Source organism: Gobius niger (assembly GCF_951799975.1).
Source record: "Gobius niger genome assembly, chromosome: 13".
NCBI lineage: Eukaryota > Metazoa > Chordata > Actinopteri > Gobiiformes > Gobiidae > Gobius > Gobius niger.
This window is the reverse complement of record NC_136864.1, coordinates 1,066,939-1,139,027: the sequence shown is the minus strand read 5'-3', so window position 1 is coordinate 1,139,027 and position 72,089 is coordinate 1,066,939. Positions and strand designations below refer to the sequence as shown.

Genomic DNA, 72,089 nt, shown 5'->3' with positions numbered 1-72,089 from the left:
TAACATGTAATAGTATAATATAACAGTGTAATAGTAAAATATAACAGTGTAATAGTAAAATATAACAGTGTAATAGTATAATATAACAGTGTAATAGTAAAATATAACAGTGTAATAGTAAAACATAACAGTGTAATAGTAAAATATAACAGTGTAATAGTAAAATATAACAGTGTAATAGTATAATATAACAGTGTAATAGTAAAATATAACAGTGTAATAGTAAAACATAACAGTGTAATAGTATAATATAACAGTGTAATAGTAAAATATAACAGTGTAATAGTAAAATATAACAGTGTAATAGTATAATATAACAGTGTAATAGTAAAATATAACAGTGTAATAGTATAATATAACAGTGTAATAGTAAAAATATAACAGTGTAATAGTATAATATAACAGTGTAATAGTAAAATATAACAGGGTAATAGTAAAATATAACAGTGTAATAGTATAATATAACAATGTAATAGTATAATATAACAGTGTAATAGTAAAATATAACAGTGTAATAGTAAAATATAACAGTGTAATAGTATAATATAACAGTGTAATAGTAAAATATAACAGTGTAATAGTAAAACATAACAGTGTAATAGTAAAATATAACAGTGTAATAGTAAAATATAACAGTGTAATAGTAAAATATAACAGTGTAATAGTATATAGTGTAATAGTATAATATAGCAGTGTAATAGTATAATATAACAGTGTAATAGTAAAATATAACAGTGTAATAGTAAAATATAACAGTGTAATAGTATAATATAACAGTGTAATAGTAAAATATAACAGTGTAATAGTATAATATAACAGTGTAATAGTAAAAATATAACAGTGTAATAGTATAATATAACAGTGTAATAGTAAAATATAACAGTGTAATAGTATAATATAACAGTGTAATAGTAAAATATAACAGTGTAATAGTATAATATAACAGTGTAATAGTATAATATAACAGTGTAATAGTAAAATATAACAGTGTAATAGTATAATAGTGTAATAGTAAAATATAACAGTGTAATAGTAAAATATAACAGTGTAATAGTAAAATATAACAGTGTAATAGTAAAATATAACAGTGTAATAGTATAATATAACAGTGTAATAGTAAAATATAACAGTGTAATAGTATAATATAACAGTGTAATAGTAAAATATAACAGTGTAATAGTATAATATAACAGTGTAATAGTAAAACATAACAGTGCAATAGTAAAATATAACAGTGTAATAGTATAATATAACAGTGTAATAGTATAATATAACAGTGTAATAGTAAAATATAACAGTGTAATAGTATAATAGTGTAATAGTAAAATATAACAGTGTAATAGTAAAATATAACAGTGTAATAGTAAAATATAACAGTGTAATAGTAAAATATAACAGTGTAATAGTATAATATAACAGTGTAATAGTAAAATATAACAGTGTAATAGTAAAATATAACAGTGTAATAGTAAAAATATAACAGTGTAATAGTATAATATAACAGTGTAATAGTAAAATATAACAGTGTAATAGTATAATATAAAAGTGTAATAGTAAAATATAACAGTGTAATAGTATAATATAACAGTGTAATAGTATAATATAACAGTGTAATAGTAAAATATAACAGTGTAATAGTATAATATAACAGTGTAATAGTAAAATATAACAGTGTAATAGTAAAATATAACAGTGTAATAGTATAATATAACAGTGTAATAGTAAAATATAACAGTGTAATAGTAAAATATAACAGTGTAATAGTAAAATATAACAGTGTAATAGTAAAATATAACAGTGTAATAGTGTAATATAACAGTGTAATAGTAAAATATAACAGTGTAATAGTATAATATAACAGTGTAATAGTAAAATATAACAGTTTAATAGTAAAATATAACAGTGTAATAGTAAAATATAACAGTGTAATAGTATAATATAACAGTGTAATAGTAAAATATAACAGTGTAATAGTAAAATATAACAGTGTAATAGTATAATATAACAGTGTAATAGTATAATAGTGTAATAGTAAAATATAACAGTGTAATAGTAAAATATAATAGTATAATAGTGTGACAGATGAAACTGATGTGCAGGTAAACACCGTCACTGTGAAGAGTGAGACCCTGTGAAGAGTGAGACCCTGTGAAGAGTGAGACCCTGTGAAGAGTGAGACCCTGTGAAGAGTGAGACCCTGTGAAGAGTGAGACCCTGTGAAGACGAGGAGAACCCGCCTCCTCTTTCTCACTCGGACCAATTTGTGCAACAGTTGCTTCTTTACGCCCAGAAAAGTAAATACAATAAACTGGGCCGGAGCCGGTGTTGTTTCTCGGCGCGGTGGACGAGCACAAAGGAAACACAGCTGTGCCCCCCCCTCGTCCCCCCCCCCCCTGTCCCCCCCCTCGTCCCCCCCCCCCCTGTCTCCCCCCCGTCCCCCCCCCGGCCCGGCCAGAGGGCGGGGCCACATGTTCCTTAATGATCATTACGAGCGACAATAGAGGCTTAGGCCCGAGCGCCGACACGTGAGAGGGATTAACACTCGGCCATTACTGGGGGACACCGGGGGGGGGGGACACCGGGGGGGGGGAGACACTGAGGACACTTTCTCCTTTAGATACAGTGAGGACACTTTAAGAATCCTGCAGTCGCCTCCTGTAAAGAGCCGTGAATCCTGCAGTCGTCTCCTGTAAAGAGTCTCCTGTAAAGAGTCTCCAGTAAAGAGTCTCCTGTAAAGAGTCTCCAGTAAAGAGCCATGAATCCTGCAGTCGTCTCCAGTAAAGAGTCTCCAGTAAAGAGTCTCCTGTAAAGAGCCGTGAATCCCGCATTTGTCTCCTGTAAAGAGCCGTGAATCCTGCAGTCGTCTCCTGTAAAGAGTCTCCTGTAAAGAGCCGTGAATCCCACAGTCGTCTCCTGTAAAGAGTCTCCTGTAAAGAGTCTCCTGTAAAGAGCCGTGAATCCCACAGTCGTCTCCTGTAAAGAGTCTCCTGTAAAGAGTCTCCTGTAAAGAGCCGTGAATCCCACAGTCGTCTCCTGTAAAGAGTCTCTCCTGTAAAGAGCCGTGAATCCCGCAGTCGTCTCCTGTAAAGAGTCTCCAGTAAAGAGCCGTGAATCCCACAGTCGTCTCCTGTAAAGAGTCTCCTGTAAAGAGTCTCCTGTAAAGAGCCGTGAATCCTGCAGTCGTCTCCTGTAAAGAGTCTCCTGTAAAGAGCCGCGAATCCCGCAGTCGTCTCCAGTAAAGAGTAAAGAGCCATGAATCCCGCAGTCGTCTCCTGTAAAGAGTCTCCTGTAAAGAGCCATGAATCCCGCAGTCGTCTCCAGTAAAGAGTCTCCTGTAAAGAGTCTCCTGTAAAGAGTCTCCTGTAAAGAGCCGTGAATCCTGCAGTCGTCTCCTGTAAAGAGTCTCCTGTAAAGAGCCGCGAATCCCGCAGTCGTCTCCAGTAAAGAGTAAAGAGCCATGAATCCCGCAGTCGTCTCCTGTAAAGAGTCTCCTGTAAAGAGCCATGAATCCCGCAGTCGTCTCCTGTAAAGAGTCTCCTGTAAAGAGCCGTGAATCCTGCAGTCGTCTCCAGTAAAGAGTCTCCTGTAAAGAGTCTCCTGTAAAGAGTCTCCTGTAAAGAGCCATGAATCCCGCAGTCGTCTCCTGTAAAGAGTCTCCTATAAAGAGCCATGAATCCTCAAGGCCGTGGGAACCCAGGGTGCTGAGGGCGCTGCAGCCCCCCCTGGTGGATAGTTTGTGAACTGCAGGCAATATTAATAAATAGGAAATGTGCACAGAAAAAGCGTTTTTGGGGTACATTGTTGTCCTCAGCACCCCCTAACTAAAATGTCTTCCCACGTCTCTGTCTCCTGTAAAGAGCCGTGAACCCCCCCCCACTCGCCCCCCCCCCTGGTCGCCGTGTCACGTGACCTCGGCGAGCGCGGGGGCGGGACACAGAGGCGGTCTGTTCGGTGGAAAATAGAAGCCGGACTCACTTCATCTTGTGCGTGTCAGGAGGTCAGAGGTCAGGAGTCAGGGGCTGCATACCGACGGATCGGGTGTCCGGGGGGGGGGGGACGGGGGGGGGGCACCCTGGGGCGGGGCCGCGGGAGCCTGTCCCGACACGTCTCAGCTGTCACTCTGAGGAACGGGACTTTACTGTAGCAGTACTCGAGTACAAGTATCGATCCCCCTGTTGTGCCGTGAGTGTCTCTGACGAGGCTGTGGTTCTGGGGGGGGGACAGACGGGGGACTGTCCCAGAGAAGAGCCCCCCCCTCCTGTAGACTCATTTACGAAAGATGAGTGAAAATAGCAATAAAACTGAGACGAAAACAATGACAAAAATGTGACAAAATTTGACAAAAAAACGTCAAAAAATTGATAAAAAAATGAAAAAATTATACAAAAAATGTATAAAAAATTTGGCTAATTTTTTTTTTTAAATATGACAAAAAAAATGACAAAATGATAAAAAATGTGACAAAAGTTTGATTAAAAAATGAAAAAAACAAAAAAGAAAAATGTGACAAAATGTGAAAAAAATTTTATTAAAAATTTACCAAAAATGACCAAAAAATGACAAAAATGTGATAAAAAATGGACAAAAAAAAGTCAAAAATGATTAAAAAAAAATGTGACAAAATTTTATTAAAAAATGGACGAAAAAATTACAAAAATGTGATAAAAATTTGACTAAAAAATTACAAGAAATTGATTAAAAAATGGAAAAAAAAATACAAAAAATTGATAAAAAATTGGACAATTTTTTTTTTTTTAATGTGACAAAAAATGACAAAAATGATAAAAAATGTGACAAAAATTTGATTAAAAAAAGAAAAAAAAAGAAAAATACAAAAATGTGATACAAATTTGACAAAAAAATTACGAAAAATGTGACAAAATGTGAAAAAAATGAAAAAAAAAATAACAAAAATGTGACAAAAAAATGTCAAAAATTTGATAAAAAATTTGACTAAAAAAATGTGACAAAATGTGATAAAAAATGGACAAAAAAAAAGTCAAAAATGATTAAAAAAAAAAGTCAAAATTTGATTAAAAAATGGACGAAAAAATGCCAAAAATGTGACAAAAATGTGACAAAAAATGTCAAAAATTAAAAAATGGACGAAAAAATTCCACAAAAAATGACAAAAAAATGACAAAAAAGTTACAAAAATGAGTTGAATGCCCCCAACCAAAAAATGATGGAAAAAAAATCTGATGACGTGAGGAAAAAGATCCTCTCGGTTCAGGCGGGGGTTAAGAGGTTAAACACCACAGAGAGTTCGATGTTTTTCCAGCAGTAACGGAGTTTTTCCACGGCTTTTCCTCCACTTTTTATTCTGTTTTTAGCTCGTGTTGCTCAGTGGAAATGTAGGCCTTTGCTAACAGCTGCAAAGATGGCCGATCTCCATGGTAACTGTGGAGGACTCTGGTCAGCCTGGGCCCAAATTAGCGTAAATGTGACACTTCCACAAATACATATTAACCTCTGACCCCCCGCCTTAACCGAGAGCATTTTCTCCAGTTCGGCTTTACCCAAATCCAAAAGCTTCTTGACTGGAGCAACACTGTAGCGCCTCATTTGAAAGATAAAGTCTAGAAAAGTGACGGGAACTTTTTGTCACACCTGCATTTTTGTCAAGTTTTTGTTGTTTTTTCATTACTTTTTGTTATGTTTTTGTTTTGTTTTTGTCACTTTTTTGTTGCTTTTCCAGCACATGTTTGTTTTCGGATGTTTTTCTTTGAAGCTTGTAGATTTGGGTAAAGCTCGGTTGTGCCCGGGGGTGAGGGTATAAGGTAAAGTGAGGGGCCAGACCGGGGGCCCTGGAGCCCGGGGCCCTGGAGCCCGTGGCCCCTCTGTGCTCATGGCCAGTCCAGCCCTGCTCTTCCTTCAGGCTTCATGAAGATGTTCAGACGTGAAGCTCATCTGGAAACAGACGACAAACTGTTGGAGTTTGAACCACAGGAGTGAAGAGCGGGCGTGAGCTGGTTATTGAGACCCCGCCCCCCTGACCCCGCCCCCTGACCCCGCCCCCCTGACCCCTGACCCCCGCGGCGCGACAATCCAGCGCGCGACAATCCAGCGACACAAAGCGGCGTTTAAGGCCTTTCTCTAAAACCCGGAGCACGACGGATTAAAGAGAGCGGATTCTTCACGGATTCTCCACGGCTTCTTCACGGCTTCTCCACGGCTTCTTCACGGCTTCTTCACGGCTTCTTCACGGCTTCTTCACGGCTTCTCCACGGCTTCTTCACGGCTTCTTCACGGCTTCTTCACGGCTTCTTCACGGCTTCTTCACGGCTTCTTCACGGCTTCTTCACGGCTTCTCCACGGCTTCTCCACGGCTTCTCCACGGCTTCTTCACGGCTTCTTCACGGCTTCTCCACGGCTTCTCCACGGCTTCTTCACGGCTTCTTCACGGCTTCTTCACGGCTTCTTCACGGCTTCTTCACGGCTTCTTCACGGCTTCTTCACGGCTTCTTCACGGCTTCTTCACGGCTTCTTCACGGCTTCTTCACGGCTTCTTCACGGCTTCTTCACGGCTTCTTCACGGCTTCTTCACGGCTTCTTCACGGCTTCACTCCACACCTCAGGCACGAGGCGGGAACCAGATAACTTCAGGAGAGTTTATCTGTACTTTATGTGGAGAACATAGTACTTTTACTTTACAGATAAATATAACACTTTCTGCTCCACTGCATTTCTATAAAGGCTCCAAAGTCAAAAGTCCATTTCTTCTTCTTCTTCTTCTTCTTCTTCTTCTTCTTCTTCTTCTTCTTCTTCTTCTTCTTCTTCTTCTTCTTCTTCTTCTTCTTCTTCTTCTTCTTCTTCTTCTTCTTCTTCTTCAAAACTGGGGCCCTCTCCTGATGCCTCCAGAGGAGAGCCCCCCCTGATCCCCCCCCCTGAGAGGGCCCCCCCCCCGCCGGCCCCTCACAGCAGCAAAGCACTCACTTTCACACTTCAGCGCCGCCTCAGCCTGATCTTCAGTCCTCGGGTTCGCGGACACTCACTGAAGCCCCGCCCCCTGGCCTTTGTGCTCCGCCCCCTGGCCTTTGTGCTCCGTCCCGCCCCCAGGACAAAGCCTCCCCAGTGAGGGCGCTCTGTCCTGGGCCTAATGAGAGCCGGACCCCCCCCTGCTCCTCTGTGGGAGCTGCTGCTGCTCTCTTCATCTGACACGCTTTCATTTCACTTATTCCTGCAGCTCGTGTGGCTCTGGGGGAGCCGCCACTTTTTTAGCGTATTGTATCGAAAAACAGACATTTTTTCCAAAAACGGTAAAAAAAATAAATTAATAATAATATCTTATGATCCATCAGAACCAGGCTGTGTTGCTTCAGCTCAAATCAATCATTTTTCCCCCTTATTTTTTTGTTTTTCCATAACTTTTGCAGTTTCATAATAACTAATATTTTACACCCAATTTGTTTTTTTACCCAATTTGTTCATATTTTTCCCCATTTCTTCCCAGATTATCCCCATCGTTCACACATTTCTTCACATTTCAGATCTTCCTCACATTATTGTTCAGTTTCCATGTACATGTTATATCGGTCACAGGAAGAGTATCGGCCAGATATCGGGATCGAAAGCCAAGTATCGTTAAAATACGAAGCCCTACAGAGTTCCGGAATGTGACGTCATATCGCTGAGCATTATGGGAACAGCAGCGATTATAAACGAAGGGAGATTTAAAAGTTCTTGTTCCCTTGTACCCTTTAACTCCCGCCTGAACCGAGCACTTTTTCTCCAGTTTGGCTTTACCCCAATCCAAAAGCTTCTGGGAAAAAGGTGAGAAAATAGCGACAAAACTGAGACGAAAACAATGATGGAAATGTGACAAAAAAGTGAGAAAACATTGATAAAAGTGTGATAAAAATTTGACCAAAAAAAAATGACAAAAATGTGACAAAGAATGAAAAAAAAGTGATACAAAATTGACCAAAAAAATGACAAAAATGTGATTAAAAAAATGAAAAAAATGTGATAAAAAAATGAAAAAAATAAATAACAATTTGACAAAAAAAATGACAAAAATGTGATTAAAAAATGTCAAAAATGTGATAAAAAATTGACAAAAAAATGACAAAAATGTGATTAAAAAATGTCAAAAATGTGATAAAAAATTGACAAAAAATGACAAAAAATGTCAAAAATATGATGAAAAAAAATGAAAAAAAATGACAAAAATGTGATAAAAAATGGGCAAAAAAATTACAAGAAATTGACAAAAAAATGACAAAAAATGACTTTAATGTGACAAAAAAAATGTGATAAAAATTTGACTTAAAAAATAAAAAAAAGTGATACAAAATTGACAAAAAAATGACAAAAATATGTCAAAAATGTGATAAAAATGTGATAAAAAAATTATAAGAAATTTAAAAAAATTACGAAAAACAAAAAAAAAATTGACCAAAAAATGTCAAAAATTTTCTAAAAAAATTGACGATAAAATGACAACAAAAATGACAAAAATGTGACAAAAAATGACAAAAAAGTTACAAAAATGAGTTTAATACCCAACAAAAAAATAATGGAAAAAACTCTGATGACGTGAGGAAAAAGGCGGGGGTTAAGAGGTTAAACACCACAGAGAGTTCGATGTTTTTACCAGCAGCTTTTCCACGGCTTTTCCTCCACTTTTTACAGTTTTTAGCTCGTGTTGCTCAGTGGAAACGTAGGCCTACACTAACAGCTGCAAAGATGGCCGATCTCCATGGTAACTGTGGAGCTTCATCTCTGCTGCTTCACCCGGGTCGTGCTCTGGTTTGACCCCACGCTCCCCCCGACCCGGCCCGGCCCCGAGTCCAGGGCCCGAATCCTCACACCTGCTAATAAAGAGGAGGGGGGGGGGGGTCAGCGTGAGCGTGTGGGGGGGGGGGGGGTCACCCGGACGACACATACATCACCCCGCCCTGACAGCACCACAATGGCAGAGGCTTCACTGGACGCACCGACGAGGAGCCGAGAAAACGTCCGGGAATGTTCGAAGTCGGACGTTTGGGAATAAAAGGCCCTGAACCTGGTTTTATTTAAGACAATGAAAGAGGAAAACGCGGAAGGATTCTGGCATTTTGTGATCATTTATGACACAAACAACATTATTCAACACTTTAACCTCTTAACTCCCACCTGAACGAATGCCTTCTGTCCTCTGTGGCTGTTATATAGGCCTGTGTAGCACCTCATTTGAAAGCTAAGACCCACAAAACTGATCTTTTTCCTCACAATGTTGCTGTTGTGTCACCTTTTGTATGTTTTTTTTTTGGTCCCATTTTTGATGAATTTTTGTCACTTTTTTGTAATTTTTTGTAATTTTTTGCGTTTTTTTGGGGTATGTTTTTGTCAAGTTTTTGTCATTTTTTAATCAATTTTTTAGCACAATTTTGTTGAATTTTGGTCATTTTTTTGTCACATTTTTATCATTTTTTTTGTCATTTTTTTGTCACATTTTTGCATTTTTTTTGTCAATTTGTCGTCATTTATTTTTTATTTTTTTGTCAATTTTTATCACATTTTTGTCATTTTTTTGTCAATATTTTGTCTTTTTTTTAATACATTTTGGTCATTTTTTCGCAATTTTTTTCGCAATTTTTTTGTCATTTTTTGTCACATTTTTGTCATTTTCTTGTGACATTTTTGTGACATTTTTTCCACTTTTTCTTAAATTTTTCGTCACATTTTTTGTCATTTTTTTATCACATTTTATGTCATTTTTTTAAATCATTTTTGTCACATTTTTGTCGTTTTCTCGTTAATTTTTTGTCCATTTCTTGTGACATTTTTCCACTTTTTGTCAATGTTTTCTCACTTTTTTGTCACATTTCCATCATTGTTTTCGTCTCAGTTCTGTCGCTATTTTCTCACCTTTTTTCCAGAAGCTTTTGGATTGGGGTAAAGCCAAACTGGAGAAACTGTGCTCAGTTCAGGCGGGAGTTAAGGGGTTAAAGTCACAGTAAAATGTTTGTTTTGATTGAGTGAATCTCTGGCGATGTGGCCCATGTGGGACTCGAGCCTCTGCTGTGACTAAATAAAAAGTCCGTAATAAAAGTCAGACCTGGAGCGTTCGGTTAAAGCTGAATGAAGCCCATGTGACTTTGTGATTGTCCCGCTGTGTCTTCATCCTGTCCATCCCGTCATGTGACCCCTGTGTCCTCCCCACACACACACACACACACACACACACACACACACACACCTGGGAGGACTTACCCTAATCCCCCTGCCCCGGCTCTTTGACTGCTTAGACCACTGAGTGTAACTAATTCTCCCACACCGGGGCATTGTCCCGCGCTGGGCCTTTGTGCCGGCTCCTTTCAGAGCGCCGGGCTGCGGAGCGGGACGGCGGGCGGCGGGACGGCGGGCGGGCGGGCGGGGGTTCCATTAGGCCTTTAATGATGACACTCCGACGGACACAGGAATCTGCCGGACTCGGGAGCGACCCCGAGGCAAAGGGAAGATCCTCTGTGGCAAATCCAGCAAAAAAAAGACAAAAATCCCCCAAAAAAGACTAAAAAAATGACAAAAAAAGACAAAAATCCAGCAAAAAAATGACAAAAATCCAGCAAAAAAATGACAAAAATCCAACAAAAAAATGACAAAAATCCAACAAAAAAGTGACAAAAATCTTTGTCACTTTTTTGTCACTTTTTGGTCATTTTTTGCGTTTTTTTGGGTATATTTTTGTCAAGTTTTTGTCATTTTTTAATCTTTTTTTTAGCACAATTTTGTTGAATTTTGGTCATTTTTTTGTCACATTTTTGCATTTTTTTTGTCAATTTGTCGTCATTTTTTTTTCTTTTTTTCGTCAATTTTTATCAGACTAAAAAAATGACAAAAAAAGACAAAAATCCAGCAAAAAAATTACAAAAATCCAGCAAAAAAATGACAAAAATCCATCAAAAAAGTGACAAAAATCCAACAAAAAAGTGACAAAAATCCAGCAAAGAAATGACAAAAATCCAGCAAAAAAATGACAAAAATCCATCAAAAAAAATGACAAAAATTCAGCAAAAAAATGTCAAAAATCCAGCACATTTCAGGACGGGGACGACTCTGCGGATCTCACGGAAACAGAAACAAAACTAAAACTTGACGCCTCTTTGCCTCTCGCAGGTTTATATGTTGTTGCTGATGAAGCTGAAATGTAAGAGAGGTTTATCTGCAGCTCAAATGCAGAAAAAAAAAACATGTTATACAGTTTATGCAGATTTTTTGATGATTTTTTGACTATTTTTCAGAGAATGTGAGAGTTGCTTCAGTTTATATAAGACCAAAGACCTCCCTGATGATGATTGTGGAAACGACAAACAAAAAAAACTAAAAAATCCAGTTAAATATTTACTTTTTGAAGCATTTATGTTACCTGGATGAAAAATAAAAATGAGCTGACATAGACTAAAGCAGGACTAAGTAACTCCTGCCCCTAGAGGCCATGAGCGCAACTGCAGGTGTCGCAGCAAGTTACAATGTTTTAACTTATTAATTGTCTTGGAGAGTAAATCCTGCGCTGACAGGAAAGACAAAGGGACAGAGGGAGATTGTTCATCCAGTTACACAATGGAAATTATTTTTTTCACTCAAATTTGGCTGTAAATACTGTTTAACCTCTTAACTTCCACCTGAACATGTTTTGTCCTGTTGTCCAAATTCTCCAAATCTAAAAGCTTCTTTAAAATAGCGACAAAAAACGAGAGGAAAATGCGGATGTAAATTGACAAAAAAGACAAAAATCCAGCAAAAAAAGACAAAAATCCAGCGAAAAAAAAGACAAAAAAACAGCAAAAAATGACAAAAATCCAACAAAAAAATGACAAAAATTCTGCGAAAAAATGACAAAAATCCAGCAAAAAAACTGGCAAAAATCCAGCGAAAAAATGACAAAAATCCAACAAAAAAAGACAAAAATTCAGCGAAAAAATGACAAAAATCCAACAAAAAAAGACAAAAATCCAGCGAAAAAAAGACAAAAATCCAGCAAAAAAATGACAAAAATCCAACAAAAAAAATGACAAAAATCCAGCAAAAAAAAGACAAAAATCCAGCAAAAAAAAGACAAAAATCCAGCAAAAAAAAGACAAAAATCCAACAAAAAAAAGACAAAAATCCAGCAAAAAAAAGACAAAAATCCAGCAAAAAAAGACAAAAATCCAGCAAAAAAAAGACAAAAATCCAGCAAAAAAAAGAAAAAAATCCAGCAAAAAAAAGACAAAAATCCAGCAAAAAAAAGACAAAAATCCAGCAAAAAAATGACAAAAATCCAGCAAAAAGAGACAAAAATCCAGCAAAAAAAAAGACAAAAATCCAGCAAAAAGAGACAAAAATCCAGCAAAAAAAAGACAAAAATCCAACAAAAAAAAGACAAAAATCCAGCAAAAAAATGACAAAAATCCAGCAAAAAAAGACAAAAATCCAACAAAAAAAAGACAAAAATCCAACAAAAAAAGACAAAAATCCAGCAAAAAAATGACAAAAATCCAGCAAAAAAAAGACAAAAATCCAGCAAAAAATGACAAAAATCCAGCAAAAAAGGCAAAAATCCAGCAAAAAATGACAAAAATCCAGCAAAAAAAGGCAAAAATCCAACAAAAAAAAGACAAAAATCCATCAAAAAATGACAAAAATCCAGCAAAAAAAAGACAAAAATCCAGCAAAAAAAAGAAAAAAATCCAGCAAAAAAAATGACAAAAATCCAGCAAAAAAATGACAAAAATCCAGCAAAAAAATGACTAAAATCAAGGAAAAAAACTGGCAAAAATTCAGCAAAAAAAATGACAAAAATCCAGGAAAAAAGTGACAAAAATCCAGCAAAAAGTGAGAAAAATCCAGCAAAAATATGACAAAAATCCAGCAAAAAAAAAGACAAAAATCCAGCAAACAAAAAAAAAAAAAATCCAGCTAAAAAATGACAAAAATCCAGCAAAAAAATGACAAAAATCCAGCAAAAAAGTGACAAAAATCCAGCAAAAAACGAAAAAAATGCATCAATAAAGTAACAAAAAAGTTAAAAAAGATTTATTAAGTAAACATGTTACTGAGTGCTGCTTTAAATCATAATGAAAAAAGAACGTACCAAAAAAAATCTCCTCGTAAAGAGCCGGTCTCTGAACAGATCTCGGCTCCTGGTAAAGAGCCGGTCTCTGAACAGATCTCGGCTCCTCGTAAAGAGCCGGTCTCTGAACAGATCTCCTCGTAAAGAGCCGGTCTCTGGACAGATCTCGGCTCCTCTTAAAGAGCCGTGAATCCGTCTCTGCTGTCAGACCGTATGACTCTCTGGAGCCCCGTCCTGTGGTTCTCCCCGGGGACCCGCCCTCTGCTGCCGCCCTAGTGGAGGTGACCTGTACTGCAGAGGTCAGGCCACAGCGGCGGCGGGAACGGCGCCACGAGCAGTTTCTCAGAGCAGCTCCATCTGTTCAGATACTTTTACTCCAGTACAAGTACTTCTCAGGGTCAACCAGGTACAAAAATCCAGCAAAAAATGACTAAAATCCAGCAAAAAAATGTCAAAAATCCAGCAAAAAAATGTCAAAAATCCAGAAAAAAAGTGACAAAAATCCAGAAAAAAATGTCAAAAATCCAGAAAAAAGTGACAAAAATCCAGCAAAAAAATGACAAAAATCCAGCAAAAAAATGAGAAAAATCCAGCAAAAAAATGAGAAAAATCCAGCAAAAAAATGACCAAAATCCAGCAAAAAAGTAACAAATATCCAGCAAAAAAATACAAAAATCCAGCAAAAAAATGATAAAAATCCAGTAAAAAAATGACAAAAATCCAGAAAAAAAGTAACAAAAATCCAGCAAAAAAATACAAAAATCCAGAAAAAAATGATAAAAATCCAGCAAAAAAATGATAAAAATCCAGAAAAAAATGATAAAAATCCAGAAAAAAAAATGAAAAAAATCCAGAAAAAAAATGACTAAAATCCAGTAAAAAAGTAACAAAAATCCAGCAGAAAAATGACAAAAATCCAGCGAAAAAATGACAAAATTCCAGCAAAAAATTACAAACATCCACTCTGAGTAAACCAGGTACTTCTCAGAGTAAACCAGGTACTTCTTCTCAGAGTAAACCAGGTACTTCTCAGGGTAAACCAGGTACTTCTCAGAGTAAACCAGGTTCTTCTCAGAGTAAAGCAGGTACTTCTCAGGGTAAACCAGGTACTTCTCAGAGTAAACCAGGTTCTTCTCAGAGTAAAGCAGGTACTTCTCAGAGTAAACCAGGTACTTCTCAGAGTAAACCAGGTTCTTCTCAGAGTAAAGCAGGTACTTCTCAGAGTAAACCAGGTACTTCTCAGGGTAAACCAGGTACTTCTCAGAGTAAACCAGGTTCTTCTCAGAGTAAACCAGGTACTTCTCAGAGTAAACCAGGTACTTCTTCTCAGAGTAAAGCAGGTACTTCTCAGAGTAAACCAGGTACTTCTTCTCAGAGTAAACCAGGTTCTTCTTCTCAGAGTAAACCAGGTACTTCTCAGAGTAAACCAGGTACTTCTCAGAGTAAACCAGGTACTTCTTCTCAGAGTAAACCAGGTTCTTCTCAGAGTAAACCAGGTACTTCTTCTCAGAGTAAACCAGGTACTTCTTCTCAGAGTAAACCAAGTACTTCTCAGAGTAAACCAGGTACTTCTTCTCAGAGTAAACCAGGTACTTCTTCTCAGAGTAAACCAGGTACTTCTCAGAGTAAACCAGGTACTTCTCAGAGTAAAGCAGGTACTTCTCAGAGTAAACCAGGTACTTCTCAGAGTAAACCAGGTACTTCTTCTCAGAGTAAACCAAGTACTTCTCAGAGTAAACCAGGTACTTCTTCTCAGAGTAAACCAAGTACTTCTCAGAGTAAACCAGGTACTTCTTCTCAGAGTAAACCAAGTACTTCTCAGAATAAACCAGGTACTTCTTCTCAGAGTAAACCAGGTACTTCTTCTCAGAGTAAACCAGGTACTTCTCAGAGTAAACCAGGTACTTCTCAGAGTAAACCAGGTACTTCTTCTCAGAGTAAACCAGGTACTTCTTCTCAGAGTAAACCAGGTACTTCTTCTCAGAGTAAACCAGGTACTTCTCAGAGTAAACCAGGTACTTCTCAGAGTAAACCAGGTTCTTCTCAGAGTAAAGCAGGTACTTCTCAGAGTAAACCAGGTACTTCTTCTCAGAGTAAACCAGGTTCTTCTCAGAGTAAACCAGGTACTTCTCAGAGTAAACCAGGTACTTCTTCTCAGAGTAAACCAGGTACTTCTCAGAGTAAACCAGGTACTTCTCAGAGTAAACCAGGTACTTCTCAGGGTAAACCAGGTACTTCTTCTCAGAGTAAACCAGGTACTTCTCAGAGTAAACCAGGTACTTCTCAGAGTAAACCAGGTACTTCTCAGAGTAAACCAGGTACTTCTCAGGGTAAACCAGGTACTTCTTCTCAGAGTAAACCAGGTACTTCTCAGAGTAAACCAGGTACTTCTCAGAGTAAACCAGGTTCTTCTCAGAGTAAACCAGGTACTTCTCAGAGTAAACCAGGTACTTCTCAGGGTAAACCAGGTACTTCTTCTCAGAGTAAACCAGGTACTTCTCAGAGTAAACCAGGTACTTCTCAGAGTAAACCAGGTACTTCTCAGAGTAAACCAGGTTCTTCTCAGAGTAAATCAGGTTCTTCTCAGAGTAAACCAGGTCCTTCTCAGAGTAAACCAGGTACTTCTCAGAGTAAACCAGGTACTTCTCAGAGTAAACCAGGTTCTTCTCAGAGTAAACCAGGTACTTCTCAGAGTAAACCAGGTACTTCTCAGAGTAAAGCAGGTACTTCTCAGGGTAAAGCAGGTACTTCTCAGGGTAAACCAGGTACTTCTCAGAGTAAAGCAGGTACTTCTTCTCAGAGTAAACCAGGTACTTCTCAGAGTAAACCAGGTACTTCTCAGGGTAAACCAGGTACTTCTCAGAGTAAACCTGGTACTTCTCAGAGTAAACCAGGTACTTCTCAGAGTAAACCAGGTACTTCTCAGAGTAAAGCAGGTACTTCTCAGAGTAAAGCAGGTACTTCTCAGAGTAAAGCAGGTACTTCTCAGAGTAAACCAGGTACTTCTCAGAGTAAACCTGGTACTTCTCAGGGTAAAGCAGGTACTTCTCAGGGTAAAGCAGGTACTTCTCAGGGTAAACCAGGTACTTCTCAGAGTAAACCTGGTACTTCTCAGGGTAAACCAGGTACTTCTCAGAGTAAACCTGGTACTTCTCAGAGTAAACCAGGTACTTCTCAGAGTAAACCAGGTACTTCTCAGAGTAAACCTGGTACTTCTCAGAGTAAACCTGGTACTTCTCAGAGTAAACCAGGTACTTCTCAGAGTAAACCAGGTACTTCTCAGAGTAAAGCAGGTACTTCTTCTCAGAGTAAACCAGGTACTTCTCAGGGTAAACCAGGTACTTCTCAGAGTAAACCAGATACTTCTCAGAGTAAACCAGGTTCTTCTCAGAGTAAACCAGGTACTTCTCAGAGTAAAGCAGGTACTTCTTTGAGTAAACCAGGTTCTTCTCAGAGTAAACCAGGTACTTCTCAGAGTAAACCAGGTACTTCTCAGAGTAAACCAGGTACTTCTCAGAGTAAACCAGGTACTTCTTCTCAGAGTAAACCAGGTACTTCTTCTCAGAGTAAACCAGGTTCTTCTCAGAGTAAACCAGGTACTTCTCAGAGTAAACCAGGTACTTCTTCTCAGAGTAAACCAGGTACTTCTCAGAGTAAACCAGGTTCTTCTCAGAGTAAACCAGGTACTTCTCAGAGTAAACCAGGTACTTCTTCTCAGAGTAAACCAGGTACTTCTCAGAGTAAACCAGGTACTTCTTCTCAGAGTAAACCAGGTTCTTCTCAGAGTAAACCAGGTACTTCTTCTCAGAGTAAACCAGGTTCTTCTCAGAGTAAACCAGGTGCTTCTGATCGGATGAGGCACAAACAGATACTGATGAAATTTACAACATACAAAACACTACAGACCCGAACTATTAAAACAAAGTAGGTTTTCATCAAAAGTACTACATTCTCAGGTCATTTTTGCTCCGTTTGAGTCTGTGTGAATCAGAAAACGATGAATCTGTTACTAAAATAGTCGTAGATTAATCGATTAGTTGTTTCAGCCATACATACAAATGTATGTATGGCTGAAACAACTAATGGGAAATAAAAGTCATTTTGTTTTGGTTTCTTGAGATTAAAAGATGAAAAATGTTTGTTTCCTCGCCCTGTTTTTAACAGTTGATCGATTTTAGACACGATTTTTAACGGGTGTATTTTTATAAATCAGTTTTAATCATTACTTAATTTGCCTTTGAGCCGAATATCAGAAAGAAAAATCTCCATAACAAACTGCCCTGTTCTCTGCCTGACAGAGCAGACTTTACTCCCCTGTTCAACACTGCCCCCTTGTGTTCAATGTTGACAAATCAGGCCTTTTCCAGCTTTAAACTCCATCCATCCATCTTCTTCCACTTGTCCGTTCCCGGGTCGTGGGGGCAGCTGTTGGAGTTGCCCAAATCACATTGCACCAGCCCCTTATGGCGCCCCCTGCAGGTGGTGGGTCCACAGAAGGACGGCCTCACGAGTAACCGGGCCTGTCGGTCTCTCATAAGGAGCTTCTGAACCGCTCTTTGTCTGACCTGTCACCTATAGGACCTGTTTGTCCTGGGAGACCCTACAGGGGCACGAAGCCCCCGACAACAGAGCTCCAGGATCATTCGGGCGCTCAAACCCCTCCACCACATTAAGGTGGCGGTTCCAGGAGGGGAACTTTAAACTCTATGACTGTAAATCTGAATATATTGTTCAGAACAGAAGCACCGGCGACACCAGGCACGAGTTTAATCCAATCACAAACTGATAATCGGCGATGGTGCGAACATGATAGGGTTTATCAGAACACGATCGTTTTCATAAGAACACGATCGTTTTCATCGGAACTCGATCGGGTTCATCAGATCAGGATCGGATTCATCAGAACAGGATCGGATTCATCAGAACTCGATCGGGTTCATCAGATCAGGATCGGGTTCATCAGAACAGAAATCGGGTTCATCAGATCAGGATCGGGTTCGATCGGGTTCATCAGAACTCGATCGGGAACAGGATCGGATTCATCAGAACAGGATCGGGTTCATCAGAACAGGATCGGGTTCATCAGAACTCGATCGGGTTCATCAGAACTCGATCGGGTTCATCAGAACTCGATCGGGTTCATCAGAACTCGATCGGGTTCATCAGAACTCGATCGGGTTCATCAGAACAGGATCGGGTTCATCAGAACTTGATCGGGTTAATCAGAACAGGATCGGGTTCATCAGAACTCGATCGGGTTCATCAGAACAGGATCGGGTTCATCAGAACTCGATCGGGTTCATCAGATCAGGATCGGGTTCATCAGAACAGGATCGGGTTCATCAGAACAGGATCGGGTTCATCAGAACTCGATCGGGTTCATCAGAACTCGATCGAGTTCATCAGATCAGGATCGGGTTCATCAGAACAGGATCGGGTTCATCAGAACAGGATCGGGTTCATCAGAACTCGATCGGGTTCATCAGAACTCGATCGGGTTCATCAGAACAGGATCGGGTTCATCAGAACAGGATCGGGTTCATCAGAACAGGATCGGGTTCATCAGAACTCGATCGGGTTCATCAGAACTCGATCGGGTTCATCAGAACAGGATCGGGTTCATCAGAACTCGATCGGGTTAATCAGAACAGGATCGGGTTCATCAGAACTCGATCGGGTTCATCAGAACAGGATCGGGTTCATCAGAACTCGATCGGGTTCATCAGAACTCGATCGGGTTCATCAGAACAGGATCGGGTTCATCAGAACTCGATCGGGTTCATCAGAACTCGATCGGGTTCATCAGAACTCGATCAGGTTCATCAGAACTCGATCGGGTTCATCAGAACAGGATCGGGTTCATCAGAACTCGATCGGGTTCATCAGAACAGGATCGGGTTCATCAGAGCAGGATCGGGTTCATCAGAACAGGATCGGGTTCATCAGAACAGGATCGGGTTCATCAGAACAGGATCGGGTTCATCAGAACTCGATCGGGTTCATCAGAACAGGATCGGGTTCATCAGAGCAGGATCGGGTTCATCAGAACAGGATCGGGTTCATCAGAACTCGATCGGGTTCATCAGAACAGGATCGGGTTCATCAGAACTCGATCGGGTTCATCAGAACTTGATCGGGTTCATCAGAACAGGATCAGGTTCATCAGAACTCGATCGGGTTCATCAGAACAGGATCGGGTTCATCAGAACTCGATCGGGTTCATCAGAACAGGATCGGGTTCATCAGAACTCGATCAGGTTCATCAGAACTTGATCGGGTTAATCAGAACAGGATCGGGTTAATCAGAACAGGATCAGGTTCATCAGAACTCGATCGGGTTCATCAGAACAGGATCGGGTTCATCAGAACTCGATCGGGTTCATCAGAACTTGATCGGGTTCATCAGAACAGGATCAGGTTCATCAGAACTCGATCGGGTTCATCAGAACAGGATCGGGTTCATCAGAACTTGATCGGGTTAATCAGAACAGGATCGGGTTCATCAGAACTTGATCGGGTTAATCAGAACTCGATCGGGTTCATCAGAACTCGATCGGGTTCATCAGAACTCGATCGGGTTCATCAGAACTCGATCGGGTTCATCAGAACAGGATCGGGTTCATCAGATCAGGATCGGGTTCATCAGAACTTGATCGGGTTAATCAGAACAGGATCGGGTTCATCAGATCAGGATCGGGTTCATCAGAACAGGATCGGGTTCATCAGATCAGGATCGGGTTCATCAGAACAGGATCGGGTTCATCAGAACTCGATCGGGTTCATCAGAACAGGATCGGGTTCATCAGAGCAGGTGAACGGGGGAAACCAATCAATGTGAAACTTTTATTAGACAGAAACTTGAGAGAAATGTATCACAGGTTTCTGGTCTGAATGTGTGGGTTTTTATGAAGGTTAATTTGTGTTTTTATTATCAAAGGGTTTTTTTTTTTTTCACTGAATTTATGTAACTGAATTTTTTGCATCTGAATTTCAACACCATATTTGAAAAAATCAGTGCATTTTTTTTCGCTGCTGTAAAAAAGCTGTTTCTGCTGTATGCTGTATGTTTCCTCCTTGGCTGCGCTCTGGGAGCTCACGATCTGATTAAATGTCCATCAGCTGTTTTTCGCAGCTTTTTTACAGCAGCGAAAAAAAATTACACTAAATTTTTTTAAATATGGTGTTGAAATACAGATGCAAAAAAATCAGTTGCATAAATTCAGTGTATAAAAAAAAAACACTTTGATAATAAAAACACAAATTAACCTTCATAGTTTTAGTCTCATGAGTTACAAAGATTTGCTCAGAGGGATTTTAGATCTGGTTTAATTTTGGAAAAATCTTTGTAAGTGAAAAGAAAAAAAAAGTAAAAGCCACAGTCAGTTTTCCAAACATTTCCAAACTTAAAAAAATAAATAAATCATAATTTAAAAACAAAACAAAAATAACAAACAAAGGAAATGACCATATATGGATTACAGCCCCATCCCTGTCACAGCCTTTCGTGCTACACGTGGATACCAAACATGTCATGAACGACCAGGGAGAGACAGAGACATGATGGAGTCACTTCCTGGATAAATCTCAGACTCAAAGACACAAAACATCACAGAATAAACATCATAAAGAGAGAGTTTAAGTTGTTTTATTAGTTGTTTGTATGTTTTCACCTGCAGCGTCGACTCAAAGAGATAAAACATGGGATCATGAGTTCACCAGATCAGCCACAGGGTCAGTTTATAATTCGATTAGACGTCACATTAACCGCCCCTAAATAAGGTCTGGTCTTGCCCCCAAATAAGGTTTAGTCTTGCCCCTAAATAAGGTCTGGTCTTGCCCCTAAATAAGGTCTAGTCTTGCCCCTAAATAAGGTCTAGTCTTGCCCCCAAATAAGGTCTAGTCTTGCCCCTAAATAAGGTCTAGTCTTGCCACTAAATAAGGTCTAGTCTTGCCCCTAAATAAGGTCTAGTCTTGCCCCCAAATAAGGTCTAGTCTTGCCACTAAATAAGGTTTAGTCTTGCCCCTAAATAAGGTCTGGTCTTGCCCCTAAATAAGGTCTAGTCTTGCCCCAAAATAAGGTCTAGTCTTGCCCCAAAATAAGGTCTAGTCTTGCCCCTAAATAAGGTCTAGTCTTGCCACTAAATAAGGTCTAGTCTTGCCCCTAAATAAGGTCTAGTCTTGCCCCTAAATAAGGTCTAGTCTTGCCACTAAATAAGGTCTAGTCTTGCCACTAAATAAGGTCTAGTCTTGCCCCTAAATAAGGTCTAGTCTTGCCCCTAAATAAGGTCTAGTCTTGCCCCTAAATAAGGTCTGGTCTTGCCCCTAAATAAGGTCTGGTCTTGCCCCTAAATAAGGTCTAGTCTTGCCCCTAAATAAGGTCTAGTCTTGCCCCTAAATAAGGTCTAGTCTTGCCCCTAAATAAGGTCTAGTCTTGCCCCTAAATAAGGTCTAGTCTTGCCCCTAAATAAGGTCTAGTCTTGCCCCTAAATAAGGTCTAGTCTTGCCCCTAAATAAGGTCTAGTCTTGCCCCTAAATAAGGTCTAGTCTTGCCCCTAAATAAGGTCTAGTCTTGCCCCTAAATAAGGTCTAGTCTTGCCCCTAAATAAGGTCTAGTCTTGCCCCTAAATAAGGTCTAGTCTTGCCCCTAAATAAGGTCTGGTCTTGCCCCTAAATAAGAGCCTGGTCCGACCCCTGATTAAGAGTCTAGTCCGGTCCGGTCTGCAGTTTCTCCTGGACGCTGCGGTCCCCTTTCGAGCCGCCCAGGCAGCCGGGGCTCTTGCCCAGGGCGGGGTCCGCGGTCCACTGCTCGGGGGTCTTGGCCTGGATGGCGAGCGCGTGGATCCTGGAGCTGAGCTCGTCCTTCAGCGTGGTGTTGACCAGGCGGTGGCGCTGCAGCAGGGACAGGCCCTGGAAGCAGGGGCTGACCACCAGGACCCTGAAGTGGGACTCGGAGCCCGGCGGGACCGCGTGCATGTGGCTCTCATTGTGGACCTCCAGGTGCTCCGGCTGCAGGGCCTCGGTCAGCTTGGTCCTGATGGAGGTCTCCACGGGGCGGCTGGGGTCAGGAGCCATGAGGGGCCCGGAGTGGAGCAGACGGGTGCAGAGCGGGCGAGCGCAGAGGGGGCCCCGGGACAACATCAGAACAGCCTCACTGAGACACACAAGCACATTACTGGGGTTGGACAATTACTTTACAATTATAATATATTCTTTATTAGTAGTTACAGTTTAAAGGAACAGGCCAGTGTTTTTACACCGAGACATGTTCTTACCTGAGCTTAGACGAGTTGATACGTACCTGTCTGGTCTTTGAGCTTGGTCGCTTCTAAGGCCTCTTTCACACCGCACGCCGAGCTCAGAGCCGAGCGCCCTTTGCGGTCAAACTACCTCGCGGCGAGCGGCAAGTATTCATACGCCACGGAGCGTGGGCGAAGCATCTAGAGTAGTATTGGACTCAAAAAAACTTCTCGTGGTTCACTCTAAAGCAACAATATGATAATTATAAGATAGGAATACAACTGATATGTCTCCTTAAAGGGACTATACGGAGTTTAAAAATGTTAAAATTAAGTATTTTCCTCCCCCTACATGTTCCAACAATGTCCTAATGTGTAGAATGAGCCCAGACCTGTTCACCACAACTGCCTCTATAATCCTGCACTGTCACTGAAAACGGTGTTGCTTCAGCCCGAAGTGCCGTCACGCACGAGCTTAATATAGAAGGTGCAGTTACACGTATGACCTGAGATGGCAGTAGTGAGTATAGAATGGCAAACTTGCGTCTAGTACCTTTAACGTGCAAAATGTGTTTCAAGCACAATAACAAATAAATTAAAAAAAGTAGCCATGGAAAATTATGTTATTAATACGCCTAAAGTTATATTTAAGTATATTTCCTTATGTATTCCAAGTACACGATTGAATAGACGTTAAATGACTTTTTAAAGTGATTTTTGTACATTTTGGCGTTGAAAGCCACTTCGCTGCGCAGCCCACACGCGAAAGAAAGGCCCTCGAGTTCCATTTTTGGTTTTGGGAGCGGAGGCGGCAGCGCCCGAGACGCTTCTCTACGCAAAGAGAAGATCACACAAGAGCTTCATCTGAACAACAGGACGCCACTTGAAGCGCGGCTCGCGAATGCTGGCGCTGGCTGGTTCGTTCGTCAGTTCGTTGAAGAATCCACGTACGGTGTGAAAGAGGCGTAACTCCCCCCCCCGTTTGGAGCTATAGGAACACATTGGGAGAGGCCAAATGCTAACAACATCTATGGTCATTTTGCGTGACTGAGCGCACACACAAAGGACACAAAGTCCTAAATAACTCGTCAAAGCTAAGGTAAGAACATATCTCAGTATGTAAAAACGGCTGCCTATTCCTTTAAACTGTAATGACTGATGTAAGCCGTTTTAAGACTGAATTTAGAATTTAATTATCCTTCATTATTCTTGTGAGAAATTCTAATCAAACTGTGGAAACAATTTGTCAGGCTGTTGAAATGTTTTTGACCCAGAAATACATTTATCTATTTTATAACTTAAACCAGGGCACGTCTCACACAAGACACTTATAGCTCGTTTGTGTCTAAAGTAACATCTCCAAAGGTCTGAACTTTCATTCATGATCCATAACGAGGCTCTGACACAAACCGAAATGTGTTTTGAGGGTTGACAACAGCTGAAAACATCTGGATCTTTCATAAGTAGCGATGTTTGATGGCTAATGCTAACGGCTATGGGGAAATACATTGAACAGGCTAATGCTAACGACTGTAGGGAAATACATTGAGCAGGCTAGTGCTAACGGAGTATCTGACCGCACAGAGCCGTCCCCTGAGGACCTGTCCCGGGCTGGACTTCTCCGAACCCTCCGGGACTACAGCCCGTCCCGCAGCCGAGGTCCGAGCACCATCTGCCCGCCACATCTGACAAACAACAACCGAACACTCACCGGACAGTTTGGTAACAGCCCGAGCGTCCGCCATCTTGTAAAAATGTCAACAGGAAGTGACGCAGGAAAGACGCTGGAGGTCATCCCGCGAGTGCGCATGTGCGGGGGACATATTATTTATCTCTAAAAACAGATTACTACATAAATAAATAAGTAAATACATAAATATATAAATAAGTACGAGTTTAGCCTCCTTATAATACAAAACCATTCGTGTTTACTTCAATATTTACTTCCGGTTTCGCGACTGTCCCTTTTGACGCTCGGAAAGAACGTATTTGTTTCACGTCTGCCCAGATACTCGTGACGTTTACGCTTTCCTGAATTCTGATTGGATGAAGTGACGTAAACTCCAAACCTAAACCGAAAGTAAAGTGGACCTTATATAAACCCGTCTGTCTCCGAGTCCGTGAGTTTATCCCCGGTCACTGACGGAGGAATCTCTCATTTCTCTGACACGTTTGAAGGATTTGGCGCCATGAAGATTTGTGCTGTTGTTTTCCTGCTGGGAGTCATGATAAACGGAACTGCATCAAGTCAGTATATTTACATTTGTTCTGCAGCTTCTGTTCATTCTGTCGAGTTTACGTGAAGATTTAGTCCCGGCCGAATACTTTCTCTTTCTGTCGATCTGCGCTGTTAGTTGATTTGCTCTGTACAGACTGAGCTTTAACTACATTTCTCTAATATGTCTCACATTTGTAAGAGTTGTTTAGAAATAATCAAACGTTTCAGTCAGTTTGACAGATGTTTGTGTTGTGATCTCGTCCACATTATTACAGGTGCGCAGATCGAAACAGACTCGCCGCCATTTTAACTTTGAGTCAAGTCTCTGAAGCAAAACAAAACATGTTACAAGGAAATTGAATAAAACTAATGTAAAAAGGTGGATCTGTTCATAGATCCTCCATATTTATCCCTTAAGTCCTGTGAACATTTTTGTTGACGTGGATTTTCTGCAGAAAATGTTCGTTTGTGTTTTTTTCTCTCGTGTCTTTATATCATAGATCTGCATTTTGCACCTTTTCCCGCCTCTTTCCTGTATTGCAGTGAGACTTAAAACCTGACGTTTTATGGCAGAAAAGTTCCAGGTTCTGCCAGGGCTCCGTTATATTCTCATGGGAAAATAATACTTTCACCTCATTCATCTGCGAACAACAGGAACCATGTCCAAACGGAGAAAATACAATAAAAATGTCAAATCTGACTCATGTTCTTCAAAATGAAATGCTGATATTATAAACTTTTGTTTATAATGAAAGTCAATGGAGCCTTGAACATTTTGACATAAGGTTTTTGGGCATTTTTAAAAGTTTATGTAATGAAACAGGCACTTAAAGGAACAGGCCACCGTTTTTCCATACTGAGATATGTTCTTACCTGAGCTGTGACGAGTTCTTTAGGACCTGTCTGATCTTCAGTCACGTAAACACAGCACAGACGGCGTTAGCATTTAGCCTCTCCCTCTCTCCTCTATAGCTCCAAAACAGGTCAAGATAGAAGCTACCAAGCTCTTCCACGTTTTCCCTTTTTAAATATGGTTACGTTAAGTGTATTGTGCATTGTAAGGCATAATAATACCAGGAGTAGTTCGAAATCCGCGCAGTAATATTCACTTTACTGTGCGGATGCCAAATTACTCCTGGTATTATTACGCCTTACAATATATATTTAAAAAAGTACTAACAGACAGTGAGCCTTCGTAAGCCCCCAGTAGCTTCTGGCAGCTGAAACCCCGGGCCACCCGTCGAGACCCACTCCTGAAACAGACATTTCTGCTTCAAAACTAATAAGAAAAGCCTTTATTGATCTGGAGAAATTCACTTGTTGCATCAGCTCTGAAGAAAAACACTTCAGGATAGATGGGATATGTATGAATGAGTGTTAAGATTTCCAAACTGTAAATCACATGTTATTTAAAAAATACACATACATTTAAAGAACACACGAGGCAAACTGATCTATTGTTTCCTCTCAGCCGTGAACAGAATGAGGAAACATCTGAGGAAGACACAAGGGTTAAATTATTGTTTATTAATCAATTACACCCGCTTTAACCAAGCACATTTTCTCCAGTTCAGTTTTACCCAAATCTAAAAGCTGGAGTTTTCAGTCTCTAGGCCAGAGTGACGCCTCATTTGAAAGCTAAGACCTACATAACTCTTCAAAGATTTTTCCTTGTGTTTATGGCACTGTTTTGTCGTATTTTTGCTGCAATTTTGTCACTTTTGTTGATTTTTCTGTCGCTATTTTGATGCTTTTTTCAAGAAGATTTTAGATGTGGGTAAAGTCGAACTGGAGGAAATGTGCTCGGTTCAGGCGGGGGTGAAGAGGTTACAAAAGACAATGTTTTTTTATGTAAATGTCATAATGAATCTGTTTTATTTCATATGTTTGTAGTTTTTTATTGCACAGTTTTTAAATTAAAACGTGTGATTTTCTTCTTCTTTCAGTGATTCACACTTTGAGATATTTCAAGACGGCTTCATCTCAGATCTCAGGTTTCCCTCAGTACGTTTCAGTCGGTTTAGTGAACGACCTGGTGATCATTCATTACGACAGTAACACGAAGAGAGCGGTGCCTAAACAGGAGTGGATGAACAGAGTCACAGACGAGGATCATCAGTACTGGGAACAACAGACTCAGATCAATTTGAATTATGAGCAGGTGGGAAAAGTCAACATTGAAACAGTAAAGCAGCGTCTGAACGTGACCGGAGGTGAGTCTGAACTTTGACCTTTAACTGAATAAACCACGAGTCACTGTTTTTAGTTTGATTTACAGAAACACATGATGATGATGATGTAATAGTTCATAATAAATGTTAAAATGTAAATAAATAAAAGTTAGTTCATAATAAAATCATTTGCAGAAGCGTTTCAGAAGTGCTGCAGGACGGCCTAGAGGTTTGGCCACAGCACACATGCAGCTCTGTGCTCAGATGTTTTGCTGAATGTCTCTCCTCACTCTTCACACTGCGATTGTTCTGTAAAATAAAACTTAAACTGATGATAATGATTCACATGAAACTCGTGTTTCTCTTTGACAAACTCTGACTCTGAGTCTCTGTTCAGGTTCACACTTGTTTCAGTACATGTATGGCTGTGACTGGGACGATGAGACCGGTGAGATCAGAGGATATTATCTGGTTGCGTTTGACGGTGAAGACTTCATCGCGTTGGACTGGGCCACACAGACCTGGGTCGCTCCAAAACAACAGGCCTTTCCCACAAAACTGAGGTGGGAGAAGATTGGAACAGCTCTTCGATTCAAAGACTACGCTGAACACGACTGTGCTGAGTATCTGAAGAAATATGTGCGATACGGAGAGACGACTCTGAAGAGGACAGGTAAACACCTCTACACTTAAACCTCATCAGAGAGAGGATTATCAGAACTCACTTCTGAAGGAAACGCCTCATAAACGTCAGCGTTTAAATAAAAACATGGAGTTAACGAAAGTGAAAAAGACGAACCTCAGTGAGAAGCAAAAGTCACTGCTTCATTTGACTGAAAAGTTTCCTTCACCTCTTACCCCCCGCCTTAACAGATGCATCTACTCCAGTTCAGCTTTACCCAAATCTAAAAGCTTACAGCCTCTAGGCCAGTGTAACACCTCAGTTGAAAGCCAAGTGTCTCTTATGTTATTGGGTCATGTTTCCTCATTTGCAGAGTTAATTTCGTCGACTAAAATATTTAGTCTTAATTTTAGTCAAAGTGATATTTTTGTGACTAAAATTGGACTAAAACTAAATTAAAAGTTTCTCATGAGACTAAAACTGTGACTAAAATGTCCAGATATTTTAGTCGACTAAAATCAGACTAAATAAAGATGAAAAGGAGAGACTAAAATCATCCAAACTTCTATTGACCGTCTGAAAGAGCCTCAGATCATGTAAATTCTCTGTTAAAGGATCAGCTCTGAGCTTTGTTCATGTGGAGCAGCTCCATGAAGCAGAGGAACAACATTAAACATGATTATAATGAATATTATCAATGCAAAGTCGACTAAAACTAGACTAAAATTAAAACGATTTTTTTGACTAAATCTCAACTAAAATTACATTACATTTTAGTCAAAGAACGAAGACTAAAACTAAAATAAAATATGTTGTCAAAATGAACACTGCTCTTTTGTTGCTTTTGTATTTCCACATTTTTGTAGAATTTTTGTCACATTTTTAAACTTTTTAGCTGAATTTTTGCCACTGTTTTTTTTTAGTTTTCGTCACATTTTTGTTGCTCTTTTGACACTTCTTTTCAAGAAGCTTTTAGGGTAAAAACTAGATTCAGGTGGGGGTTACCATGCACAATGATGGCAGAAATGTGCCTTTGGCTTGTTCATACATTCTAATACATTTACCCAGCAATATGCATAATAATATCAGTTAATTCTAAAATCAGTTCATTCTAAAATCAGTTCATAATAAAATCAGTTCATTATAAAGTCAGTTCACTGCAGACACAGCAGCAGCAGATTCACTTCATTTAGGAAAGGAAAAAGGAACAGACTGGCTGAACGACTTCAATACTTACAACTTATTCAGCTCCTTGATGGCAAAGGGAACAAAAGAGTTCCTGTTACATTTCTCTTGGCACGAGGAAGTCTGTGTCTCTGCCCTGATGGAAGGAGCTCAAAGTGACGGGACAATGGATCATCTTCTGTGATCTTATAACACGACGCACTGCTTTGCTATAACGCTGAGATAAACTGGTTCATTCTTGGCCTGTTATTTTACTGCCCTGTTTAACAACTCAGCCAAGTTTAGCTTTGTTTTTGACAGTGACCAAACCAAGAGACTGTGTTAAACATCAGTACGCTCTCAATTAAACACTGATAAACCCTTGATAAGATTTGGTCACTAACTTCCAAACCCGCTCAGCGACGCAGCAGGAAAAGCCTTTCTTTTAAACACAGTCAACATGTTGGTTAAATGTGAAAGAATTGTCCAAAATTGTTCCTAGATATTTGAATGAGTCCACTCTACATCATGTCTGTTTAACTGAAGTAAATGAGCAAAATCCAGACTAAAGCTGAACGTTTGCTCATGTTCAGTTCCCATGTGTTTTTGTTTGAAGCTGTGTTTGTAATAAATGAGTGAATCTCCGTCAGATGAAAGACCTCAGTGATCCTTGTCTGAGATCTGGCTCCGCTCTGAGAGAAACCCTCCTGTCCCACAGAGCTCCCGAAAGTGTGGTTCCTGCAGAAGTCGTCCTCGTCCCCGGTCACCTGCTTCGCCTCAGGCTTCTACCCCGACAGGGCCGTGCTGTCCTGGGCTAAAGACGGGGTCGAGCTGGAGGGGGAGTGGGGGGAGATCCTGCCCAACCACGACGGGACCTTCCAGAGCAGCGTGTCCCTGGACCTGTCCTCCGTCCCCCCCGGAGACTGGGGGCGGTACAGCTGTGTGTTCCAGCTGTCCGGAGTCAAAGACGACCTCGTCACCAAGCTGGACCCCGGGCTGATCCGCACCAACAGTGAGACCGGACTGAGACCGAGGGCACAGTTTGAGTTCAGAGGTGATATAATGTCCCTCCGCTGCAGTCATGAGGATCACAGCAGCTAATCCTGTAGTTTATGGCTCTACAAACATAACCTGAAACCTCTGACGCTCCTCCAGTGTCTCGGTTTTTCCCCATTAGACGAGTTTGGTGCTGATTTGACACTTAAACTCACCAGGTCAGCAGATCCTCCTCTGTTTGTGACTCCCTGGGCTTGACCTGACAGGCACAGCAGCATCGCGGTCCATTAAAACACACCTTTAACTTCAGCCATCTCCTATAAACGCACTGACTCATGATTGTTTTCTTTAACAGAGAAGAAATACACTCCGTACATCGTGGCCGCGGCGTGTGTTCTCGGCGCCGTCGTCTGTGCTGTGATTGGATACTTTGTGTATCGCAGATTCAAAGGTAAAATGAAAGTCAAAATGAGCCTGATGTTTTAATGAGACACAAACTGACGAATGTTTCTCTGCTTCGTTTCCAGACAAACAGCTCAGTCCTCGTAAGTAACGCTTCACCTGTTACTGTAACCACACAGTCATGTTCCTGTGTTTTACTCTCCTGTTACTGTAACCACACAGTCATGTTTCTGTTCCTGTTTTTACAGAGTCGAGTGAACCTGAGGTGATGCAGGAGTTGAACCCTAGACCCGCAGAGACTCAGTGAGACCCTTTAACTCACTACATTCACCTCTCCACAGGCCAGCGTTCTTCCACCCTGAGATCTGTTCTTACCTGAGCTTAGACGAGTTGATTTGTACCTGTCTGGTCTTTACACGTGCGCTCAGTCAAAGATGTTGTTCGCCTTTAGCCTCTCCTCCGCTATGGGGCCAAACGGGGGTGAAGTTAGAAGTGACTTTTTCAGTAATGTCAACAGAGTCTCAGCCAGTGTTTGAGCTGCTCAAGACGTTAGCATGCTACCGGTTAGCAACTGTCAGTGGCTTCAACACGATAAACACATGAGATTCACATGTATGAACACTGAGGAAATACTACAGTAACAGCTCTGAACTCTGTCACATGTTGTTTCCAAGGCTCGATGTTTGTGGGGGGGCTTTCTCTTGGGCAGTGTCCGAATGTCCACACTCGTCCCTAACCCCTCATTCACTCCACGCACTATAAAGTCACTATATAGTCACTGATTCTGTTGGTGATTCGGACACAAGCCACGACTTTCTCCGCGCTGAGTGACATCACTGCAGATATGTTTTTTTTTTTTAATCTGAATTTATTTATTGTTATAATTATTATTGTAATTATTCTATGAAACAGAACGACTGTTTTGGCACTTTTACAGGCGTTTTATTTGTCATTTAAATTAAAATTAAAACTATCATCACAAAAAAAAATTAAAAAGTCAACCCAGTGTGAGCTCAGAGCCCGGTGTCCGAACACCAGCAGATTGAGCGACTACATCTGCTAAAAGTTCAATAAACTCTGGGAATAAAGTATTTCTGTGATAAAAAACAAACTCAGAGACAGTGGAATATTTATGGATAAATAAGAGTCAGATACTTTATATTTAACATGGATTTTACATGAATGTCTTGGATTATTCTAGAAGAAGCTGTCGGTCATTTAACAGCTCAAGCTAAAGGTTAGCAGCTAACGTTAGCATGAAACTGTCGGTCATTTAGCTCAAGCTAAAGGTGAGCAGCTAACGTTAGCATCTTTTCACCGTAACCGTTTATATTTAGGTCGTTTATTCCTGAGAAACACAAACACTCGACTGAAACAGCTGATTTACTTCAGTCGTGTTTAGTTCACAGACCTGTCTCTGTCAGGCTCTTCTCCCACTCTCCCAATGCATTGTGGTCTATATTGACCCATTTAGTGACCATCGATGCTCACTACTTTTCCAGATGCATTGTGGGAAATTTCGAGTGGACGACTTTTTTCTCTCTGGACATTCGGACACCCCTACAACATGTGACCCTATATAGTCACTATATATGTGACTATATAGTGGTCACATATATAGTCATATAGTCACTATATATAGTCCCTATATAGTGACTATATAGTCATTATATAGGGAATAGTGTGGACATTCGGAAACAGCCTTGGACAGGTCAGAGCTGTTTTAGCTAAATGCTAACCGGTAGCATGCTAGCTTCTTGAGCAGCTTAAACACTGTCTTACTGGTTTCTTCACATAAACGTGCGTCTCTGGGGCCGTGTTTCTACTTTTATCTCCTTGAGCAATGATTACGAGGAGAGATACTGTTGTACATGTTGTAGTACTGCATAATTCTACTTTAGTATTCAAAATGGCCGCCATAATATATAACATATGATAATAACTGAGTGTAAATGTCCACTGTCAGATCTGGTCTAACTGTGTTTCTGTGTCTCGTTCACAGATGAGTCGTTTGGCCAAAGCTTCTTCTTCTTCCATTAAATCCGCGCCGTTGACTTTGACCAGAGCAGACGTTTGGAGTCCGGCTCTGAAAGTCGTTTGTGATGTTTTTGTTGCTTTATTTTATTATTGCACTTTTGTTCTATTGCACTGTTAACGTCACTTCCTGCTTTGTGGAAATACTTTTGTTTGGTTTTGTTAAATCTGTACCAGTAAGAAGCTCATGTATTGTTTTTATGCTCGGAGTTTTGGAACATACAATGCGATGCACAGACTCGGTGGCACAGCGGTTAGTGCCTTCACAGTTAGAAGGTCCCGGGTTCGATTCCCACCTGGATGTTTCTATGGAGTTTTGCAGAGGAAGAATCTCGTACATTTAAACATAATGACAAATAAAGCGGCGCAACCTCTTTAACCCCTTAACTCCCACCTGAACCGAGCACATTTTCTCCCGTTTGGCTTTACCCGAATCTAAAAGCTGGAGAATGTGAGAAAAAAAGTGAGAAAACACTGACAAAAAATGGATGAAAAGAAATTGAAAAAAAATGACAAAAATATGACAAAATGTGACAAAGAAAATAACAAAAATGTGGTAAAAATTTGACCAAAAAAAGGCCAAAATGTCACAAAAATGTCACAAGAAATTGACAACAATTTGACAAAAATATGACAAAGATGTGATAAAAATTTGACACTAAAATGACAAAAATGTGATAAAAAAAAATGACAAAAAAGTGAGAAAACACTGACAAGAAGTGATGAAAAATGGATGAAAAAGTGGCAAAAATGTCACAAGAAATGAACAAAAATTGACGAAAAAATGACACAAATGTGACACAAAATTTACAAAAATATCAGAAAAATGTCACAAGAAATTGACAAAAAATTGACAGAAAAATGATAAAAAATGACAAAAATGTGACAAAAAAAATGACGAAAAATTGATAAAAATTTTACAAAAAAAATAACAAAAATGTGACAAAAAAGTGAAAAAAATGAGTTGAATACCCGACAAAAAAATGATGTAAAAAAAATCTGATGACGTGAGGAAAAAGATCCTCTCGGTTCAGGCGGGAGTTAAGAGGTTAATTTGAAGATGAACGGGTCGGTTTTTTCATGTTTGATTTTCACATTAATATCAGTGATACTTTGGGTTTTGTTCTTCAGAAAAACGAATAAAAATGGTTTAAAAACGTTCGGTGTCTGGATTCTTCAGGGGAACGAGGGCCGTGGTAACTTCTCCATCTTTCCTTTAACTTAGGGTTTCTCGATACTTATGTAACCCAGGAGAGAAAACGGGTCCTTTTCTCTCCTTTTTGTTGTGTTTGCGTTTATGCACTTTTATTTTGAAAAGAGGAAGTGCGATTCCCTCACTAAAACTTTATCTTCCTGTTTTCACGGTCACGTTGGGCGAACATGACCTTCTGATTTGTTAAAAATGGTGTTAGTCCCGCCTCCCGAGCGCCGGAACCAAATCACTCACTCGTTTTCGGCCTTTCGCGCGCTGGGAAAGAGCGGGAGAGGCTGTGGACGGTGAGTTTTATTGTTTTAAAAATGATGTAAACAAATAAGTACATTGTATTTTGGTTGATTTGGAATATTTTCTGTATTAAGTGGAAGGAGCACGAGCTGGAGAGTCTGTGTTCCTCACGATGCCTCATCTTGGTAAGTCCGTGCCCTGTGAGAGTGAGAAAAACATGCTAGCGCGATGCTAATATTAGCCCGATGCTAACGCTAATCGCGAGTGCCGTTTTTGTGTTTTAAAGCAATGTAAAAGCTATTTCTGGTAAACACATGGTTTCTGCCAAATTCTATTTTAGTTCATAACAATACAGAGAAACAGTTTTGGTTATTCTTGGTCCAATGTAATGACTATTTTTAAGTTGATTGTACATTTTTCATGGTTTGTAATATGAAAGTCTGCCCTGTAATGCTAAACCCAGTAGCACAGAAAAGGTTTTACTGGTGTTGATTTTGATGGAGAATATCTGAGTTCATTAGTAATTCATTTCATGAGTTACAAAAGGTAAAAAATCATTTAAAATCGATATGTTAAAGGAATAGGCCACCGTTTTTACATACTAAAATATGTTCTTACCTCACTTTAGTCGAGTTAATGGCCGTTTCTCAATACTCAAGAACACAAGTACGTTCTCGTGTGCTTGGCAAGTACGTACTTGCCGAGCACACGAGAAGTATGGACTTGGGGAGAACGGGAGCACGCAGAACGGTGCTTGAGTATTGGAACAGCTCCCACTGGATGACAACAGCTGTACACACAGCTGATTTCGACCTGCTTTTGCTCCCTTTATCATTTAATCATTTCAGTTGTGTAAACAATTTCTTCAGCAAAGGTTTTATGAAATAAAGATTATAAAATATTTCGATTTTTTTTTTTTTTAACACATTTTTTTTAGTTTTAATTTTACATAGGCTACTTATCCTGTATATTTCTATTGCTTTTATATTTTGTTGTGCACAATATATCCACGTAACTGTTCGTAATGTATGCAAGGGTGGCTCGCGCTGGCCGTTAAACTACGAGCGGCGGGAAACCACCCCGTAGTTACCGGTGACCAACAGATTTTAGTTTTTATATACGAGAGTTTATACCTGAGATGGTGGAAATCGCAGCTGTTGTCACCGCTGGCCAGCTTTATTGGGAGGCTGAAGAGGAGGCTGCTCGGCACAGGAGACGTGTTCGCGATTTGAACATTTTAATGAGGAAGAGGAGGGCAAGAAGGCGGGCCCTCTTTGCTTGTCTTTCCCTATTGGTAAGTTGTTATATGGCTTCATACATATTTCTCAAATGATCTTTTATGTATGATTATAACTCTGATTCACCTGTACAACTTAAATTCTGATTAGAGTATTGTTAAACCTCAAAGTAAGCACCAACACCAGCCATTATTCAAATCAGTGTTCATGTCATTCAAAACCTTTGACAGTACTCCATTGACATTACATTTTCTAAATTGCCTAAATGAAATAATGACCAATCTCATGCATCAGTGCACATTTATTTGGTTTAAATATTACACACATCTGTAATGTTATTAAACACGTTTTAAAAAACAAAACATAAAAACACCGACACCAGAGGGCAGCAAAACGCTCCTCTCCAAGTGCCATGAATGAGTTTAAGGGACAGCCATCCTAAACAAATAACACAAACACACACACACAATTTTTGTCACCAAGTCAAATAGGTAATGTTATTAAAATATTTTTTGTGTTGCATACTATTAAAAATATGTATTTTTCAGGAACAGAGACAGCCACTTACGAGGTATGCTCGCCTAAATGCCTCTCTGCCAATTCTGGCAGTATATTTTTCTGACGGAGCTCTTAAGCCAGCATTCCGGATGGACAGAGGGTCCTTTAATCTGCTGGCCCAGCTCCTGCCCCGAAGTAAGGACCATGGGTGGAGTCATGAGGTGGAGCTCCTGGTGACTGTGTACTGGCTGGCTTGTGGAGCCTCATACCGGGCAACTGGGGACATCTTTGGGATGCCAGTGGCCACTATTTGTCGTGTTGTTCACAGAACGGTGGACCACATGATGACCATTCTTCACAGGTCAGTACGCCATCAGTCATCACACTATGGTCTATTCACTGGTGGAACAAGTACCTAATTTACCAAAGAAAAAGCACAGTAAAAATGCTCAGATTAACATTTTTTTCAGAGCATATCACAAAGCTGGATAACATTCGAATGAATTGTATTGTGGTGAAGAACTGTGTTAGTGTTGTGTTATTTTTAAATCTAAATCTAAATCTGATACTGTATTAATCTCTGTAGAGAAATCTCTGTAGAGAAATTAGTTCTCTGCATGTGACCCATCCTCAGTATCTCATGGGGTGACCTGTAGGAGCAGTGAGCTGCCAGCCTGGGCCGGCGCTCGGGGACCCGTCTCCATGATGTGGGGCCAGGCTGGTGGTCAGAAACACCTGGCTGGAGGATTCACCTATTGCACATGTTTATATAACCTACCACTAACCTACGCAGACACTGGAGAACATGCAAACTCCACACAGAAAGGCCCCATCCAGGTGGGAATCGAACCTGGGACGTTCGACCTGTGAGGCACGAGCGCTAACCGCTGCGCCACCGTGTCCGTAAATGGCATAATACTCATTTGTATTATGAAATGGACTTAAAAAGTAGTGCAGCAGAAAATATAAATATATGCTCATAAAGTGTATGAAAGGAAAAGGTGAAATGATTGTGTATTAATACCTTACCATTCTGCACAGGGTGATACATTTCCCCCAAGAAGATGCCCTGGAACAGGTGGGAGCTGGCTTCGCCCGACTCGCTGGTCACGAGGCCTTCCAGCGCGCTGTCGGTGCCATTGACGGCTCCCACATTTGTGTTGTCCCCCCCGCAGAGCCACAAAAAAGATTTTATATAAACAGGAAACAGTTTCCATCCCTGGTCCTGCAGGGAGTGAGCGATGCTGAGGGTCGCTTCATTGACATTTTTGTGGGCAACGTGGGCTCTGTCCACGATGCTTTAGTTCTCCGGAGGTCACCCTTATTTAAGAAGGCTCTGTACCCACCCCAGGGATTCTTTCTGTTAGGTGATGGGGGGTACCCGTGTCTGCAGCACCCCATCACCATTATGACACCGCACCGCCAGCCTTTGGCCAGTAAGACAGCCAATTCCTGCAACAATAACAAATGTACATAATGTAATGAATTAAATGTAATTCTGTGTTTGAAACAGGTGAAATGGAAGCACGTTATAACCGCCACCACGCCAGGGGTCGCAACATTGTAGAGCGCACTTTTGGGGCACTCAAAACGCGATGGCGCTCCATTTTTCTTCGTGCCCTTGAGGTTCGCCCTCGGTTCGCTCCGAAAGTGATTGCTGCCTGCTGCCTCCTCCATAACATCTGTGTGGAGGCCGGAGATGTCCTAGAGGAGTTAGAAGAGCAGGAAGAGGAGCAGGAGGGAGGAGATGGAGGCAGAGACGGAGCAGAGGACGCCCCTGAGAACGTTCCTGTGGCTGACAGAGAGCTCTCCGGAGTTGGGCTGCGAGCTGGACTTGTCGCCCGGGTCTCTGCACCACAAGAGTTGGCTGTATGTCTGAATGAACACGACTACATTTAAGATGGATAGATGTAGTCGTGTTCATTCAGACATAAAATGTAAATATTTTTGTGTAATCGAATCTTCATATGTAAATAGTTATCTTTTTTTTCTTAGTTTTGTTTCATAACTTCACAATTACAATTGTATTAATGGATTATTGCTAGTTGTAAATATATTTTTTGTGTGTGTGTCATAAAAATAATTTATATATATGTCAATCATTGTAAATATCCATCCATCCATTTTCTTCCACTTGTCCGTTGCCGGGTCGTGGGGGCAACTGATCGAGTTGCCCAAATCACATTGCACCAGCCCCTTATGGCTCCTCCTGCAGGTGGTGGGTCCACAGAAGGACGGCCTCATGGTTCTAACCGGGCCTGTTGGTCTCTCATAAGGGGCTTCTGACCCGCTCTTTGTCTGACCTGTAACCTGTAGGACCTGTTTGCCCTGGGAGACCCTACAGGGGCACAAAGCCCCCGACAACAGAGCTCCAGGATCATTCAGGCTCAAACCCTCCACCACGTTAAGGTGGCGGTTCCAGGAGGGGGATTGTAAATATATAAAAGTTTAATAATCAGTGAGGCCTCCTATGCGACATGTACATTTAGAACAAAGTAATACTTCTGTGAGCTCTACAAAAGGTCTGCTGAAAAGACTCACCTTTCTAATTATTTTACCACATCACCAGCACCAGCCCCAGAACGTGACGTTGCAGTTAAAGTCGAGGAGTTGTAGCATTGCAAGTTAGTGCACACTGGTTTCTGCTCCTGTAAAAACAGCCTGCAAAATAGGGTGAACAGGTCTAACAATTGGAAACTGCACTATGCAGTTGTGTCCACTCATACATGTCGAACCCGAACTACATTAAAAATAAATGACACTTCTTTTTGTTCACTAATATTTATTTAAAATTTATCGACTAATTTTCCGAAAAGGCTCAGATATTTATCTGCCCTTTCAGCAGCAGCCTTCTCCCTCTGTTCTTCTCTGGCAACCATCTCCTTCTCTCTTTGCTCCTCTCTCTCAGCCTGTTCTTTCAAAAAATCCAGCAAATCCTGCCCTCCACTTCTCTTCCTTCCTGTCTGACGCCTGTGCTCCTCAACGCCTGTCTGCTCCTCTCTGCCCTCAGTGGGAGCAGAGGCCAGTGTCACCACCCCACCGGATGTGGCAGACATGCTGGATGCCACGACAACGGGGGGATTTATGGAGTGCTGCCCCCGAAGCGCAGCATCCAGCATATCATACCACACCCAGGTGGCCTCTGACACTGAGGTCGGATCACGGATATCCTGAAAAATGTATTCACAAATAGCTCATCCATATTTGTCTCTATACAAATAGGTGAATGTTTAACAACTACCTTATATTTTTGCACCAAGTTGTGCCATTTTTTTTTGGCCTGCTTGGCAGTTATGCCCAGGCCGGAGGTTGCAACAAAGACCCTATTCAAAAAGGAATAATAACACTACTTTTGTACAGAGGTAACCAATCAATAGCTAGTAGGCAATAGAAGAAAAAAAAAACTGATACTTACTCCCACCCACTTTTGGAGGAGTTCCTCCGGCCTGTGAACTGGGCTTCGTTGGAGGTCCTCCAGGAGATCAGGGCTCGTGTTTCCTCCACTGTCCCTGAATGAAGGTTAAATGTTATTCATGTGTTATTTCACCATAACAAACACGAATAGTGACAAATTAGGCGCCCAACAAAGAACGCAAGGCTCTGATGCAAGTATAATTTTACTACTTTCCAACTTACATGTGTGGGTTTTGTCCTCTGCCATACTTGCCTACTAGTTCTTTTTCTTTCCTGGATGAAATTAAAAGGTTTTCCTTTATTTACAGATACTATTTATTCATAATACGTTTGCAGAAAGATGTGAAGAATTATGAGAATGATCAGTCGAGTGTTTACTAATTTGTCATGAAACTACACTATTATGAGCATCTTACGTCATATATTAGCTAAACATCACCAGTAATATAAATATGCAGTCAAGAACAGTCACTAACAAACATTTCTCCTCGAGTTTTCACGAGTTTAATTACAATAGAGCCGGAGAAAAACAGCGGAGCTTCGTAGAACTTTAGCCGAGTTAGAGCTCACTCTGCTCGGCTACAGCTCACAGCGCGGGCCGCTAACTTGGCTAAAGACGCTACATCGTACATTTACTTGGGATTCAACCGGTAAACAGACAATTGGGTTTGCTTGACAAGTAGACATTTCTCGCCCGAAATCGCCTCAGAAGTGAATTTTAGTCGAGGAAAAGAATGAAGGCAACATTAAACTTACCGCATTCACTTTTGCCGCTGCTGCACTGTTGCTGCCGCAATGCCTTCTGGGATACGCCGGTCTCCGAGAACGCAGCGAGTCTGCTCTGATGCAGACTCGGTAAAGGGGGCGTGGCGAGAACAACATCCGGGGATTTAACCGTTCTCGGTCTGATGTGAACTTTGAATTGGAACAGTACTCGGGCCGGCCCTGATGACGTTTCACGAGTACACGAGCACACAAGTACGGACAAGAACGCATATTGAGAAACGGCCAATATATCCCCGTCTGGCCTTTGTCCGTGCGCTCTGTCACACAAACGGAGCACATACGCAGCCTCTCCCACATGTCACATAGCTCCAAAAAAGCTCACGATAGAAGCTACCAAGCTCTTCCACGTGTTCCCTATTTAAATAAAGTTACGTGAAGTGTTTTCATGCGAAGTATATTTACACACGATTTTATAAGCAAATAAAAAGGGGGACTATATTGTGAGGCGTAATGATATGAGGAGTAAAACGTCCGCGCAGTAACTCCTAAAGGTTATTGACGGAAGTGAGCGGGGGAAGTCTTTAGGAGTTACTACGCGGACGTTTTGCTCCTTGTATCATTACGCCTCACAATATAGTCCCCCTTTTTATTTGCTTATAAAATCGACATGCTACATTTCTGTGTAAATATACTTCGCATGAAAACACTTCACGTAACTTTATTTAAATAGGGAACACGTGGAAGAGCTTGGTAGCTTCTATCGTGAGCTTTTTCGGAGCTATGTGACATGTGGGAGAGGCTGCGTATGTGTGAGCGCACGGACAAAGACCAGACGGGGATATATTAACACGTCTAAAGTGAGGTAAGAACATATCTTAGTATGTAAAAACGGTGGCCTATTCCTTTAAGGCGAGACACTGCAGGTGAACAGGGGAAAAAAATAAATGTAGAAATATCAATTTGAAACTTTTGCTGAACATCACAGATATAAATATGAGAAAAAAATGTATTGCATTTTTTCTGTCATTTTATGTTTTCACATAAAAATAAGGCGTTTTGAGCATTAAAATGGCCAAAATTGCCTATACTTTGGCCAACGAAATCAAAATAATGAGCCAGATTAAAATGTTATGGTTTTATTTTATTGACAATTTAGTAACAGATTTTTTCAGAGGGATTTTGGATATTTTGTTTAGTTTTTCAATAAACTAATCATCAGTGAAAAAATCTGTAAAAACTCAAATTCCGCCTGTTTTTTTTGGTTTCAAAGCTGAATAAATCAGGCTAGGAATTAGATATTAAAAAATCCCTCTGAAAAAACCTTCAAAATGTTGTTGTGTCTCAGCCTGTAAAGTTTGGAGTCTGTGGGAGCTTCTATATATTGACAGGTTTGACATCCACGTGTCCTGCTAAGGGGCCCCGTGATGACGCTTTCACCCAAATATGGTGTTTTTCCTCCTACGAGACGCTGGAGCGGAAAAGTGGAAGAACGGGCCGAGCATGCGCACTCGCTACAAAACTTCAGGGCTGGTTTTCTCTGAATGAGAGAAGCCGCACTCGGGCAGAGCCTGAGCCCTTATAGAAGCTCCCACAGACTCCACACTTTACAGGCTGAGACACAACAAGATTCTGAAGGTTTTTTCAGAGGGATTTTTTAATATCTAATTCCTAGCCTGATTTATTCAGCTTTGAAACCAAAAAAACAGGCGGAATTTGAGTTTTTACAGATTTTTTCACTGATTATTAGTTTATTGAAAAACTAAACAAAATATGCAAAATCCCTCTGAAAAAATCTTAGTCACTAATGTGTCAATAAAATAAAACCATAACATTTTAATCTGGCTCATTATTTTGATTTCGTTGCCCAAAATATAGGCAATTGTGTCCATTTTAATTCTCAAAATGCCTTATTTTTATGTGAAAACATAAAATGACAGAAAAAATGCAACACATTTTTTCCTCATATTTATATCTGTGATGTTCAGCAAAAGTTTCAAATTGAAATCTCTACATTTATTTTTTCCCCCTGTTCACCTGCAGTGTCTCGCCTTAAGTTCCTGTTGTAAATCCTATTGAACCTGGCAACTGGTCTATACTTTTAATTTCTCTTTACCCACGTGAGTCAGGGTTTACACTTATGCTCCATAAATATTAATGAATGAGGTTAAAATGTGTCTGAGGCTAATTTGACGACACAATAATGGACCGTTTTGGATTGAACTGTGTTAAAGCCGTAGAATCTTTAGAAACTGTCCCTTCTATTGTTCGGGCTGATGGACGTTCACTGGAGAATGAAACAGATGAACTGCTGAGCTCTTCAGGAGATGCTGAAAGACTGTTGTGGAGGAAGGAGGAGGAGGAGCTGACCAGTGCAGGACACCACGCTCTGAAACGGGGACAAACCCAGGAGGCGCTGCTGCTTCAGAGGATCAGAGGAGATGAAGGCAGACGGGTTTCCTCGACCTCCATAAACATGAGGCTCAGGTCGACCACAGCGGCTCAGGACTAACACCTGAACTCTGTGTCGTTCGCTTGGACAAATAAAGCTCTGACTGACTTAAAGGAACAGGCCACCGTGTTTCCAGACTGAGACATGTTCTCACCTGAGATTAGACGAGTTGATCCGTACCCGTCTGGTCTCTGTGCCCGAGGAAGAGCTCGGTCGCTTCTATCTTCACACCCGTTTGGAGCCATAGGAAAACACTGGGAGAGGCCAAATGCTAACATCATCTTTGGTTGTTTTGCGTGACTGAGGGCACACACAGAGACCAGACAGGTGCACATCAACTCGTCTAAGCTCAGGTAAGAACAGATCTCAGTGTGGAAACACGGCGGCCTGTTCCTTTAAAGGGAATATACGGAGTTTAAAAATGTTAAAATGAAGTATTTCCTCCCCCACATGTTCCTCCATGTCCTCATGTGTAGCATGAACGAGCGTAATATAGAAGCTGCAGTTACACGTGTGACCTGAGGTGGCAGTAGTGAGTATAAAATGACCAACTTGCATCTTTTGTTTTTTTATTAGAAAACTTCAAATGAGAACATTCAGTTTAAATTGAAATGGGGCGTCGACAGACGTACAACAGGTAAAAGTAGTAAAAGAGAAAGAAAAAATCAAATAAATAATAAATAAAAAGGAAAAAAAGAAGTAAATCAAGAGTCCTGTCTTCAAAGAATATCGGGCGAGCTCGGGGTTGTCCATAACTTTCACTTCTTCTATTTAGCACAAGAGTTTCTTCATATGTCGTAGCAATGAAGGGAAAAAACAAGTTCTTTGTAAAACACATTAAAAATTGGTTTACATTAAAAAAAACAGTTTTTATGTATAAAAAATGTCCCCAAAATGACTATGGTATTGGTGAACAAATCATGCACAGATTCTCTTAATTATAAATCCATACAGAATATTTTCACATTGAAAGGCTGGAGTTGGTACAAATTTAGAAAACCAGTGAAGCAAATCGTCCCAAAAGGCATTAGAGAAAAACATCCATAAAACATATGGTCTGTAGTTTCAACATGTTCAGTACAAAAAGAGCAGTTATTGTTCTCGAACCCAAATCGTTTACTTAGAAAATCAGCAGAGGGATATATTCTGTTACTGACTTTGAAATTATTCTCTTTTGCTTTGGGCGCAATAGGAAGATTTTAGTTTCTTTTTTGGAGAACTGTGGATTCAAAGCTCTAGATGTTGCATTTTGCCCCTTTAGATAAAAAAGATTAGATTTAGAAAATGTTTGGTTCCAAAGTAAGACGGTGGTTCAGCCTTAACCCACTCTCTCCTATAGACATTTGTAACCTAACTTCTAACCAAAGCCACATGTGGCTCTCATTGTGGACCTCCAGGTGCTCCGGCTGCAGGGCCTCGGTCAGCTTGGTCCTGATGGAGGTCTCCACGGGGCGGCTGGGGTCAGGAGCCATGAGGGGCCCGGAGTGGAGCAGGCGGGTGCAGAGCGGGCGAGCGCAGAGGGGGCCCCGGGACAACATCACAACAGCCTCACTGAGACACAGACACATTACTATTATGGGACATGTTAATTTACAATTATAATATATTCTATATCAGCAGTTACAGCTTAACAAATGTAATATGTTTGTATTACATATTACTGAGCGGCTCGGTGGCACAGAGGTCAGCGCCTCCGCCTCAGAGCTAGAAGTTCCCGGGTTTGATTCCCACCAGGACGGGGCCTTTCTGTGGAGTTTGCATGTTCTGCGTCTGCGTAGGTTTCCTCCGGGTACTCCGGGTTCCCCTACCACTAAAAACATGTACAATAGGTGAATCCTCCAGCCAGGTGATTCTGACCATCAGCCTGGCTCCACATCATGGAGACGAGTCGCCCACTGCTCCTCACGGGCCTCAGTGCATTAAATGAAGAGGACGAATTCCCTACAGGGACAATAAAGTAACAAACAAAATATTACTGTTTCAAAAGTGCAGTCAGATATTTCCTTTTCCTTCACTTTACCCCATTCTCTCGTGTTTTGTTTGTTTTGACGACATTAACTAAACACAACTGCAGATCTGATTCACCAGTGTCCGGCTTCATCTGTGCTGTATTTTACTCAAACATCAGTGCAAACCATTAAAATGCACTCCTGTCCGACTAAGAGCACAGACACTTGTACCTCCAGTTACTTCAACTGTAATGACTGATGTATTACAGTATTTTGTTTACGTTTTTGAAACTCATTACTTTAGTATCATCAGGGTTTTAAACTTAAACCGTTTTAAGACTGAATTTAGAATTTCATTATCCTTCATTAATCTTATGAGAAATTCTAATCAAACTGTGGAAACTATTTGTCAGGCTGTTTAAATGTTTTTAACCCAGAAATACATTTATCTCTTTTATAACTTAAACCAGGGCACGTCTCACACAAGACACTCTTAGCTCGTTTGTGTCTAAAGTAACATCTCCAAAGGTCTGAACTTTCATTCATGATTCATAACGAGGCTCTGACAGAAACCGAAATGTGTTTTGAGGGTTGACAACAACTGAAAACATCTGGATCTTTCATAAGTTGCGATGTTTGATGGCTAATGCTAACGGCTATAGGGAAATACATTGAGCAGGGTAATGCTAACGGCTATAGGGAAATACATTGAGCAGGGTAATGCTAACGGCTATAGGGAAATACATTGAGCAGGCTAATGCTAACGGCTATAGGGAAATACATTGAGCAGGCTAATGCTAACGGAGTATCTGACCGCACGGAGCCGTCCCCTGAGGACCTGTCCCGGGCCGGACTTCTCCGAACCCTCCGGGACCGCAGCCCGTCCCACAGCCGAGGTCCGAGCACCATCTGCCCGCCACATCTGACCAACAACAACCGAACACTCACCGGACAGTTTGGCAACAGCCCGAGCGTCCGCCATCTTGTAAAAATGTCAACAGGAAGTGACGCAGGAAAGACCCGCTGGAGGTCATCCCGCGAGTGCGCATGTGCGGGGGACATATTATTTATCTCTAAAAACAGATTACTACATAAATAAATAAGTAAATACATGAATAAATAAGTAAGTACGAGTTTAGCCTCCTCATAATACAAAACCATTCGTGTTTACTTCAATATTTACTTCCGGTTTCGCGACTTTCCGTTTTGACGCTCGGAAAGAACGTCTTTGTTTCACGTCTGCCCAGATACTCGTGACGTTTCCGCTTTCCTGAATTCTGATTGGATGACGCGACGTAAACTCCAAACCTAAACCGAAAGTAAAGTGGACCTTATATAAACCCGTCTGTCTCCGAGTCCGTGAGTTTATCCCCGGTCACTGACGGAGGAATCTCTCATTTCTCTGACACGTTTGCAGGATTTGGCGCCATGAAGATTTGTGCTGTTGTTTTCCTGCTGGGAGTCATGATAAACGGAACTGCATCAAGTCAGTATATTTACATTTGTTCTGCAACTTCTGTTCATTCTGTCGAGTTTACGTGAAGATTTAGTCCCGGCCGAATACTTTCTCTTTGTGTCGATCTGCGCTGTTTGTTGATTTACTCTTTACAGACTGAGCTTTAACTACATTTCTCTAATATGTCTCACATTTGTTATAGTTATTTAGAAATAATCAAACGTTTCAGTCAGTTTGACAGATGTTTGTGTTGTGATCTCGTCCACATTATTACAGGTGCGCAGATCGAAACAGACTCGCCGCCATTTTAACTTTGAGTCAAGTCTCTGAAGCGAAACAAAACATGTTACAAGGAAATTGAATCAAAACTAATGTAAAAAGGTGGATCTGTTCATAGATCCTCCATATTTAACCCTTAAGTCCTGTGAACATTTTTGTTGACGTGGATTTTCTGCAGAAAATGTTCGTTTGTGTTTTTTTCTCTCATGTCTTTATATCATAGATCAGGCCACCGTTTTTCCATACTGAGATATGTTCTTACCTGAGCTGTGACGAGTTCTTTAGGACCTGTCTGATCTTCAGTCATGTAAACACAGCGCAGACGGCGTTAGCATTTAGCCTCTCCCTCTCTCCTCTATAGCTCCAAAACAGGTCAAGATAGAAGCTACCAAGCTCTTCCACGTTTTCCCTATTTAAATATGGTTACGTGAAGTGTTCCACTACAAAGTATAATTACACACAATTAAACAATGTGGATTTTCTAAGCGGATAAAAGGGGGGACTATATTGTAAGGCGTAATAATATCAGGAGTAGTTGGAAATCCACGCAGTAATCTTCACTTTACTGCGCGGATGCCAAATTACTCCCACAATATAGTTCCCCCTTTTATCCGCTTAGAAAATCCACATTGTTTAATTGTGTGTAATTATACTTTGTAGTGGAACACTTCACGTAACCATATTTAAATATCAGTTACACCCGCTTTAACCGAGCACATTTTCTCCAGTTCAGCTTTACCCAAATCTAAAGGCTGGAGTTTTCAGCCTCTAGGCCAGAGTGACGCCTCATTTGAAAGCTAAGACCTACAAAACTCATCGAAGATTTTTCCTTGTGTTTATGGCACGTTTTGTCGTATTTTTGCTGCGATTTTGTCTCATTTTTGTTGATTTTTTTGTCGCTATTTTGATGCTTTTTTCAAGAAGATTTTAGATTTGGGTAAAGTCGAACTGGAGGAAATGTGCCCGGTTCAGGCGGGGGTGAAGAGGTTACAAAAGACAATGTTTTTTTATGTAAATGTCATAATGAATCTGTTTTATTTCATATGTTTGTAGTTTTTTATTGCACAGTTTTTATCAATTTAAAACGTGTGATTTTCTTTTTCTTTCAGTGATTCACACTTTGAGATATTTCGAGACGACTTCATCTCAGATCTCAGGTTTCCCTCAGTTTGTGGGGGTCGGTTTAGTGAACGACCTGGTGATCAGTCATTACGACAGTAACACGAAGAGAGCGGTGCCAAAACAGGAGTGGATGAACAGAGTCACAGACGAGGATCCTCAGTACTGGGAGAGAGAGACTCAGGTCTATTTGAATAATGAGCAGGTGGGAAAAGGAAACATTGAAACAGCAAAGCAGCGTCTGAACGTGACCGGAGGTGAGTCTGAACTTTGACCTTTAACTGAATAAACCACGAGTCACTGTTTTTAGTTTGATTTACGGAAACACATGATGATGATGTAACAGTTCATAATAAATGTTAAAATGTGAATAAATAAAAGTTAGTTCATAATAAAAACATTTGTAGTGTAAGTGTTTAAGAAGTGCTGCAGGACGGCCTAGGGGTTTGGCCACAGCACATATGCAGCACATGTGCTCAGATGTTTTGCTGATTGTCTCTCCTCGCTCTTCACACTGCGATTGTTCTGTGAAATAAAACTTAAACTGATGATAATGATTCATATGAAGCTTGTGTTTCTCTTTGACAAACTCTGACTCTGAGTCTCTGTTCAGGTTCACATTTAGATCAGAAGATGTCTGGCTGTGACTGGGACGATGAGACCGGTGAGATCAGAGGATATGTTCAGACTGCGTTTGACGGTGAAGACTTCATCGCGCTGGACTGGGCGACACAGACCTGGGTCGCTCCAAAACAACAGGCCTTTCCCACAAAACTGAGATGGGAGAAGATTGGAGTAGCTGCTGAAAAGAAAGACTACGCTGAACACCGCTGTGCTGAGTATCTGAAGAGATATGTGCGATACGGAGAGACGACTCTGAAGAGGACAGGTAAACACCTCTACACTTAAACCTCATCAGAGAGAGGATTATCAGAACTCACTTCTGAAGGAAACGCCTCATAAACATTTAAATAAAAACACGTAGTTAACGACAGTACAAAAGACGAACCTCAGTGAGAAGCAAAAGTCACTGCTTCATTTGACCGAAAAGTTTCCTTCACCTCTTACCCCCCGCCTTAACAGATGCATCTGCTCCAGTTCAGCTTTACCCAAATCTAAAAGCTTACAGCCTCTAGGCCAGTGTAACACCTCAGTTGAAAGTGTCTCTTTTGTTTTTGGGTCATGTTGCCTCTTTTGCATTGTTAATGTCATCGACTAAAATATTTAGTCTTAATTTTAGTCAAAGTGTTATTTTTTGACGACTAAAATTGGACTAAAACTAAATTAAAAGTTTCTCATGAGACTAAAACTGTGACTAAAATGTCCAGATATTTTAGTCGACTAAAATAAGACTAAATAAAAATGAAAAGGAGAGACTAAAATCATCCAAACTTCTATTGAGCGTCTGAAAGAGCCTCAGATCATGTAAATTCTCTGCTAAAGGATCAGCTCTGAGCTTTGTTCATGTGGAGCAGCTCCATGAAGCAGAGGAACAACATTAAACATGATTATAATGAATATTATCAATGCAAAGTCCACTAAATTAGTCTTAAATTTAGTCGACTAAAACTAGACTAAAATCAAAAAGATTTTTTTGACTAAATCTCAACTAAAATTACATTTTAGTCAAAAGACTAAAACTAAAATAAAATATGTTGACAAAATGAACATTGCTCTTTTGTTGCTTTTGTATTTCCACATTTTTGTAGAATTTTTGTCACATTTTTAAAACTTTTTAGCTGAATTTTTACCACTGTTTTTTTTTAGTTTTCGTCACATTTTTGTTGCTCTTTTTACACTTCTTTTCAAGAAGCTTTTAGGGTAAAAACTGGATACAGGTGGGGGTTAAGAGGTTAAATATAAAGCACTGAATAATATGATAAAATGGAAGTAAATGAGCAAAATCCAGACTAAAGCTGAACGTTTGCTCATGTTCAGTTCCCATGAGTTTTGTTTGAAGCTGTGTTTGTAATAAATGAGTGAATCTCCGTCAGATGAAAGACCTCAGTGATCCTTGTCTGAGATCTGGCTCCGCTCTGAGAGAACCCTCCTGTCCCACAGAGCTCCCGAAAGTGTGGTTCCTGCAGAAGTCGTCCTCGTCCCCGGTCACCTGCTTCGCCTCAGGCTTCTACCCCGACCGGGCCGTGCTGTCCTGGGCTAAAGACGGGGTCGAGCTGGAGGGGGAGTGGGGGGAGATCCTGCCCAACCACGACGGGACCTTCCAGAGCAGCGTGTCCCTGGACCTGTCCTCCGTCCCCCCCGGAGACTGGGGACGGTACAGCTGTGTGTTCCAGCTGTCCGGAGTCAAAGACGACCTCGTCACCAAGCTGGACCCCGGGCTGATCCGCACCAACGGTGAGACCGGACTGAGACCGAGGGCACAGTTTGAGTTCAGAGGTGATATAATGTCCGTCCGCTGCAGTCATGAGGATCACAGCAGCTAATCCTGTAGTTTATGGCTCTACAAACATAACCTGAAACTGATGGTCCGTGTGCAGCGTCCGGATCCTCTGACGCTCCTCCAGTGTCTCGGTTTTTGCCCATTAGACGAGTTTGTAGCTGATTTGACACTTAAATTCACCAGGTCAGCAGTTCCTCTTCTGTTTGTGACTCCCTGGGCTTGACCTGACAGGCACAGCAGCATCGCGGTCCATTAAAACACACCTTTAACTTCATCCATCTCCTATAAATGCACTGACTCATGATTGTTTTCTTTAACAGAGAAGAAATACACTCCGTACATCGTGGCCGCGGCGTGTGTTCTCGGCGCCGTCGTCGTTGCTGTGATTGGATACTTTGTGCATCGCAGATTCAAAGGTAAAATGAAAGTCAAAATGAGCCTGATGTTTTAATGAGACACAAACTGACAAATGTTTCTCTGCTTCGTTTCAGCCAAACAGCTCAGTCCTCGTAAGTAACGCTTCACCTGTTACTGTAACCACACAGTCATGTTTCTGTGTTCCTGTTACTGTAACCACACAGTCATGTTTCTGTTTGACGCTCCTGTTACAGCAGTGTTAATTTTGACACATATTTTAACATATTTTATTTTAGTTTTAGTCTTAGTCTTTTGACTAAAATGTAGTTTAATTTTAGTCGAGATTTAGTCAAAACATTTTTTTCAATTTGAGTCTAGTTTTAGTCGACTAAAATTGCATGTCAATTTAGTCGACTAAATTTAAGACTAATTTAGTCGACTTTGCATTTATAATATTCATTATAATCATATTTAATCAAGGTCCTCGACTTAATGGAGCTGCTTCCACATGAAGTCAGTCTACCCCAGGGCAGCTGTGGCTACAATAGTAGCTTACCACCTCTGGTTATGGAGTGAATGAATAGTGCAATGTAAAGCGTCTTTGAGTGTCCAGAAAAGCGCTATATAAAACCGATGCATTATTATTATTATTATTATTATTATTATTATTATTATGAATAAAGCACAAACCTGTTCATTTGGCAGAGAATCTATGTGATCTGAGGCTCTTTCAAACGGACAATAGAAGTTTGGATGATTTTAGTCTCTCCTTTTCATTTTTATTTAGTCTTATTTTAGTTTAGACTAAAATATCTGGTCATTTTAGTCACAGTTTTAGTCTCATGAGAAACTTTTCATTTAGTTTTAGTCCAATTTTAGTCACAAAAATATCACTTTGACTAAAATTAAGACTAAATATTTTAGTTGACGAAATGAACACTGTGTTACTGTAACCACACAGTCATGTTTCTGTGTCTGACGCTCCTGTTACTGTAACCACACAGTCATGTTTCTGTTTTTCCAGAGTCGAGTGAACCTGAGGTGATGCAGGAGTTGAACCCTCGACCCGCAGAGACTCAGTGAGACCCTTTAACTCACTACATTCACCTCTCCACAGGCCAGCGTTCTTCCACACTGGGATCTGTTCTTACCTGAGCTTAGACGAGTTGATCTGTACCTGTCTGGTCTTTACACGTGCGCTCAGTCAAAGATGTTGTTCGCCTTTAGCCTCTCCTCCGCTATGGGGCCAAACGGGGGTGAAGTTAGAAGTGACTTTTACAGTTATGTCAACAGAGTCTCAGTCAGTGTTTGAGCTGCTCAAGACGTTAGCATGCTACCGGTTAGCGACTGTCGATCAACTGCCAGTGGCTTCAACACGATAAACACATTCATGAACACTGAGGAAATACTACAGTAACAGCTCTGACCTCTGACCTCTGTCACATGTTGTATCCAAGGCTAGATGTTTGTGGTTCAGGGCTTTCTCTTGGACAGAGCTGTTTTAGCTAAATGCTAATGTAGCCTATAAGTTGTTCTAGTAACTGTATGAGCACCAAATAATATGAAATGGCCGTTCACAGAGTTCACTGATCATAGTGCACAGAACGTTCAATACAATATTTACAATCTCCAACGATGGCATCAGTGCAGCACAGGTTTAAAAGTTCATACGGCCCCACGACTTCCACGTTGGGGGGGTTGTTTGGGTGAATTCAGTTCAGTTCATTCGGTTGGTTTGGATCCAGGCCTAACGCTTCTACAGGCTCTAGTTCGGGCTCTAAGCTCGCCATCCAACCTGGCCTGTGTAAAAGGACCAATTAAGTTTCTAGTGCACACAAATAAATACATTCAAATACTAAGTATCAAAATAGCAAAGCATTTCCTTATTGTACAATAAATTGATTCAATGCATAAATCTGATTAGAATAGATAAAAAATAATCTAATAATCTAAAATGTAAACACTGCATCCATAAATAAGGTGCGTAGCAGACACAGTGTTTGACTGGACTGTGTCGTGAAGTGTCTTGGATGCACAGCATTGACACACAAGACATTAACCAGATGCTAAAGTAGCAGCATTACACTCACGGTAAAACATCAGAACCAATGAGACAATGGGTTACAGTGATACCATTTCACTTAGTTTGCTACATTCGGAGAAACGGGCAGACCGTACATTCTCTAATACTGACCTGTATTCCAGTAGAGGCCGGGTCTCCGACAGGGGCCGGGTCTCCGACAGGGGCCGGGTCTAACATGGGCTGGGTCTCTGACAGGGGCCGGGTCTCCGACAGGGGCCGGGTCTCCGACAGGGGCCGGGTCTAACATGGGCTGGGTCTCTGACAGGGGCCGGGTCTCCGACAGAGGCCGGGTCTCTGACAGAGGCCGGGTCTCCGACAGGAGCCGGGTCTCCGACAGAGGCCGGGTTCGCGGCTGGCGGAGGCAAATTAAAGCCGGTCTCTAAAACAGGCCGGGGCTTTTATTAGAAACTATAGCGGTAGAAATATTCCCCATGTTAGGAATTTGTCTCATACTCGTGTAAATGAAAACTCACGTGCAGGAAGTAACAAACTGAACCCGGGCCGAGGGAGACGCTGCGGAGGAGCTGATCCGAGCGTAACTTTGACACAGATTTAGCCACTTTTCAAACCTCCTGTATATATATTTGGAAACAGGGCAAACAACAAATGTTGTGTGACCCTCCAGGGTTTTAATAAAGTCTCCATCGCGTCTTCAAAGCACGTCCAGCTGCTCCGTGTGCAGGTCAGTCCCACGCCTCAAAATAACTCCTCCGATCAGCGCGAGCGTCTCGTCTTCTCTCGGGTCAGTCTCATGATCGATCACAAACACAAACGCTCCGTCTAAACTCGCCTTTTACACAAGATAACAACAAATAATCCGGTCCGGTAAAAACGAAACAGAAACCTGCAGTGACACTGATGTCAAAGCTCCGCTAACAGCAACGAAACCCTTCCTGTTGTCCCGACAAAATAAAAGGCGTCAATGTTCCAGCCGCTGGGAGAGGGTTTGTAATGTTAATAAATAAATGAACCTAATATTTTAGGTGCAAATGGAAACAAATCTCGTTTTTCTTCATTTTCCTGGTCGTCCGTTTTGTTCAAATAGAAATAAAGGCCTGTCTCTAATTGTGGCCTGGTTCCAATAAAGGCCTGGTCCTGATGCCCTTGAGTAAATAAAGGCCCCGGCCTATACACTGCGTTCCAAATTATTATGCAAATGACATTTTTCTAAGATTTTCTAAATTGTCAACTCAAATGAGAGTCAGCATAATTTTTAAGTCTTTAACTGGTAGAGGATCATTTAAATGTGGTGGAAAAAAATTCCCAGTGATAACAGTATTTTTTTCAAAAATAAATATAGTAAAAACCTCAAAATCCACTGTTCCAAATTATTATGCAACTCATCGTTTCAATACATTTTAAAGCTTGTAATTAACTGAAAATGGTCATTTGTTGTATTTGTAGCATTAGGAGGTCATATTTACTGAAATCAGAAGCTATTTCAATCAAAACAATATTAACAGGTCAAGTTATATTTTAACATAGGAGCCCTTGTGTGAAGCAGCTTCAACATTCTTAAATCCATTAAAATTTTAAGTTTTTGGACAGTTTCTGCTTGGATTTGTTTGCAGGATGTTAGAAAAGCCTCCCAGAGCTGCTGTTTGGATGAAAACTGCCTCCCACCCTCATAGAAGTGTTTTTTGTTGCTCCAAAGGTTCTCAACAGGGTTGAGGTCAGGGGAGGAGGGGGTCCACATCATGAGTTTCTCTCCTTTTATGCCCATAGCAGCCAGTGATACAGAGGTTTTCTTTACAGTATGACATGGTTCGTTGTCATGTATGAAGAGGATTTTGTTCGGGAAAGCACGGCTCTTCTTTTTGTAGCATAGAAGACAGTTGTCAGTCAGAAACTTCACATATTTTTCAAAGGTCATTTTCACACCTTCAGGGAGCCTAAAAGGGCCTAAAGGGGCCGACCAGCTCTCTCACCATGATTCTGGCCCAAAACATGACTCCGCCCCCTCCTTACTGACGTCACAGCCTTGTTGGGACATTGTGGCCATTCACCAACCATCCACTACTCCATTGATCTGACCATCCAGGGTCACACGGCCTCATCAGTGAACAAGACTGTTTGAAAATGAGTCCTCATGTATTTCTGAGCCACTGCAGCCGTTTCTGTTCATGAACATTCAATGAACAGTTTAGGGGAGGCCCGGATAGAAGGTTTATGCACAACTGCAGCCTCTGGAGGGTCCTACACCTTGATGTTTGGGGGACTCCAGAGGCACCAGCAGCTTCAAATACCTGTATGCTGCTTTGTAGCATCTGTTCTCTTAATCTGATGTGTTTGTCTGGCAGAAACCGTCCATATTGTGCCTTTATCTGCACAAACCCATGTGTGTCTGAATAATCCACAAATCTCTTATCAGTTCGATGATTACACTTAATCTTTCATGAAATATTGAAGGTTTTCATACCTAGACCAAGGCATTCAACTATTTCACGCTTTTCATCAGCAGAAAGACCCTTTTTCTTTCCCATATTGCTTGAAAATGATGATCTGCATAATAAAGTGGAACATCCTTTTTCAGTAGTTTTTCCCTTAACTGGGCTTGACCTGAAAACTAATAATCCCAGGTCTCTGAGATTAATGTCAGTGATTCATAGAGCCCCAAGACACGACACCATCCATGAGTTTCATTATTATTGTTTTTTTTTTTACCTTTTTGACACAAAAATCCAATTTGCATAATAATTTGGAACGCAGTGTATTAGAGCATTTACGGTATACGTAAATGCTAAGCGCTCCATTGAAACAAATGCAGCGGCTAGGCTACGAAAGCTACACAAACGCGACTTACCAAATCCGCAGTTTAAATCACCCACAAACACTCCGGCGCGACGACCCACGGCTCCGGTCGTCGCTCCTACAGTTCAACATATTTACATTTCAGAGCAGAAGACTGGTTTATGATTAAAGCGTAAAACGATGCACAAACCTGCAGCAACCTCACACAGCGTCTCCCTCTCGCTCTGACCGGTAGCTTCCCACTACCGGGTGTTATGCTAGTCTGATAGCCGCGCTAGATCACGTGACCGTGTGACGTAATGACGCGCACGTAACGTAAACGCACGGACAGCTCGGAAGACGCCAATAGAAAGAATATTTAATAGGGTTTTGTGACCCGGGTTACACTAACCGGTAGCATGCTAGCTTCTTGAGCAGCTTAAACACCGTCTTACTGGTTTCTTCACATAAACGTGCGTCTCTGGGGCCGTGTTTTTACTTTTATCTCCTTGAGCAATGATTACGAGGAGAGATACTGTTGTACATGTTGTAGTACTGCATAATTCTACTTTAGTATTCAAAATGGCCGCCATAATATATAACATATGATAATAACTGTGAGTGTAAATGTCCACTGTCAGATCTGGTCTAACTGTGTTTCTGTGTCTCGTTCACAGATGAGTTGTTTGGCCAAAGCTTCTTCTTCTTCTTCTTCCATTAAATCCGCGCCGTTGACTTTGACCAGAGCAGACGTTTGGAGTCCGGCTCTGAAAGTCGTTTGTGATGTTTTTGTTGCTTTATTATTTTATTGCACTTTTGTTCTATTGCACTGTTAACGTCACTTCCTGCTTTGTGGAAATACTTTTGTTTGGTTTTGTTAAATCTGTACCAGTAAGAAGCTCATGTATTGTTTTTATGCTGGGAGTTTTTGGAACATACAATGCGATGCACAGACTCGGTGGCACAGCGGTTAGTGCCTTCACAAGCTAGAAGGTCCCGGGTTCGATTCCCACCTGGACGGGGTTTTTCTGTGGAGTTTTGCAGAGGAAGAATCTCGTACATTTAAACATAATGACAAATAAAGCGGCGCAACCTCTTTAACCCCTTAACTCCCGCCTGAACCGAGCACATTTTCTCCAGTTTGGCTTTACCCCAATCCAAAAGCTTCTGGAAAAAAGCTGTGAAAATATGACAAAGATGTGATAAAAATTTGACACTAAAATTACAAAAAGTGCTAAAAAAAGACAAAAATGTAATAAAAAATTGACGAAAAAATGACAAAACTGTGATAAAAAAGTGAGAAAACACTGACAAAAAAGTGATGAAAAATGGATGAAAAAGTGGCAAAAATGTCACAAGAAATTAACAAAAAATGACGAAAAAATGACACAAATGTGACAAAAAATTTACAAAAATATCAGAAAAATGTCACAAGAAATTGACAGAAAAATGATAAAAAATGACAAAAATGTGACAAAGAAAATTACAAAAATGTGGTAAAAATTTGACAAAAAAAAAGGCCAAAATGTCACAAAAATGTGACAAATAAATGACAAAAATGTGACAAAAAAATGACAAAAATGTGACAAAAAAATGACAAAAATGTGACAAAAAAATGACAAAAATGTGACAAAAAAATGACAAAAATGTGACAAAAAATGACCAAAAAAAATGACAAAAATGTCGACCAAAGTGCTGTACAAGAACAGTAACAATATGTACAATAAAATGACAAAAAAGTTACAAAAATGAGTTGAATACCCAACAAAAAAATCATGGAAAAAAAAATCTAATGACGTGAGGAAAAAGATCCTCTCGGTTCAGGCGGGAGTTAAGAGGTTAATATGAAGATGAACGGGTCGATCTGGTTTGACATGTTTGATTTTCACATTAATATCAGTGATACTTTGGGTTTTGTTCTTCAGAAAAAAACGAATAAAAATGGTTTAAAAACGTTCGGTGTCTGGATTCTTCAGGGGAACGAGGGCCGTGGTAACTTCTCCATCTTTCCTTTAACTTAGGGTTTCTCGATACTTATGTAACCCAGGAGAGAAAATGGGTCCTTTTCTCTCCGTTTTGTTGCGTTTGCGTTTATGCACTTTTATTTTGAAAAGAGGAAGTGCGATTCCCTCACTAAAACTTTATCTTCCTGTTTTCACGGTCACGTTGGGCGAACCTGACCTTCTGATTTGTTAAAAATGGTGTTAGTCCCGCCTCCCGAGCTCCGGAACCAAATCACTCACTCGTTTTCGGCCTTTCGCGCGCTGGGAAAGAGCGGGACAGGCTGTGGACGGTGAGTTTTATTGTTTTAAAAATGATGTAAACAAATAAGTACATTGTATTTTGGTTGATTTGGAATATTTTCTGTATTAAGTGGAAGGAGCACGAGCTGGAGAGTCTGTGTTCCTCACGATGCCTCATCTTGGTAAGTCCGTGCCCTGTGAGAGTGAGAAAAACATGCTAGCGCGATGCTAATATTAGCGCGATGCTAACGCTAATCGCGAGTGACGTTTTTGTGTTTTAAAGCAATGTAAAAGCTATTTCTGGTAAACATATGGTTTCTCCCAAATTCTATTTTAGTTCATAACAAAACAGAGAAGCACTTTTGGTTATTCTTGGTCCAATGTAGTGACTATTTTTAAGTTGATTGTACATTTTTCATGGTTTGTAATATGAAAGTGTGCCCTGTAATGCTAAACCCAGTAGCACAGAAAAGGTTTTACAGGTGTTGATTTTGATGGAGAATATCTGAGTTCATTAGTAATTCATTTCATGAGTTAAAAAAGGTAAAAAATCATTTAAAGTCGATATGTTAAGGCGAGACACTGCAGGTGAACAGGGGAAGAAGAAAAAAATGTAGAAATATCAATTTCAAGCTTTTGCTGAACATCACAGATATAAATATGAGAAAAAAATGTGTTGCATTTTTTTCTGTCATTTTATGTTTTCACATAAAAATAAGGTATTTTGAGCATTAAAATGGCCACAATATTTTGGGAAACAAAATCAAAATAATGAGCCAGATTAAAATGTTATGGTTTTATTTTATTGACATTTTAGTAACAGATTTGTTCAGAGGGATTTGGGATATTTTGTTTAGTTTTTCAATAAACTAATCATTAGTGAAAAAATCTGTAAAAACTCAAATTCCGCCTGTTTTTTTGGTTTCAAAGCTGAATAAATCAGGCTAGGAATTAGATATTAAAAAATCCCTCTGAAAAAACATTCAAAATCTGTCTCAGCCTGTAAAGTGTGGAGTCTGTGGGAGCTTCTATAAGGGCTCAGGCTCTGCCCGAGTGCGGCTTCTCTCATTCAGAGAAAACCAGCCCTGAAGTTTTGTAGCGAGTGCGCATGCTCGGCCCGTTCTTCCACTTTTCCGCTCCAGCGTCTCGTAGGAGGAAAAACACCATATTTAGGTGAAAGCGTCATCACGGGGCCCCTTAGCAGGACACGTGGATGTCAACACATTTTTTTCTCATATTTATATCTGTGATGTTCAGCAAAAGTTTCAAATTGAAATCTCTACATTTATTTTTTTCCCTGTTCACCTGCAGTGTCTCGCCTTAAGTTCCTGTTGTAAATCCTATTGAACCTGGCAACTGGTCTATACTTTTAATTTCTCTTTACCCACGTGAGTCTGGGTTTACACTTTTGCTCCATAAATATAATGAATTAGGTTAAAATGTGTCTGAGGCTAATTTGACGACACAATAATGGACCGTTTTGGATTGAACTGTGTTAAAGCCGTAGAATCTGTAGAAACTGTCCCTTCTATTGTTCGGGCTGATGGACGTTCACTGGAGAATGAAACAGATGAACTGCTCAGCTCTTCAGGAGATGCTGAAAGACTGTTGTGGAGGAAGGAGGAGGAGGAGCTGACCAGTGCAGGACACCACGCTCTGAAACGGGGACAAACCCAGGAGGCGCTGCTGCTTCAGAGGATCAGAGGAGATGAAGGCAGACGGGTTTCCTCGACCTCCGTAAACATGAGGCTCAGGTCGACCACAGCGGCTCAGGACTAACACCTGAACTCTGTGTCGTTCGCTTGGACAGATAAAGCTCTGACTGACTTAAAGGAACAGGCCACCGTGTTTCCAGACTGAGACATGTTCTCACCTGAGATTAGACGAGTTGATCCGTACCCGTCTGGTCTCTGTGCCCGAGGAAGAGCTCGGTCGCTTCTATCTTCACACCCGTTTGGAGCCATAGGAATACACTGGGAGAGGCCAAATGCTAACAACATCTTTGGTTGTGTTGCGTGACTGAGCGCACACACAGAGACCAGACAGGTGCACATCAACTCGTCTAAGCTCAGGTAAGAACAGATCTCAGTGTGGAAACACGGCGGCCTGTTCCTTTAAAGGGAATATACGGAGTTTAAAAATGTTAAAATGAAGTATTTCCTCCCCCACATGTTCCTCCATGTCCTCATGTGTAGCATGAACGAGCGTAATATAGAAGCTGCAGTTACACGTATGACCTGAGGTGGCAGTAGTGAGTATAAAATGACCAACTTGCATCTTTTGTTTTTTTATTAGAAAACTTCAAATGAGAACATTCAGTTTAAATTGAAATGGGGCGTCGACAGACGTGCAACAGGTAAAAGTAGTAAAAGAGAAAGAAAAAATAAAATAAATAATAAATAAAAAGGAAAAAAAGAAGTAAATCAAGAGTCCTGTCTTCAAAGAATATCGGGCGAGCTCGGGGTTGTCCATAACTTTCACTTCTTCTATTTAGCACAAGAGTTTCTTCATATGTCGTAGCAATGAAGGGAAAAAACAGGTTCTTTGTAAAACACATTAAAAATTGGTTTTATGTATAAAAAATGTCCCCAAAATGACTTTGGTATTGGTGAACAAATCATGCACAGATTCTCTTAACTATAAATCCATACAGAATATTTTCACATTGAAAGGCTGGAGTTGGTACAAATTTAGAAAAGCAGTGAAGCAAGTCGTCCCAAAAGGCATTAGAGAAAAACATCCATAAAACATATGGTCTGTAGTTTCAACATGTTCAGTACAAAAAGAGCAGTTATTGTTCTCGAACCCAAATCGTTTACTTAGAAAATCAGCAGAGGGATATATTCTGTTACTGACTTTGAAATTATTCTCTTTTGCTTTGGGCGCAATAGGAAGAGTTTAGTTTCAAAGCTCTAGATGTTGCATTTTGCCCCTTTAGATAAAAAAGATTAGATTTAGAAAATGTTTGGTTCCAAAGTAAGACGGTGGTTCAGCCTTAACCCACTCTCTCCTATAGACATTTGTGACCTAACTTCTAATCAAAGCCACATGTGGCTCTCATTGTGGACCTCCAGGTGCTCCGGCTGCAGGGCCTCGGTCAGCTTGGTCCTGATGGAGGTCTCCACGGGGCGGCTGGGGTCAGGAGCCATGAGGGGCCCGGAGTGGAGCAGGCGGGTGCAGAGCGGGCGAGCGCAGAGGGGGCCCCGGGACAACATCACAACAGCCTCACTGAGACACAGACACATTACTATTATGGGACATGTTACTTTACAATTATAATATATTCTATATCAGCAGTTACAGCTTAACAAATGTAATATGTTTGTATTACATATTACTGAGCGGCTCGGTGGCACAGAGGTCAGCGCCTCCGCCTCAGAGCTAGAAGTTCCCGGGTTTGATTCCCACCAGGACGGGGCCTTTCTGTGGAGTTTGCATGTTCTGCGTCTGCGTAGGTTTCCTCCGGGTACTCCGGTTTCCCCTACCACTAAAAACATGTACAATAGGTGAATCCTCCAGCCAGGTGATTCTGACCATCAGCCTGGCTCCACATCATGGAGACGAGTCCCCGTCGCCCACTGCTCCTCACGGGCCTCAGTGCATTAAATGAAGAGGACGAATTCCCTACAGGGACAATAAAGTAAACAAACAAAATACTACCTTTTCAAAAGTGCAGTCAGATATTTCCTTTTCCTTCACTTTCCCCCATTCTCTCGTGTTTTGTTTCTTTTGACGACATTAACTAAACACAACTGCAGATCTGATTCACCAGTGTCCGGCTTCATCTGTGCTGTATTTTACTCAAACATCAGTGCAAACCATTAAAATGCACTCCTGTCCGACTAAGAGCACAGACACTTGTCCCTCCAGATACTTCAACTGTAATGACTGATGTATTACAGTATTTTGTTTACGTTTTTGTAACTCATTACTTTAGTATCATCAGGGTTTTAAACTTAAACCGTTTTAAGACTGAATTTAGACTTTCATTATCCTTCATTAATCTTATGAGAAATTCTAATCAAACTGTGGAAACAATTTGTCAGGCTGTTTAAATGTTTTTGACCCAGAAATACATTTATCTCTTTTATAACTTAAACCAGGGCACGTCTCACACAAGACACTTCTAGCTCGTTTGTGTCTAAAGCAACATCTCCAAAGGTCTGAACTTTCATTCATGATTCATAACGAGGCTCTGACAGAAACCGAAATGTGTTTTGAGGGTTGACAACAGCTGAAAACATCTGTATCTTTCATAAGTAGCGATGTTTGATGGCTAATGCAAACGGCTATAGGGAAATACATTGAACAGGCTAATGCAAACGGCTATAGGGAAATACATTGAACAGGCTAATGCTAACGGCTATAGGAAAATACATTGAGCAGGGTTATGCTAACGGCTATGGGGAAATACATTGAGCCGGCTAATGCTAACGGCTATGGGGAAATACATTGAGCAGGGTAATGCTAACGGCTATAGGGAAATACATTGAGCAGGCTAATGCTAACGGAGTATCTGACCGCACGGAGCCGTCCCCTGAGGACCTGTCCCGGGCTGGACTTCTCCGAACCCTCCGGGACCGCAGCCCGTCCCGCAGCCGAGGTCCGAGCACCTTCTGCCCGCCACATCTGACCAACAACAACCGAACACTCACCGGACAGTTTGGCAACAGCCCGTGCGTCCGCCATCTTCTAAAAATATCAACAGGAAGTGACGCAGAAAAGACGCTGGGAGGTCATCCCGCGAGTGCGCATGTGCGGGGGACATTATTTATCTCTAAAAACAGATTACTACATAAATAAATAAGTAAATATATATATATATATATAAATAAGTACGAGTTTAGCCTCCTCATAATACAAAACATTCGCGTTCACTTCAATATTTACTTCCGGTTTCGCGACTTTCCGTTTTGACGCTCGGAAAGAACGTATTTGTTTCACGTCTGCCCAGATACTCGTGACGTTTCCGCTTTCCTGAATTCTGATTGGATGAAGTGACGTAAACTGCAAACCTAAACCGAAAGTAAAGTGGACCTTATATAAACCCGTCTGTCTCCGAGTCCGTGAGTTTATCCCCGGTCACTGACGGAGGAACCTCTCATTTCTCTGACACGTTTGCAGGATTTGGCACCATGAAGATTTGTGCTGTTGTTTTCCTGCTGGGAGTCATGATAAACGGAACTGCATCAAGTCAGTATATTTACATTTGTTCTGCAACTTCTGTTCATTCTGTCGAGTTTAGGTGAAGATTTAGTCCCGGCCGAATACTTTCTCTTTGTGTCGATCTGCGCTGTTTGTCGATTTACTCTTTACAGACTGAGCTTTAACTACATTTCTCTAATATGTCTCACATTTGTAATAGTTGTTTAGAAATAATCAAACGTTTCAGTCAGTTTGACAGATGTTTGTGTTTTGATCTCGTCCACATTATTACAGGTGCGCAGATCGAAACAGACTCGCCGCCATTTTAACTTTGAGTCAAGTCTCTGAAGCGAAACAAAACATGTTACAAGGAAATTGAATAAAAACTAATGTAAAAAGGTGGATCTGTTCATAGATCCTCCATATTTAACCCTTAAGTCCTGTGAACATTTTTGTATATTTTTTCATTCTATGACTGTGTTGCCGTTTGAGACGTGGATTTTCTGCAGAAAATGTTCGTTTGTGTTTTTTTCTCTCATGTCTTTATATCATAGATCTGCATTTTGCACCTTTGCCCCGCCCTTGTTTACAAAATGGACACGCTTTAAAAACTGCTACAAAAACCTCAGACTTTCAGCTTTTTTCCCATTTTTAAAAGATAAATCTCACATTTCACTTCTCTCCATCTCAAAACCACCTTTATCTGTTTAACCCTTTGTGTGCCAGTTTCACAATATAAACTTTGAAGTTTGTTCCCAAACTGAGCAGGGGCAGATCTAGAAAAAACAATCACGGGGCGACAAGCAGGTCAGGGATCGTTTCTGGGGGGGCAACACATTTTACAATGTGGAATGTTGATGGTGGGGGTTCGCAGGTTTGGCTTGATCTCGAGGCAATTTTTCCATTTAGTTAAAGGAATAGGCCACCGTTTTTACATACTGAGATATGCTCTTACCTCACATTAGCCGAGTTAATATATCCCCGTCTGGTCTTTGTCCGTGCGCTCACACATACGCAGCCTCTCCCACATGTCATGTAGCTCCAAAAAAGCTCACGATAGAAGCTACCAAGCTCTTCCACGTGTTCCCTATTTAAATAAAGTTACGTGAAGTGTTTTCATGCGAAGTATATTTACACAGAAATGTAACATGTGGATTTTATAAGCAAATAAAAAGGGGGACTATATTGTGAGGCGTAATGATACGAGGAGCAAAACGTCCGCGCAGTAACTCCTAAAGGTTATTGACGGAAGTGAGCGGGGAAGTCTTTAGGAGTTACTGCGCGGACGTTTTGCTCCTTTTTATTTGCTTATAAAATCGACATGTTACATTTCTGTGTAAATATACTTCGCATGAAAACACTTCACGTAACTTTATTTAAATAGGGAACACGTGGAAGAGCTTGGTAGCTTCTATCGTGAGCTTTTTTGGAGCTATGTGACATGTGGGAGAGGCTGCGTATGTGTGAGCGCACGGACACAGACCAGACGGGGATATATTAACTCGACTAAGGTTAGGTAAGAACATATCTCAGTATTTAAAAACGGTGGCCTATTCCTTTAAAGCTGAGCCTCTGAGAATTATATACAAATAGCAGCACTGTCCACAATATAAGAAGGGGGTTTCTAACTCTGGTAATATTTAAACGTTTTTTCTTTTTCTTAATTATTTACAAAATATTCATGTTTTGTAGGTTTTTGGGCATTTTTAAAAGTTTACCTATTGAAATATTGGTATTTATTGGCAAGAGATTTGTGCTTAAAGTAGTAGAAAAAATATAAACGGTGATTTTTATGGTTGTTTTAAGTGTGTACAGTTTAAACACCAGGGAGGCGAAGCATCTGAGGAAGACACAAGGGTTAAATGATTGTTTATTCATTAATCAAGCAAGCACTGATTTGTTCCCTTTTTAACTCCTTTCCCCCACTTTAACCGAGCACATTTTCTCCAGTTCAGCTTTACCCAAATCTAAATGTTGAAGTTTTCAGCCTCAGAGTGACGCCTCATTTGAAAGCTAAGACCTACAAAACTCATCAAAGATTTTTCCTTGTGTTTATGGCACTGTTTTAGTCGTATTTTTGCTGCGATTTTGTCACTTTTTTGTTGATTTTTTTGTCGCTATTTTGATGCTTTTTCCAAGAAGATTTTAGATTTGGGTAAAGTTGAACTGGAGGAAATGTGCTCGGTTCAGGCGGGGGTGAAGAGGTTACAAAAGACAATGTTTTTTTATGTAAACGTCATAATGATTTATTTCATATGTTTGTATTTTTTATTGCACAGTTTTTAAATCGATTTAAAACATGTGATTTTCTTCTTCTTTCAGTGATTCACACTTTGAGATATTTCATGACGGCTTCATCTCAGATCTCAGGTTTCCCTCAGTACGTGGAGGTCGGTTTAGTGAACGACCTGGTGATCAGTCATTACGACAGTAACACGAAGAGAGCGGTGCCTAAACAGGAGTGGATGAACAGAGTCACAGACGAGGATCCTCAGTACTGGGAGAGAAACACTCAGATCAGTTTGAGTGATGAGCAGGTGGGAAAAGCCGGCATTGAAAATGTAAAGCAGCGTCTGAACGTGACCGGAGGTGAGTCTGAACTTTGACCTTTAACTGAATAAACCACGAGTCACTGTTTTTAGTTTGATTTATGGAAACACATGATGATGATGTAACAGTTCATAATTAATGTTAAAATGTGAATAAATAAAAGCTAGTTCATAATAAAAACATTTGTAGAAGTGTTTAAGAAGTGCTGCAGGACGGCCTAGGGGTTTGGCCACAGCACACATGCAGCTCTGTGCTCAGATATTTTTCTGAATGTCTCTCCTCACTCTTCACACTGCGATTGTTCAGTGAAATAAAACTTAAACTGATGATAATGATTCACATGAAGCTCGTGTTTCTCTTTGACAAACTCTGACTCTGAGTCTCTGTTCAGGTTCACACTTGGTTCAGTACATGAATGGCTGTGACTGGGACGATGAGACCGGTGAGATCAGAGGATATTTTCTGGTTGCGTTTGACGGTGAAGACTTCATCGCGTTGGACTGGGCCACACAGACCTGGGTCGCTCCAAAACAACAGGCCTTTCCCACAAAACTGAGCTGGGAGAAGATTGGAGTAGCTGCTGATTGGAAAAACTACTTTGACCACGACTGTGCTGAGTATCTGAAGAAATATGTGCGATACGGAGAGACGACTCTGAAGAGGACAGGTAAACACCTCTACACTTAAACCTCATCAGAGAGAGGATTATCAGAACTCACTTCTGAAGGAAACGCCTCGTAAACATTTAAATAAAAAACATGGAGTTAACGAAAGTACAAAAGACGAACCTCAGTGAGAAGCAAAAGTCACTGCTTCATTTCACGGTAAAAGTTTCCTTCACCTCTTACCCCCCCCTTAACAGATGCATCTGCTCCAGTTCGGCTTTACCCAAATCTAAAAGCTTACAGCCTATAGGCCAGTGTAACACCTCAGTTGAAAGCCAAGTGTCTCTTTGGTTTTTGGGTCATGTTTCCTCATTTGCAGCATTAATTTCGTCGACTAAAATATTTAGTCTTAATTTTAGTCAAAGTGATATTTTTGTGACTAAAATTGGACTAAAACTAAATTAAAAGTTCCTCATGAGACTAAAACTGTGACTAAAATGTCCAGATATTTGAGTCGACTAAAATCAGACTAAATAAAAATGAAAAGGAGAGACTAAAATCATCCAAACTTGTATTGAGCGTCTGAAAGAGCCTCAGATCATATAAATCCTCTGTTAAAGGATCAGCTCTGAGCTTTGTTCATGTGGAGCAGCTCCATGAAGCAGAGGAACAACATTAAACATGATTATAATCAATATTATCAATGCAAAGTCGACTAAATTAGTCTTAAATTTAGTCGACTAAAACTAGACTAAAATTAAAAAGATGTTTTTGACTAAATCTCAACTAAAATTACATTACATTTTAGTCAAAAGACTAAAACTAAACTAAAATATGTTGTCAAAATGAACATTGCTCTTTTGTTGCTTTTGTATTTCCACATTTTTGTAGAATTTTTGTCACATTTTTTAAACTTTTTACCTGAATTTTTGCCACTGTTTTTCTTAGTTTTCGTCTAAAATCAGTTCATTATAAAATCAGTTCATTATAAAATCAGTTCACTGCAGACACAGCAGCAGCAGATTCACTTCATTAAGGAAAGGAAAAAGGAACAGACTGACTGAATGACATTAATACTTGCAACTTATTTAGCTCCTTGATGCAAAGGGAACAAAAGAATTCCTGTTACATTTCTCTTGGCACGAGGAAGTCTGTGGCTGTATCCGAATGTCCACACTATTCCCTATATAGTGACTATATAGTGCTCACGCCATTTTGTAGGGGTCTCCGAATGTCCAGAGAGAAAAAAGTAGTGCACTCGAAATTTCCCACAATGCATCTGGAAAAGTAGTGAGCATCGATGGTCACTAAACGGGTCAATATAGACCACAATGCATTGCGAGAGTCGGAGAAGAGCCTGACAGCGACAGGTCTTTGAACTAAACAACACGACTGAAGTAAATCAGCTGTTTCAGTCGTGTGTTGCGTATTTCTCATGAATAAACGACCAAAATATAACCGGTTACGGTGAAAAGATGCTAACGTTAGCGGCTAACCTTTAGCTTGCGCTGTTAAATGACCGACAGCTTCCTCTCGGATAATCCGAGCCATTCACGTAAAATCCATGTGAAGTAAAAGCGTATCTGACTCGTATTTATCCATAAATATTCCACTGTCTGATGAGTCTGGTTGGTCTTTATCGTAGAAATACTTTATTCCCGGAGTTTCGCGAACTTTTAGCAGATGTAGTGCACTCAATCTGCTGGCGTTCGGACACCTGCCTGTGACCGACTCTCGGCTTCTCTGAGCTCACGCTGGGGTGACTTATTTTTTTTGTTTTTTTTGCTTTTTTGTGATGATAGTAACGCCTGTAAAAGTGCCAAAACAGTCGTTCTCCTTCATAAAATAAATGTTTGTAACAATAAATAAATTCAAAAAAAAAAAAAAAAAAAAACATATCTGCAGCCGCAGCGCGCGTGACGTCACGCAGCGCGGAGAAAGTAGTGTCTTGTGTCCGAATCGCCAACAGAATCGGTGACTATATAGTCGACTATATAGTGCGGGCCTATGTAGTGAATGAGGGGTTAGGGACTAGGGTGGACATTCGGATACAGCCTGTGTCTCTGCCCTGATGGAAGGAGCTCAAAGTGACGGGACAATGGATCATCATCTGTGATCTTAATACAGACACGACTGCTTTACTATAACGCTGAGATAAACTGGTTTGTTCTTGGCCTGTTATTTTACTGCCCTGTTTAACAACTCTGCCAAGTTTAGCTTTGTTTTTGACAGTGAAATGACCAAACTAAGAGACTGTGTTAAACATCAGTACGCTCTCAATTAAACACTGATAAACCCTTGATAAGATTTGGTCACTGACTTCCAAACCTCTCAGCGACGCAGCAGGAAAAGCCTTTCTTGTAAACACAGTCAACATGTTGGTTAAATGTGAAAGAATTGTCCAAAATTGTTGCTAGATATTTGAATGAGTCCACTCTACATCATGTCCGTTTAACTGAAGTGGTTTCGAACAGTGAATTTGACGGCTCCAGTTTCCTTCGGCTGCTGAAGCACATTTCTTGTGTCTTATTTACGTTAAGTTGAAGGTTACTGTCCTGGAACCATTTCATAAGCTCGACTGTCGAGGTTAAGAGGTTAAATATAAAGCACTGAACAATATGAATAAAAACTGACAATTTGTTATTTTTTAGTAAATGGAAGTAAATGAGCAAAATCCAGACTAAAGCTGAACGTTTGCTCATGTTCAGTTCCCATGTGTTTTTGTTTGAAGCTGTGTTTGTGATAAATGAGTGAATCTCCGTCAGATGAAAGACCTCAGTGATCCTTGTCTGAGATCTGGCTCCGCTCTGAGAGAAACCCTCCTGTCCCACAGAGCTCCCGAAAGTGTGGTTCCTGCAGAAGTCGTCCTCGTCCCCGGTCACCTGCTTCGCCTCAGGCTTCTACCCCGACCGGGCCGTGCTGTCCTGGGCTAAAGACGGGGTCGAGCTGGAGGGGGAGTGGGGGGAGATCCTGCCCAACCACGACGGGACCTTCCAGAGCAGCGTGTCCCTGGACCTGTCCTCCGTCCCCCCCGGAGACTGGGGACGGTACAGCTGTGTGTTCCAGCTGTCCGGAGTCAAAGACGACCTCGTCACCAAGCTGGACCCCGGGCTGATCCGCACCAACGGTGAGACCGGACTGAGACCGAGGGCACAGTTTGAGTTCAGAGGTGATATAATGTCCGTCCGCTGCAGTCATGAGGATCACAGCAGCTAATCCTGTAGTTTATGGCTCTACAAACATAACCTGAAACTGATGGTCCGTGTGCAGCGTCCGGATCCTCTGACGCTCCTCCAGTGTCTCGGTTTTTCCCCATTAGACGAGTTTGTAGCTGATTTGACACTTAAATTCACCAGGTCAGCAGATCCTCCTCTGTTTGTGACTCCCTGGGCTTGACCTGACAGGCACAGCAGCATCGCGGTCCATTAAAACACACCTTTAACTTCATCCATCTCCCATAAATGCACTGACTCATGATTGTTTTCTTTAACAGAGAAGAAATACACTCCGTACATCGTGGCCGCGGCGTGTGTTCTCGGCGCCGTCGTCTGTGCTGTGATTGGATACTTTGTGTATCGCAGATTCAAAGGTAAAATGAAAGTCAAAATGAGCCTGATGTTTTAATGAGACACAAACTGACGAATGTTTCTCTGCTTCGTTTCCAGCCAAACAGCTCAGTCCTCGTAAGTAACGCTTCACCTGTTACTGTAACCACACAGTTATGTTCCTGTCTGACGCTCCTGTTACTGTAACCACACAGTCATGTTTCTGTTTTTCCAGAGTCGAGTGAACCTGAGGTGATGCAGGAGTTGAACCCTAGACCCGCAGAGACTCAGTGAGACCCTTTAACTCACTACATTCACCTCCACAGGCCAGCGTTTTTCCACCCTGAGATCTGTTCTTACCTGAGCTTAGACGAGTTGATGTGTACCTGTCTGGTCTTTACACGTGCGCTCAGTCAAAGATGTTGTTCGCCTTTAGCCTCTCCTCCGCTATGGGGCCAAACGGGGGTGAAGTTAGAAGTGACTTTTACAGTTATGTCAACAGAGTCTCAGTCAGTGTTTGAGCTGCTCAAGACGTTAGCATGCTACCGGTTAGCGACTGTCGATCAACTGCCAGTGGCTTCAACACGATAAACACATTCATGAACACTGAGGAAATACTACAGTAACAGCTCTGACCTCTGACCTCTGTCACATGTTGTATCCAAGGCTACATGTTTGTGGTTCAGGGCTTTCTCTTGGTCAGAGCTGTTTTAGCTAAATGCTAATGTAGCCTATACGTTGTTCTAGTAACTGTATGAGTATCGAATAATATGAAATGGCCGTTCACAGAGTTCACTGATCATAGTGCACAGAACGTTCAATACAATATTTACAATCTCCAACGATGGCATCAGTGCAGCACAGGTTTAAAAGTTCATACGGCCCCACGACTTCCACGTTGGGGGGGTTGTTTGGGTGAATTCAGTTCAGTTCATTCGGTTGGTTTGGATCCAGGCCTAACACTTCAACAGGCTCTAGTTCGGGCTCTAAGCTCGCCATCCAACCTGGCCTGTGTAAAAGGACAGGACCAATTAAGTTTCTAGTGCACACAAATAAATACATTCAAATACTAAATGCTAAACATTAAGCATCAAAATAGCAAAGGATTTCCTTATTGTACAATACATTGATTCAATGCATAAATCTGATTAGAATAGATAAATAATAATCTAATAGCCTAAAATGTAAACACTGCATCCATAAATAAGGTGCGTAGCAGACACAGTGGTCGACTGGACTGTGTCGTAAAGTGCCTTGGATGCACAGCATTGACACACAAAACATTAACCAGATGCTAAAGTAGCAGCATTACACTCACGATAAAACAATCAGAACCAATGAGACAATGTGTTACAGTGATACCATTTCACTTAGTTAGCTACAGTATGTAAGGATTAAACACCTCGGAGCCGCGTTAGTCGGTTCTAACGCCCGACACAGTGTTGTTCCTCCTGCATTATAACGTCTAACGCGGCTCCTCGTTGTTTAATCCGCTTATACCAGGGTCCCACAAACCTAACATTTATAATTAATGTGTTTTTCATTGACTAAACTCACTAAATCTGCCAGACTACGGGACTATTTTGTGTGGGTTATTAGCCGGTCACTGAAGGCTGGTCTCAGAGCGAGTCATTCTCCGCAGCTATTACGAGGATCTCAGTCAGGCTCAACGACACAACATCAGCACAGAATCACAACACAACAGGACTAACCCGGAAACACTTTTCCCTGGAAGGAAACACCGATATGCGGCACTCGTGGGCAGGAGTTATTTACCTTTTACAAGGTTTAACCTGAAGCTAAAGCTAGCTAGCTCAACCAGCTCAACTGTTTATGGAAACAGCTGCGGTGGAGTCGCTCACACCTGGGCCCCCCAACTCAAACTTTTATGTTTGACTTTACTAATCCAGACAAATATGTTTAAATGCAGGATCATTTTATGTTCGCCTGAAAATGATGAATAGCCTTAACCGTTTCCAATAGAAATGTAAAGCTCATATGTTATTAACAGTAGCTAACCTAGCTGCTCACTCTCCTCTACAAACATTTAGCAAACACTAAATCCATCTCATACGTTCCTGTCAGTCACTAATTACGCCTTTATCTGGTTCAGCTGTGTCATACGTTGCTATGGCGACGCCACAGCGGAGTGATATCCCAGTGATTTAACTACCGGACTACGTGTGCGGTTATAGATACAGAATCGCCCATATATGGTCATTTTTGAAAACAGTTAAGGGGGAAAACAATTTTGAAAAAATGTAAATTTTCAAAAACGACTGTAACAAACGCTGAAATATGAACATAGTTTCTACTAAATAATGATACAAAGACATGGGGAGGAGCAAAATGGCTCAACAGCCCATAAATACATGAATAATGAAGAATGCTAACTTGATGCTACATGTTACCATCGGGCTAATGCTAACGGTTAGCTAGCGCTTGCTACAACTGCCGTTTTTTTCACTTCTGCTGAACAATCTGCTGTAAGAAAATATCCATATGGGCCCGATTTACACTTGACGTTTTTTGTGATAAATATTTCACCAGAAAATGGCTAAAAAGAGGGAAAATTGTGTTTCTCTAAAGATTCTATTTTCCCCCTCGGCGAAGCCACGCCCCCTTCTATGACAAGATGCCGTCTGTATCTATACCAAAATAATGCACCAGCCAATCAGAATCCAGTATTCACCCAGACCATGGGATAAAGTCGGAGAAACGGGTATATACGTAAATGCTAAGCGCTCCATTGAAACAAATGCAGCGGCTAGGCTACGAAAGCTACACAAACGCGACTTACCGAGTCCGCAGTTTAAATCACCCACAAACACTCCGGCGCGACGACCCGCGGCTCCGGTCGTCGCTCCTACAGTTCAACATATTTACATTTCAGAGCAGAAGACTGGTTTATGATTAAAGCGTAAAACGATGCACAAACCTGCAGCAACCTCACACAGCGCCTGCCTCTCGCTCTGACTGGTAGCTACCCACTACCGGGTGTTATGCTAGTCTGATAGCCGCGCTAGATCACGTGACCCTGTGACGTAATGACGCGCACGTAACGTAAACGCACGGACAGCTCGGAAGACGCCAATAGAAAGGATTTTTAATAGGGTTTTATCACCCGGGTTACACTAACCGGTAGCATGCTAGCTTCTTGAGCAGCTTAAACACTGTCTTACTGGTTTCTTCACATAAACGTCTCTGGGGCCGTGTTTCTACTTTTATCTCCTTGAGCAGGAGAGATACTGTTGTACATGTTGTAGTACTGCATAATTCTACTTTAGTATTCAAAATGGCCGCCATAATATATGACATATGATAATAACTGAGTGTAAATGTCCACTGTCAGATCTGGTCTAACTGTGTTTCTGTGTCTCGTTCACAGATGAGTCGTTTGGCCAAAGCTTCTTCTTCTTCTTCTTCTTCCATTAAATCCGCGCCGTTGACTTTGACCAGAGCAGACGTTTGGAGTCCGGCTCTGAAAGTCGTTTGTGATGTTTTTTGTTGCTTTATTATATTATTGCACTTTTGTTCTATTGCACTGTTAACGTCACTTCCTGCTTTGTGGAAATACTTTTGTTTGGTTTTGTTAAATCTGTACCAGTAAGAAGCTCATGTATTGTTTTTATGCTGGGAGTTTTGGAAGATACAATGCGATGCACAGACTCGGTGGCACAGCGGTTAGTGCCTTCACAAGTTAGAAGGTCCCGGGTTCGATTCCCACCTGGACGGGGTTTTTCTGTGGAGTTTTGCAGAGGAAGAATCTCGTACATTTAAACATAATGACAGATAAAGCGGCGCAATTTCTTTCACCCCTTAACTCCCGCCTGAACCGAGCACATTTTCTCCAGTTTGGCTTTACCCCAATCCAAAAGCTTCTGGAAAAAAAGCTGTAAAAATATGACAAAGATGTGATAAAAATTTGACACTAAAATTACAAAAAGTGCCAAAAAACGACAAAAATGTAATAAAAAAT

General features: G+C 41.0%; 4 protein-coding genes across 4 annotated transcripts in view; 3 read left to right on the top strand and 1 right to left on the bottom strand.

The window, feature by feature from the left end:
- Positions 1-21,739: 21,739 nt before the first annotated feature.
- bola1 (bolA family member 1) lies at positions 21,740-24,034 on the bottom strand (the record flags this gene model as incomplete). Its single annotated transcript, XM_079569278.1, has 2 exons — positions 23,984-24,034; positions 21,740-22,187 (listed from the first exon to the last, which is right to left on the bottom strand). The coding sequence occupies exon 2, from the start codon at positions 22,172-22,174 to the stop codon at positions 21,740-21,742; it is 435 nt and encodes a 144-aa protein (XP_079425404.1). The 5' UTR covers positions 22,175-22,187; positions 23,984-24,034.
- Positions 24,035-24,352: 318 nt separating this feature from the next.
- On the top strand, positions 24,353-30,152 carry LOC306972838 (class I histocompatibility antigen, F10 alpha chain-like; the record flags this gene model as incomplete). The annotated part of the gene is made up of 7 exons (XM_079569545.1): positions 24,353-24,519; positions 26,437-26,703; positions 27,059-27,334; positions 29,166-29,501; positions 29,799-29,894; positions 29,971-29,988; positions 30,094-30,152. Exons 1-7 carry the CDS (start codon positions 24,462-24,464, stop codon positions 30,150-30,152), a joined length of 1,110 nt encoding a protein of 369 aa, XP_079425671.1. The 5' UTR covers positions 24,353-24,461.
- Positions 30,153-44,945: 14,793 nt separating this feature from the next.
- On the top strand, positions 44,946-49,303 carry LOC306972837 (class I histocompatibility antigen, F10 alpha chain-like; the record flags this gene model as incomplete). The annotated part of the gene is made up of 5 exons (XM_079569544.1): positions 44,946-45,083; positions 46,442-46,708; positions 47,065-47,340; positions 48,513-48,806; positions 49,173-49,303. Exons 1-5 carry the CDS (start codon positions 45,026-45,028, stop codon positions 49,301-49,303), a joined length of 1,026 nt encoding a protein of 341 aa, XP_079425670.1. The 5' UTR covers positions 44,946-45,025.
- Positions 49,304-61,316: 12,013 nt separating this feature from the next.
- Positions 61,317-72,089, top strand: part of LOC306972836 (uncharacterized protein) — a 23,306-nt gene continuing 12,533 nt past the window's right edge. Inside the window, exons 1-7 of the mRNA XM_079569543.1 lie at positions 61,317-61,458; positions 63,733-63,999; positions 64,352-64,627; positions 67,399-67,692; positions 68,059-68,154; positions 68,231-68,248; positions 68,346-68,400. Coding sequence (XP_079425669.1) covers positions 61,401-61,458; positions 63,733-63,999; positions 64,352-64,627; positions 67,399-67,692; positions 68,059-68,154; positions 68,231-68,248; positions 68,346-68,400 — 1,064 coding nt within the window. The 5' untranslated portion in view covers positions 61,317-61,400. The remainder of the gene's footprint in view (positions 61,459-63,732; positions 64,000-64,351; positions 64,628-67,398; positions 67,693-68,058; positions 68,155-68,230; positions 68,249-68,345; positions 68,401-72,089) is intronic.